General features: G+C 43.5%; 1 protein-coding gene across 2 annotated transcripts; it reads left to right on the forward strand.

Moving 5' to 3' along the window:
- Nucleotides 1-15,626: 15,626 nt before the first annotated feature.
- On the forward strand, nt 15,627-60,603 carry CHST15 (carbohydrate sulfotransferase 15). 2 transcript variants are annotated; one of them, XM_066190763.1, is made up of 8 exons: nt 15,627-15,682; nt 41,007-42,072; nt 42,803-43,142; nt 47,002-47,148; nt 51,522-51,678; nt 55,660-55,816; nt 58,651-58,798; nt 59,963-60,603. In XM_066190763.1, the coding sequence occupies exons 2-8, from the start codon at nt 41,530-41,532 to the stop codon at nt 60,151-60,153; spliced, it is 1,683 nt and encodes a 560-aa protein (XP_066046860.1). In that variant the 5' UTR covers nt 15,627-15,682; nt 41,007-41,529; the 3' UTR covers nt 60,154-60,603. The 2 variants fall into 2 exon arrangements, with proteins under 2 accessions (XP_066046860.1, XP_066046861.1); XM_066190764.1 differs by lacking the exon at nt 15,627-15,682 and adding an exon at nt 32,967-33,031.
- The last annotated feature ends 345 nt before the right edge of the window (nt 60,604-60,948 follow it).

Below are 60,948 nucleotides of genomic sequence, written 5' to 3' on the forward strand. Positions count from 1 at the left end.
GTTTGGCTTCAGGCTCATCCCTGTATATATGATAATGTAGATAAAAATTGATTGAATTTAGCTTCAACTTTAAAAGAATAAAAAAAGAAGGCAAAGTCAATATCTAAAATCTATGGACACATATGGACCTTGGTAAGGTCTGCTGATATTGAACACCCTGCTGGAGCTGCTCAATACACAGGAAATACACTCCGTGCACCAAAGAGCAGAAAAATAACAATGAACTACTAAGTTAAGTCCCCTGATTGCTCTAGAAATGAGCATAAGACATTACATAAGTTTCTGAAATGAATGATCCCATAGACCTTCCATACAAGAAATAAACTTGTACACCTGCATGGTTCATAATGGATGAAAATGGGACAGTGGCCTCGGTAGCTGATTAGAGCTATTTAGAAAACAGCAGTTTCATTTGGTAGGTGAATGCTGGAATTCTTTAATCACTCCTCATTCTAAACCGGAATAAAATGTCAACATTTGCTGGTGCGATAATCACTGAGTTAGCAGTATTGTGGTTTTAGAGTTGAAAAACCCCAAACAAACCAGAAGAAAAACTGAAGGTAACATCTTACTGAAATGAAACATTGATAGATTCGCAAGGAAACTAGAAAATGGAGTCCAAATTTATGTGTCACCTCAAACACTGCTGCTGTAAATCCAGCCTGGTCCGAGTGCTGCTCCATGTCTGTCCTAGACTGTTGGATACAGCCCCAGACGTTCTCTGTCTCTGCCCCAGCAGTACCCAGAGGGCGTGAGACACAGTGAGCTTCATCCTGATAACGTTTTGGAGTGAAAAAACCCAAATATACACAATGTCTGTCTTTCTACTCCCATCCTCACTCCCTCTCCGAAGTGCAGATTTGATCTCAGCACTTCAGTTCTACCTCAGCCCTGCGACGAAGCAGTGCTGGAAATGGTGGGAAACTTTATGACTGGCAGACACAAAGGGTGAAGTGAGTCCCAGAAAGTCCATTTTGCTCCAGAGCTCTTTAAAGTGAAAAGCCTCAAACATTTATTCTTGCTGACAGAGTTAGAAATGTATGAGGCTGTCAAAACCCAACTCAGATGCAGTGTTGTGTCTGTCACCGTGTTGGTGGAGTTTAGATAGGAATGAGAAAAAGGATTTGTTTCCTTGGTAGCAGAAAATTGCTTATTTTACAAGGTGCCACGGAGAGTGTTATCTACTTGGGATTTATGGGGTGGAGGCTTTAATAATGCATTTCAGCAGGAAAGGAGTATTTGTTTTATGACATCCTTCCCAGGGTGGTGCTTGGCTTTTCGATGCACTGTGGCTTGAAAATTACCAGCGCACCTATCAGGGTGCTGAGACACCGCTTAACCCCAGGGCAAGGCAGGATTTGCGGAGGGGTGGGAGCCCAGATTTTCCCCAAGACTTGGGGGCAGCTGGGCTGCAGAGGCACCCTGGTGGGGCAGTTTCAGGGACAGAGCACCGAGGCATTAAATGCAGCTCATTATTTTGGACAGCACCTCTTTGTGTGGAAGCACCATTAGCGACAGCAGTGGGGCTGGAGCCGTGAAGAGCCATTCCTGTAGGACAGCACCGGGATCCAGCCCTGTGAAACGCTGATATCTGATAAGGACAGCGAGATAGCACGAACCTTTTGAGACAAATAAGGATAAAAATGATGCTGTTGCTTCTTTATTGAAGCCAGAGGCTCAGCAAACTGTAACGTGCGTTCTTTAGGCCAGCAGCAGCTCTGTCAGCCGAGCGGAACGGGCCACAGCCGGCTGAGCAGGGGGGAAGCGCCGTGTGACAAACAGCCGACAGGAGGGCAATAGCAAGTAGGTGCAGAGAGTTATTTGTTGCTTAATGAAGAGCCTCTCGAGGCTGAAAATTTACAGCGCTTTCACGGTTCAATTTTGTTGGAGTAGGGGAATAAAAACAAGCCTTGAGTGGAGCGCGGCGACGCCGCGGTGCGCAGAGGAAGCGGCACAGGCCCCGCAGACCTGAGGCCCAAAATTATATTGACGAGGGAAGGCAGGCTGAGAACACGAGCCAGCAAAGGTCAGCCAGGGCGTAGTATGGGGGTGGTAATTAGGCCACTAATTAGATTCTCTAGGGCAGGCTGGGGAAGGAAGAATGCTTTACAGTAGGAAAAGGAAGAAGCGAATTCCCAGCACACCGTCAGATGTGTCCCCTCAGACCAATCTGCCTCATGACTGCCGTGGCCAGCCAAGTCCTGGTGGAAATGAGGAGCAGCCTGGGGGTGGGATACAAGGACCTCGTGACAGCAGTAAGGAGGTTTTCTTCACCGAAGAAACAGTGAAGTTCAGAGAAGGACCTGCTGTGAGCTCTCCACCATCCCCACAGGAAAGTCCTGGGTCAAACAAGCGGGATCATAGCTGGGTTTTGGTGAACGAAGGGGAGGAATGTAGGTGTTCAAGACAGGAATCCTCCCTTGTAAGCCAGAGTGCACTCACTGTCTCTCCATAATGTGTCGGTAATGGCAGTAAGGTGAATTAAAAGCTGAAAATATTCCCCGGAGAAAACTAGGTCCCTAGTGAGTACAAGAAACAGAATTTGTGTCATACAAGCACTGCAAGTTGATTTTCTGGTTTGGATTCTTTGCAGAATCACACTCCCAACTGACTCGTGCTTGGTTTCATCGTGATCCCCTCCTCCTGGTCAGATTTTAAAAAACCACATTTCATCTTATTTTTCATTTCTCGGGCTGTGAGATCAGTAGTCTAGTCACACATAAACATAATCCAAATCTTCTTTTTGTACTGTTTTTGTTGTTATCACAGAAAGGAGTTGCACTGAAAAGAACATTTTACGAAAGATTGTTGATTCTGCCAGGATGGATCAAAGTTGAGGGAAGAGAATTCAAAGTGAAAGGAAAAAGTGAAGGCATCTGGGACTTAAAATAAAAGCATCGCTTTTGCTATGATTTTTCACCTCTGTTTCATTTGTTCATAGGAAGAAATTCTTCTCTGTGAGGGTGGTGAGGCCGTGGCACAGGATGCTCAGAGAAGCTGTGGCTGCCCCTGGATCCCTGGAAGTGTCCAAGGCCAGGTTGGACACTGGCGCTTGGAGGAACCTGGGACAGTGGAAGGTGTCCCTGCCCATGGCTGGGGAGTTATAAATATGTGAAAATATCTCCAGTCCACCCACAAATAAAATCAGTGGACAGCGCTGGGCCAGCCAGACAGGAGGGAAACTGAACCTAATTAACATTATACTCTGCTCTAGTGGTGCTTTCTTTATCTTTGAACAACTTGAAAGTAAAGTTTGGAGTCCAGGTATAGATTGTACTGAACGCACAGCATGGAAAATCCTCCCCACAGTCAATTACCCCAAACATTCAAATTTGTGGGGGAACAACCTTTTTTTTGTGCATGGTCATTGGAATGAGCACAATGCCTTCATGTCTGCTGAAAAGAGTTCCCTATGGAAAAGTCGCACTCCATAAAAAAACCCCCAAACTTGGTGGTGGTACTTCTCTGGTTGTATCTTCCTGGAATTCAGATACTTTGGTCAGAATTGCATGCAATTCAATTAAGACCATATATGTCAGCATCCCTTGTCCTGTCACTTTTTTGGCCCAGCACTGGGATGAAAAGAGGGAGACTTTGGATCAGGAAGAGGACTTTTGGAGCAGTTAATAGGCAAGCTGTGGTCCTTGGCTACAGCACAGTGAATGGAAGAGGTTGTTGGCCCAGAAAGTTAATCAGAGGTCACCTTTTCAGCTCCCCAAAGCAGAAAGCACCAGCAGCCTTCGCTCAGCTGGTGACCAGTTGAAAAGGAAAAAAATAGATTTTCATTTTTTCAGCAGCAGCACTTGCCAGCCTCAGCTGCAGCCAGTGGAGACATGCCTTGTTGCCTGAGGAAGTGTCCAGCAGAGCTGCAGGGAACACAGAGTACGGAGGAAGGGCTGGCTCTCTGTGTTCCTGGGGTCTGGGAATGCTCTACCTTCATGGAGCTGCCAGCCCGGCAGCTGGGGTCAGCGGCGGAGCATAAATCCAACCACAATTTCTCCTGGCAGGAGAAGAGAAAAGGAGCAAGAATAAAACTTGATTGTGGAATTGGAACTAAAGGGATGTGGCAGGAGGGAGAGGAAGAGGAGTGCCCCATTTGGCCAGGGCAGAGGTCCAGGGGGTGAGTGGAAGTTGCAGTGGAGCACCCCGCTGCACCCCCTGGCAGGAAGCCCTTGCCAGGACAACAGGAAAGGCTCAGCAAACATGAAGCCTTGGAGACTAAAGCAAATATTTCAGCTTGGGATGGAAGCACTGATGCTTCAATCAGTGGGGCTACAACAACGATGGGTTGTTTTTATTTCCTTGGAGGAAGGGGGAAATGGACAGAAATGGGGAATTTTATCACCTCCCACCCTCGAGAGATGTGCAGGGAGTGCAGAGGGAGCTCACAACACCCTGGTGGCTGCTGAGTGCCTTCCCCAGTTCACCGGGCAATACTTTGTGTTATTTGCCGGCAGTTATTGACAGCAGCCGTTTAATTAAACAAAAACAGCAAGACAGTTTCTTGCTAAAAGGGCAGGCAACAATAATTTTCCAGAAATGGATCCTTCCAGCTTTCACTGAGGATAAACACTCAGAGCCCTTGCAAATTCTGATAAGTGACTTCGAGACTGCCTTGTTATCTTGCCTTTTTTTTTTTTTTTTTTTTTTAGTACTGTGAAGTTGTTGGGAGGAATAAAAAGAGCCAGAAATCTTTATTATTCTTCCTAAGGGATTCATTGCATTCTACTTTGCATTGCTTCATCTTATTACCAATTTTCACTGTACATGCTTTTAATAAATACTTATTGCTATAAAGATAATAACACTCTTATCACATTAATGGCTTTGCAGTGGTGTAAATGAAAATGAATATTAATAACGTTAACAGTAACCTTGATACAGTAGAACACAAGTAACTGGGAAATTTTGAGTGTTTTACAGTGCAGGAAACCTTTCTTTTCTGGTTTTTCTCTGCCAGCACTGGAAGGGAAAGTAGGAGCGACAGAAATTTAGATATTTGTGGAAAAGGCTCCGTGATTATTTCCCATTATAGATCACTGCAGTCTGGTTTATTAAAAATATCTTCTCATCCCCATTTCTTCCCTGAGGTATTTCTGCTGCCTACCAGCTCTGCAATGAATGAATGCAGACACCATATGGGCACTTGTCTTCCAGGCTGTGTGTGGGTCTTTTGGGGCTCTGCTCAGATTCCAGCAGATGGGTCAGACTGACATTTCTTTTCTGAACTAGAAGAGAGGAGAAGAAAAAAAAAAAAGGCAATGGGGCTACACTGCCATTCTAGGCAGTTCTGCATCTTCTCATCCAAAAAGCTGAATGAATCAACCACAGGGAACTTTGGTTTCTTCTAAGTTGCATCCCTTTGAATGAAAGAAAAAGTCACCTGTGAGTAAATCATCAAATATGGGGATTTTTCCATGCCTGTACATTTCCCAAACATTCTCCTTTGCTCATATGTCGGCTGAATTTGAGATTGGGAACACATGGAGCTGAGCACCAAAGCTTTCTTTCATGATTTTTTTTTTTCACCTGTGTTGTCCTAAAAACTCCAACAGGAGCCGCTGATGGCAGTGGCTGTATGTTCTGCAGCAGATTTAATAATCAATTCTGAGCAAAGAGCTCTGTGTTAGTACAACATGAGAGGAAATTCCAGTGTGCTGGGAGTGCAGTCCGAGGGAATCAGTATTGCAAGATTTCCAGTACTAAGCAGAGATTTTGAATGGTAAAACCAAGAGTTTACGTGCGGTTAAACCTTGGGATTTTCAAGTCTGAAATATCTGATCATGTCCAAGTTATTGTCTTTACTGGGCTGAGCCCTGTCACGCTGCTCATTCGCTTTCATAGTTCGGGGACATTTTTACATACTATGGCATAAATGGAACAGAATAAACAGCAATGTAAAAAACTACAGATGGTACCTGCAGAGCAGCCAAGCACTGGCTCCAACGGTGAATTTAACTTTAGGGTTCCCTGCTTTGGCAGATGGCAGATTTCAGGCCTGACTTTGCATTGATGTAACTTTCTTAAGTGGAATTTTTTGCTGGGGGGGTCAAATCCACAGAGATTTTGCTTTATCTGACGGAGCCATTGCCTCAGACACCAAATGCATGTGTGGGTATGTAAATCATCGCATCTCAGCTGATGCCTTGGGAAGGCTGACCTGGAATAGAGATTGAACAGAGCTAAGAGAATAAAGTAGGTATTTATTGAAAGGCCTTTAAAGGGTACACCTTGGGCAGGACAGGGCCTGACCAGGGATACACCCAGGGTGGACTCAAAATGGTCACAAAATGGGCAACTGGTCATGAGGTCTCACACTTTTATAAGTTTTGGTCCATTTGCGTATTGGGGTTTAATTGTCCAATTACAGCTCCAGGTTGTGAGGTCTCATCCTTCTTGTTTTCTCCCTTCAATCTACCCTTGTTTGTGCTTTTGGGCCTGTAAGTTGTCCTTGGTCTCCAGCAGGAAAAGGATTTGTTTTGTCTGCCTGCTCTGTGAAGAGAGCCTACTAGCACTTAATATGAGGCTCAGAATTACACCCTTAGGCAGCACAGAATCTGAAAAACATGAAAGCTCAAACTTAAGGCATCATTTCCCCCCTTTAGAGGCCTGACAAGGCATCACAGGTGTTTGGGTTTTCAGTATGGGAAAGGCAGCTGGATTTTACAACAGGATGGAGAATGTCAGCCAACACCTGGTGACAGAAGTTACAAGACATGAAATGAAGAATTCCTTTCATATGATCACGTAGGATAACGTATTGCTCTGCTTCTAACTGGAGATGGAAATAAGAAAATGTGGTTGTAGCACTGTAGGAACCTGCATTAACTCCATCAATTACTCCTGCAGAGCCTGAGGAACTGCACGAGAGCCTGACCTTGTTGTCAACACATCCTTCTTTTCCACAACATTATGACAGTGTTCGTATCACTGGCTATAAATGAAAAGTAGATGCATTTTACAGGAATATGTAGATCCCAGCAGGCACATTCACCTCTCTGCGTTGGCACCACTAATCTGTCTCTCTCCATCACTCTGATTTACAGCAGTCCTCAAAATGCAGACTAAGGCCTCTCAGTAGTGTTTATCTCACTGTCACTTTGTCACTTTGTCTTGCTCTTATGCCTCCAAGCAGGCAGAAACTGGCAGCCACTGTCTCCAGCATAAAAGTGGATTGAAGAGATTAAAAAGTGGCCAAAGGGTACTGTGGAAACCAGAGGTGTGAAGGAAGGTGGCCAGCTCTCCAAACAGAATGATTGAAGATGGCAATGCAGCCTTGGCGGGTTAATGCAGCATCCACTGCCCACAAATAACACCATAATTTCACCATCCAGAAATACTCCAGGGAAATAAACATTTCTCATCATTGCCAGGAAAGCCGAGTCATTAAGGAACAGAATGATGATGAAATGCAGAAAGTCTTGCTTCTTGAGCACAGCACATTAGTTTCTGGGACACGAGGCTCATTTGTAATAGGGATCTAATTCATATAATCAACACCAAGGCTAAACACTGAAGAGAATATTTTCTGAAATAAAGATTGATCTCTGTGCCAGTCTTTCCATGCTAAACACAGTCCCAAACTGCATTTCTGTGTCCAGGAGCATGTGTTTAGAAGCCTAAATATCCATTTGTGCATACCAATGGGCAGCTTGCCTGTGCAAGCCGAAGAAAAGTGAGAGAGGGATGGGTTTTCCAAATCTCAACTCCCTGGTGGTGCTTCTTGGCTCTGCCTGTGAGTAGAACTGGCTCAGTGTGTCTCTCTGTCCTCAGTATTCCTGGGCAGGATCCACAAGGCATTGAAGTGCTCCATGGCACCACTCCGAGCCCTTTGGATCGGGATTGAGGCTCTTGCTCCGTCTCATCTGCTGTTACAGCAGTGCTTGACATTAATATTTCCCTCTTCACCACAAGTTCTCAAAGCCCTTTTCAAGCCTTATTAAGGTTCACATCACACTCAGGGACGATGCAGAGGTCCTAATGACAAGGAAAAATGAGGACAAGAGAAGGGACTTGCTCAATGTCACATGATTGCAACCCAGAGACTACAACAGGAAGATTTAAATCTCAGTAGTTTGCTCTGAGCCCTAATGAATACTAATGACTGGCCATATTGATAATTCATAGTGCTTCCACTGGGTTTAACACACACAAAGTGCTGTTGAAATGCTCATTTTTTCACCCTCAGTGATCACTGGGGCTCTGCATGATGCTCATCCCAGAACCCATTCCACTTTGCAGATGTGGAAAACCACTGAGGCAATCAGACACTGCTCCACCAGAGGGAAGCTGAGCGTGGAAGTGGTGGCAGGATGAGGCATGAAAAAGGATGTTCACAGTGTCTGGCTCCTGGCATGTCACCCATTGCCTGATGGAGGGGTGCTGGAGCTGAGAACTTGGTCTCGCTGGCTGCCAGAAGAGGAGCAAGCTCCATTACAAACCCATTCAAAGCATCTGAATTAGAAGCTGTTTCTTTCTGCTGAGACTCTGGAGAGATGATCGTTAAAGGTCTCAAGCTAGACATGCGAATATTCTCCCTTAAGTGCTTATTATTATTCCCATTTTGCAGGTGGGTGAACTGGAAAGGACAGGACTGTGCTAAATTAAGCGAGCTGCCCGCGCTGGTTAGGCTCCCTCTCTGCTCCCCCATAAAACTCCTGGAAAAGTGTACGAGAGAAAAGAATGTAAAGCTGCATAAATCTCCAGGGGAATATGTTTGGGTTGTAAAAATACAGAGACAGCATGGAAATACCTCCAAGTGCTCTGGGAATATATGGTGAGTCATGAGCACCGTATATTAAATGGTCAACGCTTCTCCAACAGAAGCAATTCCTCATGCGAGACCACAGGAGTCACAGGAATTGGCTTTGCCCCAAACTGCCTGATTCAGCAAGATAGCAGCAGTCTGCAGAAACCCTGCTCTTATGTTTCAGCTTTTAGGCACTGGGAAAAAAAGGAGAAACGGAGAGATTTTTGATGGATTCAAGCGTGGCAGTGTTTTAACTGTGTGAGTAGGAACTTACCAGAAAAATAAAATGCAGTAAGAATTGATAATCACAGAACCACAGAATGTTTTGAGTTGGAAGAGACCTTAAAGTTCATCTCATCCAACCCCCAACACCTTCCACTAGAATAAATTGCTCAATATAATTGTTGTATGAAATTCAGCCCTCCCATGCTGTTTCTTCTGTCTCTCAGTTTTCTGCCATCTCTGGCATTGTTCCTAAAGCCAAAATTCGGTTTGCAGTCGTGGTAGTCATTAAAAATTATCATCTAAGAAAGTGTTTATCAGCTCTATCATTGCAGGTGCACTGGAAGAATGATTGCAAATTAAAATGGCTTTGTAACAAGGCCTGAGCTAGCAAAAAGAGGGGGAAAAAGGCAGAAAAAAAGGTATATTAATTTTTCTGAAATTAGAAGATAGAATAACACTCACAGGAAACATTTATCATTATGTCAGCAAGGAGGTTGGGTGATTGATCTTTTTAATAATGGTTTTCATAACTTTGAAAGTAAAGACAGTTGGTCTATCTTGGTATTTTTCATAGAACATCTAACAAGTTAAATTACTTTATTTGGCTATCTAAAATGAAGGCTAATATAGCAAAAGCAGGCTTGGAAATTAATCTTTTTGCATTTGTACAGGCGCAGGGCCCATCCTCTTCCCCTGAAGGAAAAAAATCAGGATGGCACAGGCCACGTCTATTCTAGTAGACCCCACAAACTCAGCATTAGCAAATCAGCCTTGCTACCTGAAATATTTATAAATTATGGCTAAAAGAAACATTTTTTTTTGTTTATTTTGTTTTGTTTTGTTTTGGTTTTTTTTTCCCAGCACTATGAGATGTTTGTTCAGAATGTAAATAAATTTTAAGGATTCATATGTGCATGCACACGACTTGTAAGTGTGCTTCATGCCACAAGCTGTTTTACTAATTCTTGAGCCACTGTTGAAGGCTGGGGTTTGCAAGGAACTTAATGAGTGAAGAGCAACAGATGGGAAAGAGGAAAGACTGGGGTATGTAGGGAAAAGAGCCTATAAAATGCAGTTAATCTGGTTTTTTGTTTTTTTTTCTGGAGGTAGACAAAAGGGTAGAAATCACTTAAGGAAACAAGGCCCACATATAATCCAAGCATTCATTAGAACACATCCCTGACCAAATTTTAAACGCTTCATTTTGAATTCAGGAGCTGGAGGAGGAGTAATAAATGACATGACAGTGAAAACTCAGGGTGTTGGAGTGTGCATGTAAAGGCCCGGTGACCTTCAATTCCCCCCCAGTGGCTCAGAGACCAAATGTGACAACACAGAACAGACCTGCAGAGCCACAGTTCGTGTGTGGAACAGAAAAAGAAAAAATGTTCTGTAAGAGGAACTAAACACCTCCAGGAGTAAAAGCCTTCCCTCCTTATCCACCAGAGCAATGTGAAACCACGAGGTTGTTCCGATGGGAAAAGAGGAACCAGGAGCAGAGATCCTCTTGACTTCAGTGAGTGCCTTGAATCAAAACCACATGTGGTGGGGGCAGAGAAGCCACCTGAACATTTTAGCAGATCTGAGAAGTCTTAGAGCATCTTTCATGATTTAATCTGCTGCTCAGCTATCTCAAGCTCTTCATTAATCAAAGCTCAAAAGAATTGGAGATTTCTAAAGACCTTTTTTTCTTTTTTTTTTTTTTTTATTTTTTATTAAAGCAAAGCATTTAAACAGAGCTTGAAGCAACCTAATGTCAAGCTCTTGGCTGCTGCCTCCTGCAGTTTTGCCACTGCTGTGATGAGCCCTTGGGTGCTGTCACCTCCCTGGGAGTTCCAGGGGGAGCAGAGTGGAGCCCTCAGGCCAGCAGCACACATGAGCTGTTCCTGCTGCCAATCTGAACCCATCTCCATCCGTCTTCTGGATCTTAACTCCTTCCTATCCCTTCAGAGACTCACAGAGCTGTACATGGAGTGGGTTTCAAAGCTTTGCCTGCCCTGGGAATCACAAGCACGTGCTTCCAGAAGCAGCAGGTATTCACAGGCTCCAAGGCTTCTCGTTGCACGCGGTGTCACAAAAGAATTATGGTAACTCTGAGCACTGAACCATTTAAATTCCATTTTAATTGATTCCCGGCTACCTCACAGCTCCAGAGTATTGTCGAGTCAGTGGTGGATGAAAGTAGCAGGAGGTAACATCTTCTGCATTGCTGCAGGGAGAGCGTCTCTAAAACAAGGCAGTAAATCCTGGGTGCCTCATTGCCAGAGAGATGCAGATAAATTGGAAGAAATTCATAAGAAGAGTAATAAAAATGATTAAAGGTCGGAAAAGACTGAGTTATGAGTGAAGATTAAAGGAACTTAATATGCATGGCTTGGCTAAATGATGACTAAGAGGGCAATGATACCCTTTAACAAGTACTTGGAGGGCATAAAGATCACCAGGAAAAGGGAACTCTTTAGGGTGCTGAAGGACACACAGTCCAGGATGAAAGGATGGCATCAGGCAAAAGGCGCTTGGCTTCCATCATTAAAATCTAACAGACCATTTGTAGGAAACCAGATTCTGCCACATTTACCTAATCAAGTTTCAGTTTTAATTTTTTGCCTTTTCCAGGGTCAAAGGCATTGTCTTCAATAAAAAGCTGAGCATGAACTCCCAGAGGCATTCCAAGGATATGCATGGCAAGAAGAACAATTCCCGACCCAAGTTGGGAAAACAGCAAAAAAGGCTTAAAAACCTATCTGAAGGCTGATATACCCTTTACTGAGAGCTGAAGGATGTACAAGATATGAAATTAGTGATGTGAATGTGCCTGTTGCCAGGATACCAGGGGCAAAATGAGAGTAATAATGCATTTCTTTAAAATATACACATTCCATTAATTCCGGTGAGAATTACGCCAATATTTTAATGGGAGAACAGACAACTAAGAATAGCAAGTCTTCCTGCGATTTTCTCAGAACACCAACTCACAGCCTTGGAGTTGGGAGAAGAGCTGAAATAATCTCTGGGGGTGCAGGAGGGTTGTGGCTGCACGTCCTAACTAAGCCCAGCCTGTGTGAGAGAGCAGCGGAGCATCCAGCGGGATGGGAAATCCGCCTGGAATTCGGCTGAGCTGCGGCTCTGCTCAGCGGAGCGGCTCAGCGCCGAGTCCTAAAGCTGCTAAATACAACATCCATATCACCTGCTGGTTTTCCGGGCTCACTGCACGGAAACTCCCGGCTGGATTTACAGGTCCCCACTCCAGGAAGTTGCTTCCAGCTCCACCACACCTTTGTTTTCCTTGAAAAAAAAAAATATAAAAAAAGGAGAAAAAGCGTCCGCTCAGGCAGCTCCCCGTGGGGAAGGTGGGAGGTCCCTTTGCTCCCGGCAGCTCGGGGCACAGAGGGGACTGAGTGGTTTTGGGGAAGTTTTGGTCTTTTCCTGTCACTGCCCACGTCCGTTTCTGGTGGAATTAGGATTTGTTGTAAGGATATAACTTTGTGCTGGCACCCTGCAGCAACATCCCTTGAGAAGGGCTTTGGGAAGCGCTGCCTGGGGATGGAGGTCATGGGAAAAGGGCTCCCCAAAAGCAGCCGGGGTGGGAAGCAAAATCCTCCTCGGTCCTTGCGGGCAATGAACTCCTTCCTCTGCTTTATGAGTTTGGGAGGGAGGAGGCACAAAGCAGAAACATCTGCATTTCTAAGCCCTCTCTGTGAGAATAACCTAGAGATGCTGCTGCTGGAATAGGCACGTGGAGGAAAAGCAGCCCGTTTCCCAGGATTAGCATCCCATTACAGCGGTGCTCTGAGGACACAATCTGATTTATTTATCCCAGAGTTAAATCTGGCTATAAATGCACAGCTCTGCTGCTGGCAAACACAGCCACTGGACCTGTCCACCGAATTTCTGCCCCAAACCACAGCCAGTAGCAAGGAGAAAGGACTCACATGGTTAAAAAAAAAAATCACCTTTTAAATTCACAAGTTTGCACCATTAATTGTGGGCCTGCTCTTCAACACTGCTAAAGGACTCTCCCATCTTTTTCACCACATAAGCCTGCTCAGAGCAAAGAAATATGTACAAACTTGTTTTAAAAGTGGGATGATTCTTCATATGTTGCAGAGTAAGCATGGCAACCAGCAGAAATCAGATTTACAGAGGTGGAGGTCAGGACCTTTCTTTTTATGGAAACCAATCTAGTCAGAGATAGCTCTACTATAATTTCTATATTGAAACTTCTTCATTTCCTTCCTCTTTGAACTCTGAATCATGAGAATTAAAGGTCAGTCTTACCTTTTAGATTTTTGGGCTGTTTATTGTGATTTTTCTTCCTCTGACAATCATTACGAGAGCATGTAGTGACAGGACAAGGGGTAATGGATTCAAACTGACAAAAGGCAGGGTTAGATGGGGTAGTAGAAAAAAATTCTTCTCTGTGGGGGTGGTGAGGCCCTGGCAGAGGGTGCCCAGAGAAGCTGTGGCTGTCTCATCCCTGGAAGTGTTTAAGGAAGGGTTGGACAGGGCTTGGAGGAACCTGGGATAGTGGAAGGTGTCCCTGCCCATGGCAGGGGCTGGGACTGGGTGGGCTTTAAAGTCCCTCCAACCCAAACCATTCTTTGATTCTGTGATTTTTCCTGGTAACACCGTTCCCGGAGAGGGATTCATTGTGCCATTAAAGTTCGTGTTTTCCTCCCCATCTCTCCAGGTAACACTGAGGACAGTCTGTAAATGTCTGTGACATGGGCAGACTCAACCTTCATGGAATGCCTGGAAGTTTGAGCTACCACGTGTGGAAAACACCACCAAGATTTCTACTCCAGCTGCTGCTTGGTGAGGAATAATATAAACAGAGACTTCCCCAGGGAATGAAGATCTTGTTTTCATGACAGCTTCTTTGATTTTTTGTTATTTAAAAATACAGAAAAAGGAAGAGAGTGTAATTACACAGAAATCTGGCTAAGGATAATTGCTATTCAGAGCATCCCACGAGGCCAAAAAAGGCCTTGGAGGGCAGCATATTTAACTCAGAACAGAAACACTGAATATGTGTGAGTATTTTATAAATCACAGGTTTCACCTCATCAGGGCCTTTATTCTGGGTGGTTTTTTTCCCCCTAAAAACCAGGTGAGATTCAGATGTGATCTGAACAGAGATACAAACGTGGTGCTGTAGGAAATGTGTGCATGTGTGGCTTTTAGAATCTTTTCAAAGTTTTTATAACAGGTGCACAATCACCTGCTTGAAATCTTTTCATTTGTTTGGCTCCCAATCAGAGCTGTGTAATTTGTAAACTTCTGCTTTGCATTTTACTATTAAGGTACATATGGTTTCACTGCAAAACAGATTCCCACTGAGCTGTGTGAGTTTTAGATGCTTCTGAAAGTTAAAACCAAAGATGGGCTTGATCACAAAAGGAAGTACTAAAATGGAGAATTCACTGTTCTTTCATGCTCAGCTCGTGCTTCAACACTTCAAGCACTCAGAAATAATATTGCTGAGTATTAAGCACATGGATTTAGGCTTAGCAGTGTGAGGAGGGAAATATGAAGAGTTTTCCTTTTGATAATATTGGCTTTGCAAGTGTTGCATTAAACCTTTGAGGGAAATGGCGTGTGCTGCATCTCAGAAGGGATGTGTGTGTATCACAGACTTAATAACCAGACTGTACATTTAACCGTGTATTTATCATCACAGAACCATAGAACAGTTTGGGGTGGGAGGGGCCTTTAAGACCATCTCGCTGCAACCCTCCTGCCATGGGCAGGGACTCCTTCCACTACCTCTGGGTGCTCCAAGCCAAACCTGGCCTTGGACACTCCCAGAGATCCAGGGGCAGCCACAACTTCTTTGTGTCAGGGCCTCCCCACCCTCACAGGGAAGAATTACTTTCTAAAATTTAATCTCAGCTTGCCCTCTGACAGTTTAACAGTTTTTATGTATATTCACTTTATATATATATTAAAAAATATATAATTCTATTCTATTCTATTCTATTCTATTCTATTCTATTCTATTCTATTCTATTCTATTCTATTCTATTCTATTTTATTGGTAGGATCTCTTGTTTGAGAACAAACTTTGCATTCAAGTGAGTAGAAGATTTTTGGCTTCTTAGCCACGTTTGTGCCGTTGCCATTCCAAGGCCTGAGCAGGGCAGTGGATGCTGCCTGCAGCCTGCCAGGTGTGCAGCAAAGAAGATCTGACTCGCTCCAGCCTCGGAGCCTCGGCAGCATCCGAGCCGTGAGTCTCCTCGGGCTGACCTTTGCCTGCGCACCCGGATTCGGGATGCCGGCTCCGCCGCTCGCTCGGGACAGCCCCAATTCCCGTCGGACGGCTCAGGAGGGGCCCATCTCCTTGTCGATTCTCTCGATCCATCCCCCGGCGGTTCTCGGGGCCCGGGATGCCGCGGGGGATGGCCGCGGGATGTCCCGCATCCCGCCCCGGGGGGTTCCGCGGCGCGTCCCCCGCTCTGCCCGCAGCCCATGCCCGCAGCCCCACGCCCGGGGGGACCCCCACGCCCCGGGGAGCCGCGGGGCAGAGCCGAGCGGCGGCACTCCGCCTCCCGGGCTGCGCAGCGCGGCCGGGGAGCGGCGGGGCTGCTCCCTCCCCCTTCCTCCTCCTCCTCTCCTCCTCCTCCTCCTCCTCGTCCTCCGCCCCCCTCCCCCAGGGCAGAGCCGGCGGAGGCGGCGGGCGCGGGGCAGAGCGGAGCCGAGGCGGCGGAGGTAGGAGCGCGGGGATGGGATTAGGATGGGATGGCAGAGGAGGGGATGGGATTGGGATGAGATGGGATGGGATGGGCGCTGCGGGAAGGCGGGGGGTGCCCAGGCCGCGGCTCCCCAAGTTTGGAGGCGGCGGGACTTTGCGGGAAGTTGGGCAGCGGCAGCCGCGGGGGCACCGCCGGGCACGGCTGGGCTCGGGGGACGCGCGGCTCCAGCCGGGGCACACAGGACTGTCCCCGCTCCCCGGCGGGCTGGAGCGCCCCGGGAGCTGCCAGGGCATCCCCCGGAGCCGCGGCAGGAGCGGGGCACGGCGGGGGGAAGGCGCCCGGAGCGGGTCCGTGCTCCGCGGGACCCCGCGGGGACAAAGGTGGCGCGGATGCTGTCACTGCCCGCGCTGGGCAGGTCCCCGCAGCCGCGGATGGCGCTGGGCTCGGGGGGTTTGGGGGCGAGCAGGCACTTGCAAAGGGGCTTTCCTAAAAGAGCCATTCAAATCCCGGCAGCGCATCCCACCTAGGATCGAGCCGGGCATGGATGTTGCCATTCGCTGTGAATATTTTTGGGTGAAGAGGGGTATTTCTTAAATGCAAGCAGTTGGCTGTTAAAAATAGCTTCATAGCTGCTGAGAATGCAGGCAAGGTTCAGTGACGGGTTATTATGGTCAGAGTCTGTTAAGCAACAATTCACCAGCTGAACTTTGGCGGTCTCGTATATGGGCTTCTCTTTTTCTTCTTCTTCGTCTTCTTCTTCTTTTTTTAAATTTTTTTTTCTTTTTTTATTTTCCTCTGCTGCTTCATTGTAATACTACAGCCGTACTCTGCAGTGATCTGACTGTCTTAGCACAGACAGATTTGTAGGTTAATAGGATATGTGAGAGTATTGCTTGGATGGTGCATCCAAACACCTACCAAGCTCTAAGATTTGGATTTTTTTTAAAAAAATTATTTTATTATATCATTCTCTGGCCTTAAGTCCCCTTCACACTGACTTCCTTGCATATGACATCAGAATGGTTTCACTTCTTGAATTGTTAGCCAGACCAAAAACCCATCATCATCATCATCATCTCCTGTAGAACAAACACGTTCTTTTGTGTTTTGAGACCTGAAAAAAAAAAAAAAAAGAAAAAAAGAGGAGAGTGGCCAGCTGGGCACATCACAGATTAAATCTCAAAGTTTGCTGGAACTGTTCATGAAAAGTAAATATTTTTAAGGTTGAACTGAAAATCGTATGTGCTCATTTGGATAAACAAACACCTGATTGAACAGCACTGCACTTGATACTAACTGGGGACTACTTGATCTTTGGCAGAGAGGGAAATTTCCACCAATAAAACATCCCCAAATGTACATGAACCATATATATATATACTTATATCTGTGCTATTTATAGACACAGATATGTTTTTTATATACAGTCACTCATAAACAATTAATCTCACTTAAAACCAGCAAGCATTAACAGAGTAGCTGCCTTGAAGCCTCTTTTTGTCAGTGATTAAAATGTTGTCACACGTCTCATGCCCTTAGAGCTTCTCTGCTGCTGCTGGTGCCATTTCACTCTTGGGCATTGAGTCAAAGGATTCATCTGGCTCCTCACATGCCAAAAGAAAGAAAATCAATTTGAATGCAGAAAGGAGGAAACTACTTGTATGAAGATTTAGTAGTGATTCTACCTTCTTTCTTTCCTTTTTTTTTAAAAGAGCACTTAGATCCTGTGTCTGTGAGTTGCAGCCACTGTGCAGTTCTGAAATCAATAGCAAAATAATTTTATGGCTCAGATTTTGTCATAGGAGGACTAATCTCAAATTCAGAGTGTTTTATTTGGTGGTTTGTAACAGGAACATGGTCAAACAGTGGAGATTTACATTGCAAAACACTTAATTCCACTGATGCAATGGAAGGCAGTAATGGATTTTTATCTTCATTGCTAAACTAAAAGTAGGTATCTGGAAATCATATAAATGAGAAGGGTGAAGCAGACTCTCATATTGGAATTATTTCTTGTGGTTGAAGGGGAAGGATGAAGGTGTGTAATCCACCAGCACCATTAACAAGGATAGGATTATGTAGGCATAATCACAGACATGCAAATTAAGTACTGCTCATGATGTATTTTAACACTATTTTAAGCAACCTGTGGCAGGAGCTCTGTGAGAATGGGGAGTTTCAGTGGTCAAAGCTGTTGTTGGCAGCCCAGGTGATTTCAGTGTTACTGAAGGTGTTTTTAAGGATGGGCTGTGGCCTGGTGCTGAAGCACCTCTCAAAGAATTGGTTTATATTGAAGATCAAATGGTTTGGGGGATGGCAGCAAACTCTGCCAAAGTTGATGAGTTATTGCTGGCCAACAAGGATTTCTTACGGAATTCCTCTGCTGACTAGGAAGGGAATCCTTCCTGTTATAAACTATTTTTCCTACACTGAGGTCTTCCCTAAATGTCCATGGAGGAAAATCTCACGGAGCTGTAACTCAGGGTTTTGTCACCATTGGGTGCTGATTGAATTTCTCCAGAGGTGAGCTGGCAGCAGAGGGCTGATCTCACCTAAATGACATGTGGATTTAGGAACCTGGAACACCCAACTGTGCTTCTCTTCCAGCACAGATGCATCACTTGGGTGAAGAAAAGCCATGACGCGAACAGATACTGATATCCTCCTCTCCCTCCTAATTGCTCCTACAGTTAATGTATATCCCACAGCCATAAATCCCAAGGAAATGTGCTCTCAGATCACTCAATGCTACTCTGGGTGCTCGCCTGATGTGGAACACAGCTTCAAACATCTCAGAGGGTTTGCAGAAGATGCACCCTGATTTGAACTGGGCTTGTAAATTGCTATTTTAGACTCCCATTTCCCCCTGCAACCCACCTGTTTTCCTGCATACCTCGCACAGGGAGAGGTAATTCTAAATTCCCACCATACTCTTTGGCTGGAGTTATGTTGCTCAGCTGGAAGAATCCAAAGTCCTGTGGAAAAACATGGTTGATTTCCAATAAGTGAGTATCTTTTTCACAGCTTTCCCCCACAAATTAGTATTCCTTATTTATTTATGTTTTTTTGTGAAGTGCCCTGTTTTTCTTGCTGACCAAGTGTGGTGTCAGATCTGGAGTCCAAATACAGCTATTCAGGGGAAGGGAGCTGTAACCTCCTCCAAGTTCTTATTTCGAAGCAGCCTGAACTGCACCCATCCCTCCACTTCCACTGCAATTTCACTGAAACAAACTAATGATCCTGAGCTTTGCTGTCCCGTTCTCTTAAAAATCTGTGCGGCTGCCCGTGTATCTGACAGGAAACGTGTTGTGTTTGTCCCCACGGCCTGTTGGGTTGCGTTTCCCAGGCTCGAAGGCATGACTACAATTCTGTCCTGGTGCCTGGGTTGGGTTTTTACAGGCGAGGGAGACAGGGAAGCTCCCGAGGAGGTGGAGAGCCTTGCAAGGGGAGCACTGTAATCCTTTGATTACACAGCTGTGCCTGACATGCCACTAAACAGCACTTTAGGGGCAAGCAGTTAATGTGGCTTTTCCATGGAATATTTATTAATTTATGTTACACCTGGTTTCCAGCAGCTGTTGAACGTGGCTTGTAATCTTTAGTTTTTAAGGAGTGCTCTCCGAGGGAAGATAAGCAGGTGATGTCTTGCGAGAGGAAACAGAAGGAGAAACGTTGTCCTGATGGGTACTGGGGGCTGATGGCAGTGACAAGGCAGCTGTGGTGAGGATGCGAGACCTGATGAGGTGGTGGATGTGAACAGGAGTGAGGGACTCTTGGCAGACTCTGTCCCATTGCCTCTGTCCCCTCTGGTGGCAGCACACCAGAGGTCACAAGAGAGAATCTCAGACTGGTTTGTGTGGGAAGGGAATTTGAAGCTCATCCAGCCCTGATACCTTCCGCTGTCCCAGGTTGCCCCAAACCCATCCAGCCTGGCCTTGGATGCCTCCAGGGATCCAGGGGAGCCACAGCTTCTCCGGGCACCCTGTGCCAGGGCCTCCCAACGCTCACAGGGAACAAATCCTTCCCAATATCCCATCTAACCCTGCCCTTTGTCAATTTGAAGCCATTCCTCTTGTCCTGTCCCTCCATCCCTTGTCCAAAGTCACTCTCCAGCTCTCCTGGAGCCCCTTCAGACCCTGAAAGGGGCTCTGAGGTTTCCCTGGAGCCTTCTCTTCCCCAGACTGAACACCCCCACTCTCAGCCTTTCCTCACAGGACTGATGCTCCAGCCCTCTGATCACTCTGGCCTGGAGCTCCTCTACTGCATCAACCCTCCAGCCCCAACTTACTGCCTCTTCTCTTTCCCGAATCCATCTACCTCCAACCCCCACAACAGCCTGAGCTGCCTGAAACACTTGTTTCCCGAACCTCAGCACCCGGCTGCTGATTTCCTTCTGACCTTACCAGAAATGAAGTGGTCCACCTCAACTCCAGACACATTTTTGGAGCTCCTGGTGGTGTGAACCTTCCCCTGTTGGTTTGCTGAAAGCAGCCACAGCCCCTGCGGTGTTGGGGATGGTGGGGGGCACGTGGCTGCCTCCTGTGCCATGGGTTCCTTTGGAAATGAACCCAATCCTGTGGAGAACTGGTGGGATGGAAGTGGCAAGGAAGCAACCCAGGCTTTTATTTGTTTATACACTGAGCAGCACCAAATACACACTTAATGTTCTAAAACTTACTATGCCATCATTTACTCACCAAAGAAGCACAACATTTTATAAATAAACGGAGTTTTAGGCCAAATCTGCATCTAAGGTGGGTTGTTCCTCACCCTAAAAGGTGCAGATCTGCACCTAAATAGCAAAATACTCAAAGTGACATTTTCCATTTGCTTCACGCCTTCCAGTAGGAAAAAATAAGTTTCACGAGGAGATATTTTTTTCCTGTAGAAAAACCTTGATTTTCAGTGTGGGTGAATGTACCCTGCTATCTAACCATAAAATTAGAAAAACTGATGAGAGTGAAAAAGGCTTTTGTATTATTATATTTCACTTTGGTTTTGCATTTATTGGTGTTCGGCTTAAATACGACAAGTTTAAGTTAGACTTGTAACTTCTCAGGGTTGCATGGAATAGAGGGAAGGTCATTTCTTTCAAATAAGTCATTGAGTTACAGGTGAGTTTGAGCTGGGTTTGAACTCTGAGGTCAGACAAGAGTGAAGATAAAATGTAACGTTCAAAGTCATACAGAGGAAACAAGATAAGACTGCTTTGAAAAATGAAAAACTCTGCAAGACACAAAGGCAAAAAAATATAAAGATTTATGTGCAGCATGGAAGAAGCCTCGTAGTGCTGAAAGAGTGCTTTGAGGGTGGGCAGCACATGGATGTGAGTTTGTAATATTGGATGGTCTGGGAACGGTGTGGAGAAAAAGCACTTAATTAAAGTGCTTTAGAACTGGCACCGAATGAGTAGTGAGGCACCAACAAATAGGAGAGACCTCAGGGGAAAAAAAAAAGTAGCAGAAATCAGGATTCTGGAAGGTTTTGCCCATAATTTGGAGGAAATGTAAGAGCCCAGTGTCAACCTTGTTGTACCTAAATTGGGATATAATGGTCTGAGTGCCAGAATTTATTAATCCAAAGAAAAAGGGCTCTTTGACTGGTGCAGCCAGGAGGTTTGTCTGTGTAAAGCTAGAAATAGGAAGGAATGGAGAAGGATGGTTTAATAGTTTATTAGGAGAATGTATCTCATAATGAGATGGGTTTGCCTGCAGGCCCAGCTCCTCACAGGGGAGCTTCATCTCCTGAAAATTCTTTAGCAGCTCTTAAAACCAACACTTCCTTGCCAGCCCGTCCAATACCTTATCTGATATTCCTTCCCAGCCTCTTTGATTTTGGCTACTCTTTAGTCGCAATTTATCTTTTTTGCTTAGCTCTGTAGATATTAGATAATGTTAAACAGATATTGGTAATGTTAAGTAAATTAAATGGATAATGAATCTCAAACTTTTAAGTTCATAATTTCCTGGATGTATTTCACTGTGCTAGTGACTGGGCTCCCGCTCTTGTCTTCCACCCCTTCCTAGTGCATTTTTAGGGCTGCTGCTGTACAGCTCATCCTTGGGATTGCTGAAGCCTGAGGACGTTTCCTGGGGCTGTGTCTGGGAAGGATTTTGTTGCAATGGAAGAGGAGCAGGTTTTGAATGAGTTCATCAGGCTTTGAGCCTGTGCCCAGGTGGTTCCAGGGAAGGAATACTGGTTCACACAGTCAGATTCACATCTTCAGGATCAGGGATTCTCTGCCTGCTTTGTGTCTCCCTGGAGCTCCGGGCTGGGATAATACCGAGACATCTGGGTTGTAACTGCATCTATTGCAAGTGATAAAAATTCAGATAAAAACCCTGCTGCGCATTAAAGACTGCCAATGGAAACTGCAGCACGAGATGTAGTGATGGGCTCTTAATTTAAGAAGACAAAAACATGTTCTTGAGCACTCCAGAATCGAGTACTACAGCTTTATGCCCTGAGCGACTCATCGGAGCCGTTCGTAGAGTAAATAATTTAGATGAAAAGTTTCATCAATTATGAAGCTCTGAAAACAGTTTCTCAGGTTGAGGATTAACTTGCCTGAGGATCAGATAAGGATAAATCAGAATGAAACCATGATTGCACTTGACATTCAATATTAGAATTACTTTGCAAAGCTATTTATACCATCTTTAAAACAAGAAACGAGATGTGAGAGGTGAGCAGAAGGGAAGAGTGGAATCTGAGCTGATCCTCTCTCTCGCTGAGGAAAAAGAAAATAAAAATTTGGCTGACATCAGGTGATTTTGTATAGGGAAGTTTTTAACCCTTCAGAGTAGATTTTTGAGCATTGCTGAGGAGATCAGCAAAATGAAAAATAAACAGCAGAGTAAATGCAATCTAGATTGGTATCCATGGAAATCCCACGTGGATTTATCTGGCATTAGGCTAGATGAGGAGTAATTCACCTTTTGGGTTTTCCTGGTGTGAGGGGGACCAGAATCTTGTGGGAGTGGGAGCAGTTTCCCAGTTGTTTTGGAGGAAATCAGAGCCCTCTGCTCACCAAGGAGTGTGGCAAGGCTGGAAAATCTGGGTAACCCTCCAGAGCTTTTAGTCAGGGAACAGCTTTTCCCTGGAGTCAATAACTCTCTCAGACGGGTTCCTCTCACCTGCTGCTCATTCCTGCTCGAGCTGTAAAAATTGAGCATTCTCCTGGTTTAGCATCAGAGTTAGAATGTTGCAATAACTCATTCTGGTGTAATACAGGGGAATGCATAAAAAGCCTCTGCTGAGTTTTGATGGTGTTTTCCTGTAATGATACCCATTAAGTGGGTGTAGTCATCTCTCCAGTTTTCCATTTTTTTTTTTTGTCTTGCTGTGCTGGTACATTGGATAATAAATGAAGAAAAAAAGAAAAAGAAAGCCCTAAAATGTGCCGTGAAAATGCTGATAAATACATAAATACCAACAGTATCTTTTTTGGACTGTTACAATTCCTACAATCTAAAGCTTTCCAAAACTGCAAAATGAGCAGGCACTTAATGACAATTAATATTTATGCATTAAAAACATGCCCGTTACTGAAACAAGAGTATCCCATCCATCATCACTAAACATTTTACAGTGCAGAACTTTAATACCCTCCTTTCTGTGTTCTCAAAGATAGCAAATAATTCCGAAATAGCAAATATCATTAAGTTGCATTTAACAAAAAACTTGGAAGGTTTCAAATGAGATAACATAAATGCTGTGTTCATTCCAAACAGCAATTCTCTGGATGAACCTCTGGCTTCATTAAAGTCACTGAAATGTCTTCCTGCTGACTTCAGCATGCCAGCATTTCAAAAAAAATAAATTGAAATGGGATCTTTAAAAGTTTTCTTCTTGATGAGTGGCTGGAGCTAAAGCCACTCAGCTGTGCTTTTCTGTGCATGTGTTATTTAGCTCAGCCAGGAGGTCTCGAGGTGAAGATAAAGTCTGGTGGGGATGAGGGAATGTGAGCAGGAAATAATATTTCTCTTTGAAATAATCCATCAGTAGCTGTGCTATCCCAGAGGCCCCTTTTTATGGAGATCCTGCAGATGTGGAGCCCCCTTTTCAGTGCTGAGGGAAGCCAACCGTGCAGGTGGACATTCCTCTTAAGGATATTCAGGCCTTAAAAGTGATGGAAAAGCCCCAGAGTCCAACTCTTTATTTATTGCACTGCTGCAGGGTGCAAGTGCAGTTTAGACATGGGTTTGGGGACATTTTTAGCTTTGTCCTTTTGGCATCAGGGGTTTCTATACAGCAATTGAATAGGAGGAAGGAATTAATTTGATTTAGCCATGTCAAGCTGAAAATGAAGTTCCTCCTCGCACATCCTTCGAGGAGCTCTCAGTGATCTGGATTTAGCTGCCATCCGCTCCATTTTAACTGGTATATTTTTGGACTTCCTCTGCTGATAAATATTTAGAGTCTGTTTATCTTTCATCTCGTTTCTGTTAAATAGTGCTTACATTTTTTTCCCCCCATAAATACTTATTACTGCAGAAACTGGTCTTGCAAGCCTTGATATTGCAGTGCCAGCAATTTTGTAATTTTAATTGAGGCTGGCTGACAGTACTTCTATTAATTATCCAGTAGAGGCTTATGGCTTTCTAAAAGAGAAGTGTATTTCTGGCTGGAGGAGTTCGAAGGGGAGTTGTAATTGCTTTATGTCTGGAGTGCAGGTTTAGGTGCAGGAGGCTTGGCTGGATTAGATGTGGCCATTGCTGAGGATCAATAAAGCATGAAAAGGGGAAAAGCTGTTTCAAATTTGTAAAAGTTGTAGCCACCAGGATGCTGCTAAACTCAGAACGAAAAATGCAGCTGTTTCTTTTGGGTGTAGTTAAATGAAATGAAAGACAATTCAGACAGACCTGAGTTGATATTAATTACATTGAGCATGTGAATAAGTGGAGCAGGTGAAGGATTCCCTTCACAAAATTCTGCAGAGCTGCTTCTTATAGCCTGGCTCTATGTGATTCTCACTGGTGCTGCCCAGCTAAATCTCAGTGCTCTTTTCCCGTGCCTTCCAAATTGCTTTGTGGAGTTGTGTTTTTTTCTGATGTGAATATGACAGTCCCACTTTAATTGGGTAACAGCAGTTGTCACCCTGCAAGAGGGACTGTGATGCCCAGGGTCCTCAGAAGTATCTGTGCGAAAATAAATAAATAAAACATCTAAAAAGCTTTGCTAAGAAGCAGTAAATTTAAAAATGGATTTGGTTAACAGCGTTGAAACGAGGTGCCTTATTCTATTACAGCATAAAGCCACCAGATGTCACTTATTTTGTGCACCACTGTTCTGGGGAGAAGCATGCCCTTGTCATGGAAAAGATTAAAAAAAAAAAAAAAAGGCAACTTACTCGAAGTGGCTTTGTTTCTGTTAGTGTTCCTAATTGGCAACTGCCTTCCTTGATAAATATTTTCATCTTAAGATAGATCATATAAACTCATTTCTCACAGATCAGACTGACTTCCATTTTTTATGAGCCTTAAATGTCAGCAGTGCCATTTTGAGATTCAGTCTTTAAGAAAATAATTAATAGGCTTACTCCATTTTCAGAAGTGGGAATGTACATTTTACGGATAGGAGAGTTTTATTTTTATGAACTGTTCTATCATTAAAGACACTTCAACCAATGGCTCACACTGATACTCATCAGCCAAGTTAAAAGCAGCGAGAGGAGTTTTAAAGTCACACAGAAGGTGGAAGTCCTTGTGGAGAGGGAAAGGAATACTTCTGAAATCAGAGACCAGCATCTGCTTCTGGAGTGGTGCGGTTCATCCTCAGGGTTTAAAGGCTTCAAGGAGAAGTGGAGCAAAGGGAGATGGGGATGTGTCTCTAAAGTGGAAAAACAACACTTGGTACCCAATGCAAAGCTGGATTTCCTGGCTTGGATGGGCATGGCCAGTGTCAGGGAGCTGGAGGAGGTGACAATTCCTCCCCAGTGACAGCCAGCAAAGGGCTCCTTGTCCTGGTTGTGTCCTATTCCACTGTGGGTTTTCCCTCCCATTGCCAGACATGCCAAATTGAGAGATGCAGGCCTTTTTTCTACTCTCTCCTAACATAACCCTCATGCCCTTTCACTTTTTGGCCAGTACTCAAAGGCAGCACCATTAAAAAGAGGAAATTTAATTTTCTGGACTTGAAGCAGAAAGGCTGAAAATTGAGTGCTTTCCTGAAGGGTAATGATCGGTGATTTCCCCCCCCCCCGTGGTAGTACTGTTTGTTTTTATATTTTAAATATGTCTTCTCCCTCGGATTTCAGCTTGGGATGGAGTCCTACTCACTCGGTGGATCTCATGCAGGTTGGAGGATGTAAATCCACAGCTCTGAGTGAATGATGGGAGAGTTGCTCTCCAAATAATTTTCCATTTCAGTCCTCAGGAGCAGCTGTGCTGAAAGGCTACCTGCCTTCATTTTTCATCTGTGGTGAAAAATGTACTCTAGCATGGCATTCTCTAGCTGGAGGCAGAGTACATGACACATTTTCCCCTCCCTTTTTCCTCGGTGCTTGAGCAAAAATAGAGGTGAGCAAAACGCTCCCTAACTAATAGAAACAGTGTAGCCTTCTAAATGCAGAAAATTAGTGTTTTAGCACCTCGTATGAAACCAATTATATTAATTAGGGCTCCAGTTCTTAACTGGGAGCTGTTTATGACAGGGAGGGTTTCGTTTCCTACTGCAGGTCTTGCACCGTTGCTCCTGAAAGTGCCATCTGCCAGCTTTGGCCCCAAAAAGTGCTGCCTGCCACTGTTGTGCAGGGAGATTCTGGCACAACTCTGGGATGGGGGGCATGATTACAGCTGGGGAAGCTGGGAAAATTCACTTTCTCTGTCTATTGAGCTTATGAAAGGCTGAAACTCGTTCTGTTCAATATGGTTACTGGGGGAAAGTCAGAGTCAGTGCTGTCCGCCTTAGATGGTTTATTCAGAAAGTGGATTGCTGGTGGCTTTCTAGCTTGTGTAACACATATCTGAATTTAGTTCAAAATCCCTCAATTCCCAGGTAATGGGATTCTGGATGGCGAGTTAGGAGATCTAAGTTTTTCTTGGACTTCTACCATTTTATTCCAAATGATATTACAGGTGACACATGTCAGAGCTCTGTCATTTTGTCACCCAGAGAGGGAGAGGCACCTTTGAAAAGCACTCTGAGATCTGATGTTGGGAGTTACACACCCTTTCTGGACCATAACCAAACCCCAAAATACATTTGGGTGCACTCTGGCCTGAGGCTCCTGTGTATGGCACGAATGGTTACAGCTGCATTTTCTCATTTAATTTGTTTTCACCTTGGGCAGAGGTGTCTCTGTAAAAACACTGATAAAATAATACACATTGTATTTAACGGTCCCTGTTCGGATAAAACATTTTGTCTTTTCCAGATCAGTTTTGTTGGCCCTGGATAAGTAACCTTAAGGAGGAATAGTAAGAACAACATCAAATGCAAGTTTTCATATGCAAAGAAAGAAACCCATATAATTGTTCGGTTTCATTCTGATTCGCTATTCTTCTCAAAGTGTAATTTAAACCACTGAGCCATGCAATAAAGAAACTGAGGTGTGTTATCAGCATATGATTTATTTTTTCACTTAATGAGAAGAACTGTGAATTTTTTGAGTTCATAGATTATTCTGAACTTCTGCAGTCGCTCACTTTGATTAGAAATGGTTTGGATGCTGAAGGCATTTTCCAGGATTTAAACATGCAGGAAAACTGCAAATTAAATCAAATGATCAGCGCTGAGACTTCTCTCCTGCACCTAGGATGGTGTTCTAGAATGCCTAATTTTCCACATACCGGTGAAGTAACTGCTATGAAAGGAGCAGGACTTGGTTATTCACATGGAAAAACTGTAGAGTCAGAGTGGTTTGCGTTGGAAGGGACTTTAAAGCTCCTCTCATTCCAGCCCTCCCACTACCCCAGGCTGTTCCAATCCTCGTCCAACCTTTCATTTTTGTCCAGGAGGGTCAGAGAACCGATCCCTGGGTGCTTCCCTTGTGGACTCTGTTTTGGAGCTTGGCAGAGCAGGAGCTGCTCTCCTGCAGCACGGAGGAGACGCACCAGGGGATCACCACAGTCAAATGCCACCTCTCCCTTGCCGGCAACGGCAGACAGAGGAGCTCTGGGAACAATTCTTTGGCCTGAGGGTGGAGCAGAGGGGCACCACAACAGTTCACGATGCAAAAACTCAACCCAAACAACCAGTTTGCCCTCAGACTCAGGAGGGCTCCTCTCCCAGATGGGTGACAGGGCTGGAGTGGCGATCACAGCCTAGTGGCGAGGGCGGCAGCTTGAGGTTGATGGTTGGACTCAGTGGTCTTAAGGGTCTTTTCCAACCCCGACAATTCTCTGATCAGGCTGCTGAATTCACTCTGGAGCCGTTGCTGTTGAAGCCAGGGAAAGCCAGAGCTGTGGGGTGTGGGCACCAGAGCTGTAGGGTGTGGGCAGAGTTGCTCTTTGGAACTCTCCTGTTGAGGACATAAAGCAGGGTGGAGGGGTTGCAGTGTCCAGAACTGCCCCAGCCAGGCTGCTGAGTCACATTCCCAAAGATTTGATGGAGTACGTGGCATTTCTTGGCATTTTGCTGCTGGCACGTTGCTGTCTTTAGCTGTGGGAGTCGAGTGATCTTTGCGGGAGACAATGATTGATACAGCTTGTGGTGGCACCTGCTGTGCTTTTTAAACACCGTTCTTGAGGGTGGAAAGTGTTAAGGAGGCTGAGCACAGGGCAGCTTCTACGACGCCTTATTCCCAAAACCACACAGCTCCTTTTGGTGCCCACTAAAAAGTAACTCAGTAGCATTAGTGATAGGACAGCTGAGGATAGAGCTGCTTTTCACATTTCTCTGGATCCGAGGCACCAACAGAAGTGTTTCCTCTTGCAGCTTCATGCATTGGTTGGGCTGAGCTTTTCTGCTGGCCAATACAGCCTTTTGCTCTACAGTTATCTGCATATAATATGCATATTTTATTTATCATTGTTTCATTGTGGCCAGGTGTCATTTTTGAGAAATGAACATTGTACTCCTCGATGTTTGAGTCGTCACTTAACTGATAAAGCTTTAGGGATTTTCCTTAGTGTTATTATTTGTGTTATATAGCAGTGCTTCAAAGGAATAAATGGGCTTGGAAGCCATCTCTTCCAGCCTAAGACAGCCCAGGAAGCTTTTATGTTAGTGTAGTCCTTGCTGCAGAAAGAGATTAGGGAATTTCTAATTTATTTCCCATTAAAAACATCCCCTCCAAATGTATCTGTATGCTCTTGATGCCATCTTAGTCTCCTGTGTGTTTGAGAGCTTTGAATGCATTAACAGCCTAAACCAAGTTGTTACATTAATCTCATGAAATCAAAGATTCATACCTTTGACTCAAGGTAAACACCATCAGCAACAGAGAAATTTAACAGATGGAAATGCGTTTCAAAACTTGGGAGGCATTTTTGCTGGAGATTTTTTTTTGTTAGCTGTGTTAATTCTGCTAAAGTTCCTGCAAAGTGTTCTGTGGGGTGTGTTCTGGAGATGCTTCTACTTTGTAGTTTTATAATGTTAACACAGTTTCAATCTTTCTGCATTAGAAACTGAGCTTTTTGGGTTATCATTAACAGTCATGCATCTGTTCTTGAAAATCTGGCTGCCAACTGCAGTTGATGGAATTTATGTCACTTCATTTTCCTTGTGTGCTTTGCCTCAGTAAAGGGTTTATTTCAAGCAGTGGAACCCGAGCTCAGAACTCGTGTTGGTGCCATTTCAGCTGCAATGTCCTGTAGCGACTCTGTGTCCTCCTCTATTTGTCTGGAACCAAATACATCAACAAGCCCTGCTGTTTAAAAATACAACCTCATTTTACCTCCCACTGCTCACTTTTTGTGCTCTGTTGCCTCCAGGGATGTGGAGATTTTTCATGGGAGCGAGAGCTTTCTGGCTGGAGCAGAGCATTTGGGAGCAGTTGTGCTCCCTTTCTCCTTAGAACTCTGGGCTGTCTCAGGAGATGCTCTGTCCCACAGATCAGATCTTGGAGCATCCTGGTCTCAGGCATCCCTGTGTAACTCCCAAAAGGTGTTCAGGTAGGGATCAGTAAGGATCTGAATAAGGCACTTGTGCTGTCTCAAAGCTCCATTAAGGGTGGGCTTTGTCTTCTCAATTTCTCACTTCAAAACCTTAAAAAGTGAATTTTGACCTCTCTGCAGCTGAAGCAGAGGGAGAGTGGAAGGTTAGTTTGGGACAGTTTCCCAATAACAGAAGTTAAGTAATTAACATATCCATTGGAAAAAAAAAAGTCTCTTGGAGCATTTGCCTAGGGTTTCCTCTGCCCACAAATAAAGACCATCTAGTTTGCTAAGCTAAATGTTGTCTTTATATTGCAGAAAATGTTGCAGAAGAGGCAGGGTGTTGAGGGAGTGCTTGCCAAATTTCTCTTGGTACATTCATCATTATGCAGAGTTGGGGTTTTGGTTTGCTTTTCTAATTTCTTTTACCCCTTTGGTTTCTTTTCATGGAGATTGAGTTAAGAACATTCTCAGATTTTTATCGTGTTTGTTTACAATCTGGAGGCCAGCTAAGTGCAGTGTAAGGCATGAAAAGGTATTTGTGGTTGTGTTCTTTCCGAGTGGAAAACAAGCACACTGAAGCCAAGCACGGGAGAAACCTGCAGGAATAGAGAGTCAAGTCAAGGGAGTCAATGGTTCAGTGGCTGAGGAATAGATTTTCTTATTATTGTGCTGGATATGACAATATTTACTCACTGAGTTCCATACGTAGCATGGAGTTTCTTTCCCTTCTGTTACGACTGTTATAAACTGAGGGCTTTGTGCAGTTGCAAGATTCCTGGGCTGCATTTTGCCCTGTTATGAGAACACCATCAAGAGCTTTGGTATTTTTGAGAGGTTGGTGACAGGGTGCAGCACATCCTCTCGTGGAAATCAGGAAGGTATTTGAATTCCTTTGAGCCTCATGATAGAAGTGTTGTTCTTTAAATGTGATGACATGAAGATAGGAGAGGACAATCATGAGAGTTTAATCCACTATCAAATGGCTTTAGGTTCCACATCAAGTGTGTGCTCTGCCAACAACGTACCCCTCAATAGGCCACAAAGCCTGGGGCATAGAGCTGCAGAAATGTCTTCAGAATGATGGGATCTTATAAACCGTTTAAATAAAAAATTATTGCACTTTTTGTGTAGTTAAAAAGCACAGACTACAGAGGAGTGAGTGATGGAGCCCAAGCCTTTGATGAAACACTTAGGAACAGTGGTAGGAGACCTTGGAAGTAAATATTGCTTGACTTCTGCAGAATAAACACTTTTCTAGGAAGCTGGAAGCAGTATAATGATATTATATCAAAAAGGTGTTGCTTAATTAGGCGTAGCCAGCAGTTACCTGCAAGAATTTTATCTGGTGATATTTTAGAGATAACTAATTAGAAATTTCTTGAGGATGCTTAGAGCTTTCTTGGGTTTTCCACTTTGGGCTCTGAGTCTGCTTCGCTTTGTAATAAACGAAGTGGTTTCTTGGTTAATGAGCTGAGGTTTATCTGATGTGTCATTGCTTAAAAAATTAAAGTTGTTGAACATTTAGAAAAGTTACTACTAAGCTTGGAACAGAGTTGGGTTTTTTAAAAGTGCTGAAACAAAGCCCCAGTTGTGATTTGGCATCAATGAATAGTTTGAGTTGAGTAATTTTTGTTTGAATTTACAAGAAACTTTAATGACAGACTCTAATGCTGAGTTTGTCTTTTCAGGATGCAGCTGTGTATGTTTCCTTTCACCCACTCAGCACTAGATGAAAGATGAAATGCCCTATTCATGAAAAAGCACTTACATGGTACTTATGTACAGATGAGATACGTTTTTCCATCCATTTCAATGCATGTCTCACAGAGAAGGTACCATATATGAGTCACAACAAAAAGAATTCAGATGACTCTGTTAAGATAGTAAAGTTTATGGAGAAAATTCAGCTTGGGGGTGGAGGAAAATCCCTTCCCAGCCACTAAAAATCAAATGAGCAGCTGGGAGCATTTACGTTGCTCTAGAATTGCCATAACTGTATTGTGTTTAAAGCAAAGGTAAGCATCACATAGAATGGATCCCCTTTCAGAAAAAACTGCTTATATATGAAGTGTGAAGGTGTATCAGATGAATTCTAGTAGATATCACTTGGTTGCATTATTGCATGCAAAACCATTTTACCACAGCATGAGATAAACAGGCACTGAAGGCATGACGTGATGCAAATGCTATTTATTCCATACAATGTTATTCATCCCTCAAAAGCAGCCTTAAATTAGCAGCTGATCTCTCACAACCCACAGGATCTAGCAATTTGTGCTGCATACCCCTTACAAAGTGGCAGAAAGTATTAGAGATCAGATGGTGGATGGAATATGTTCCTCACTTTAAATCAACCTGAGGCAGCAGCTGCTAAAATCCAGGAAAATTAAATGTGTAAAAGGAACAAGATGGTAATCAGAGAAACTCATAACTGTGAGTTATGCCCACTGTTTTGCAGCATGTCAAGGCTGAAAATGCTTGGCAGGACATTGGAAATACTCTCCGAACATTTTTTCCCCACGTGCTGGTTCTGGACCAATAATCAATGCAAGAGACAAAGAGCTGAGCTTAAAATAACCCTTCAGCACTGACAGATCCCTTCCTGCAAATCCAACTGTGCTGCACAGTTCTCCACCTCTCCCCTGGGTAACAGTCAGCTGGCACACCGACTGTGAACATTTATTTTCTTTTGCACAGTGAAGTGATTCCACTCTCCCAGGTTGCTCCAAAGCCCCTTCCAACCCGACCCCGAACACTTCCAGGGGTGGGGGAATCCACAACTTTCCTCGTGTTCAGGTAGAGGGGTGAAATCGTTGTGCCGCCCTCATCTAACTTAGCTCTGCATTGAGGGAAAACCTTGTATCTTTGTTGAGTAAGTTGCTCCAGAAGAGCTTTTTGAGTAAATTGCAGCAGTATCTTTCCAGAGAGTCGATAAAGCAGCTTTGGGAGCCTGAAATTAAACAGGATTCACGGTGGATAGGAAGAAACAGGTAACTACAAAACAGCTGGGTTTGAGACGTGAGCTCTGTCAATACCAGACCAATTCTTTGCCTTGGGCGTTTTCTGAAGATAAACACTCACTTATTTCTGATTACAGCCTGACTGCAGGGCTTATGAGAGCTGTATTTAGAGATGATATTTTTTTCCCTCTTGCCAACCCCCAAACCTCTTCAGTTTGTTCGATAAAAATAACTGCAGTGAAAGAGCTTCATAACAGATTCAGCCTTCGTGCTCTGTGGTTCCCTGTTGCACTCGCACGCAGAACGGGAATTTGGCTGATTTGTGGGATGAGAGTGGGATGTATTCCTTGAAAGAGCAGGCAGGTAAGAATTTCTATTATTGTAAATTATCGTGATGTCCTGTCTTGGAAATGAAACTTCAGCAGCTGTTTGGTCTTATTAAAAATGCAATACAGACATTTATGGCAAGACCAGCCTTATCAGATTGACTTTCTGCAGCTGAAGTTGTATTTCAGGTGATCCCTGTGCCTTCCCAGGGAGCTCTTTGCTTTTTTTTTGTTTTTTTCCCATATAACAAAAGAAAGTACATAGGGCAAATTTAGACTGAACAATTCTCACAGATATTAAATCATTGCAGGAATTGTTTAACCTTCTGCATCTGTCTTTATCTTATGTTGGCACTGGTGTTTCTCTGGACTTTAAAGTAGATGCACTTTTTCTTAGGAAGTGATAAAAATTAACTCCCCATGGCATCACTACTTTATTCTGGCTCTTGGTGAATCGATCATTTTAATGAGGGACGGCCCGGTTTTTGTTAAATAAATGCAATTTGTTGTTGTGTTCTGAATGTCAGAACTTTCTAATCTGGCTCCAGATTTTTGGGAAGGGAATCTGTGACCCCAGTGGGATGAGTGCATTGGTTTATCCTTGTTTCCATGGAAGGACCCCCAGGACCATGTGGGGTCTGTTGGGAGGTTGCTCGCAGTTACTGTGAGGATTGAAAATAAAGACACAAAACTTCCACCGTGCAGAACGATTTCTGAAAGTGGATTAAAGTGGCTTTTTGTGAGAAGAAATGCACTGGAGTAATTTATGTAAAGACCCAGTTTTTTTTCTACAGTGTGCAACTCTTTCATATTCAATATAAACCTGTCAGTGATTCTGTAGCAAGGCGCTATGTGAGATGAATAGGAACTAAGGGAAGGGAAAAGATGAATTGCTGGAGCTGTTGCACATCGTAGGCAGCAAGTTTTGATCAGGAGTTGAGAAGCCAGTGTGTACTGCAGGCAAAATTCTGCTCCAAACATCCTCAGAAATGTATGAGAACAGCACTCTGCTCCATGTTTGTACAAGAGGGAGGATTTAAACACGCTGATGGGGGCTCTGCCCTGACACAGGAGCTCCAGGCGTGTGCTGCCACAGGTTGGGTGGCCGCTGCTGGGGCTTTTTTTCTTCCAGAGTTTTTTTGGATCTGTATTTCTGGAGAAATTGCTGATTTTTAGTTCTATTTTATTTTCCTGCCTGCAATTTTTATTTTGCAGTAGCCCTAAAAGTAAGTGATGAATCTCATTTAGACTGATTGAAATCAGATAGAACAGAAAGAAGGAGCACTGAAGTCATTAAGTACAATTAGTGGGTTGTTTTTTTTTCCTGCTGAAAAATGCTTTAATTTAAAAACGGATAATACTGAGTTCTGTTATTTTCACATTCTCCAGGCAGACCAAACAGTAACACATTAGAACATGTGGCTGGGGCATGTTAGGAGTGCAAGGAACTGGAGCTTGGTAATTTCCAGGAACTTGCACAAGGCTTCAGGTGCAATAACATGTTTCTGGGGGAGAGCTGTCAGTGACTCTGCTGTCACTGATCGAGGTCGGGGAACTCCCCTTCCCAATCCCCACTCTTTCTTCCCTTCTTCCAAGAATCTGTTTATTCAGGCAGTGTTTATGCCCTAATTGAGTGGTGATTCAAGCTCAGGAACTATTTCCTGAGCATTGCAGCCCAAATAATAGGAGTCATCCTTATGTGATTGAAATGACGACTGTTACGCTGATTTTAGGGGACTTTGCTGATCTTTTTCTGCACGTGGAGCAGGGAAATTTTTCCATTCTCACATTTTATTTGGAAGTGTATGGATGAGGAAGGAGCAGATTGTGTTTGGATTAGATTCTGAGAAAGAAACCAGCTGGGTTATGGAAGAAGCCGCCGTTGTTTTTTAGGCGAGATTGCTGATTCAGTGGTGATACAGGAGGTTTTCTTTGGCTTTAAAAGGCCATGACATGGATACTTTAAAGAAAATTTTAGGCTTGAACGAATGTTCAGCAGTTGTTCAACAGGTTGAGTGTGTAACCGTGGGCTGTGGCCACCTATTCTTGCTTTTAGGATGTTCCTGTTTTCCAACTGATTGCCTTGAAAGTGGTTCCATGGGTTTATCCAGCATCTTGGGAGTTGCATTTATTGATGATTCTTTAAAAATTAGGGGGTTTAAGTAAATAAAGGAGCTTTACATAACTTCAGTCTGCAGGAGGTTGCTGAGCTTTGTAATGAGTCCTGTGGCTTTTCTAAATCACTGCAATTGCTTTTTGCTTGTTTTTATTGTTTTGGTTCGGGTTTTTTTCCCTTTTTTTTTTTTTTCCTGCCAGAAGTTTGCAGAGGTCAGTGATTCATGATCCTCTTTTTATTGACATATCATCTTTCTGGCATCTTCTGATTTCTCTGAGGTAAATAGATGTGAGTTCAGGCAAAGTTTATTTCCAAAAATGTTAACTTGAGGAGCCAAGTGCGTCCAGTAAGCAGGAGAGAGAAAGTCTATGATTAGTTCTCTCTTTGCCTTGCATAATCTTATTTCTTTTTAATTTAGTTTAAATTTTATTACTTCTACTGGGGTATTTTTTATTGAAATGGTACAACCTGCCCGCTCACAGGATGAACTTCCTCCTGCTGTACAAATACTTCACTACTCTTGTACAAATCCTTTAGGTTGTTTTGGTGCTGCCTGTAGTCTGCTTCAATTCCAACCATTTCCAGTGAGTTTGATAGCTAAAAAATATCTGTAATTGTAAGGTTTTGTAGTTTTTTTGTGTCCAGAGGTCATAAATTTATCCTGCATGGGCTGAGGAATTGCTGTTGTACATGGAGAGTGTTGCACTGGGTGACGGAGGAATGGAAAAGGAATTACATGGTTGTGCTGCATTGCTACTAAATATTGTTGGGCTTTTTCTTCCATATAAAAATGTTAGGAGGATTTCACTCCGCCAGCCTCACTTTGCCCTTTCATGTTTCCATTCCTCTTGATGTGAGTCATGGAAAGTTTATCATGGTAGGACTGTGGGCAGCCCTTCAGTTCCAGACCTACATCTCTCTGTGACTAATGACAGCCTTGTCTTCACAGGAGCTCTTCAGAGGGAAACATTTCCACAGGGAAGTTCATTTCTGGAGCGTTCGTGGAGGGCGTGGGTTCAGCTTTGCTCCGAGATTTCAAAAAACATCAGCAGAGCAAACTGAGAACTTGATTTAAACAAACCTCCCTGATTTGGGGGGGAAGGCACTTAGGCAGTAGGAATATTTATCCAGATTAGTGGAAACAATTAGGAGACTATGGATAAAATTTCCATTTTATGGATAAAATAACATAGCTGGTACTCTAAGAATGGCATTAGGTATATTAAATTAGGAGCAATGTAATGTTACTGGCCAGATGATTCAGCAGTATTACCTTACCTAATCTTTTGTTTGGGTTTTTTTTTGGATAGAAGTGTTTATCCTTAATTTTATAGCATCTGTAGCTTTTCGGTTAGGCTTCATCCCATCTAATCTGAGAGCTGGTGGATTATTTTCTCACTTGCCTGAGACATTTTAGGTTGTGACCTGTCCATCAGGACTGATTTACCTGAAATCTTCAATTATATTGTGTGAAGGGAGGAAACAAAGTGCTGTAGCTCCACTGACGTCAATTCAGGGGAACATTTATACCCTCGGATGAGAAATGTGCTCCTGGTGTACCTGAAATGTGTTTATAAGAGGTTAACAGCCACCTTTTCATGTGATGGGAGGAGAAGCTGACTGTGATTAGAAGTAACAAGGCTACTGCAAAATTTAGCCTGAAGAGCACCAGCAAAAGTTTGATTTATCTTTATTTTAAAGAGTTTTGAAAGAAAGGGAAGCATATTAAATATTAAGGAACTGATGACCTGGAAAACAGGTCATGCACATAGGTATATATGTGTAAAATCTGTTCAATCTGTTTCATCTTATTCACAGAGGAGGAGAATTTTAGCTCCATGACTGAGCAGATGAAAGTAATTGCATTTTATAGCCTGTTGGTCTCTTCTCCCAAGGGACAAGCATTAGGACAAGAGGAAATGGCCTCAAGTTGCATCAGTGGAGGTTTAGGTTGGATATTAGGGAAAATTTCTTCATCAGAAGTGTTGTTGAGCACTGGAACTGCCCAGGGCAGTGGTGAAGTCACTGTCACTGGAGGGATTTAAAAGCTCTGTAGTTGTGGCACTTGGGGACATGAGGCAGTGCTGGCCTTGGCAGTGCTCAGTTAATGCTTGGCCTTGATGATCTTGGAGAGTCTTTCCAATCTCAGTAATTTCATGATTTTGAGATTCTGTAGCCATTTTGGTTGCAATCTTCCCTTACAATCCTTAAAGAGGAAGGGGAGGAATTTTATTAAATGTTTATTTAATAGGAACAATACAGAATTTCAGATATTTTCTATTCAGTCAACAAAACCCGTGTGAATGATGAAAAATCTTGCATGTTATTTTTTGAGGGGAATGTCTCTTTTTGCCCTGTCTGTGAGATGAGCAGGGCCTGGTGGATGCTGTATTTTCAGTGCTTTGGTGTGAGGTTTGAGCAGGCAGCTCAGGCTTTTGCTGTTTGCTTTTGTGGTTCCTGCCAGTGTTACCTGCCAGCCTCCTCTCCTGCATCCTGAGCCCACAGCTCATTGGAGCTGGAATGCAGGAATTGCTCAGGCAAAGCGGCTTTAAAAGATCTCACCTGTTTGCTATTAAGTTCTCTGTTGCATATAAATACCTTTGTTAGCTTGAGCCTGCTTCAGTTTGGAGCAAAGTCCCCCTGGCTTCAGTGGGAATACATTGAAATCTAAGAGACCTTTTCCTTTTTTCCCCCCCCCCCATTCCACTGTGTGTCATCTTGCACATCCATATTTCCTCCTTAGGCTATTCCCAGAGATCCTTATTTTTATGAGGAGGGTTGCTTTTGGCCAAGGAGCTTGCAAAGGTTGCTGCTGATTTCTGCTCTGTGGTTAGGGCTGGCACGCGTTAATGTACAGCTGACAAATGCAGTATGGACGTGGTCATAAATAATTCACCCTTCCCTTCAACAAGGGGAAATTACATGCTACATTATTCAATATACAAAGACACTGCTTGTTGTGTAAAGAGAGTAATTTTCTGCCAGTGAACAGCCAGCAGCTTTGCAGCTAAAATATAAGGAGACACACATGGTTTATTACCAGCTCAAGCCTCATAACCTTCCCTCTGCCTGCAATCCACATCCTTCTGCTCTCAGGAGTGGAATACAAAGAGGTGACGTGTGCTGGTGGCTGTGGTTGTGGCTGCTGGGAATGTTGGATGGAAGGAACAAAAACAAGGCACTGTAGACGTCTTGATTTCATGGGGTGAATGAGGGAGTTGAGGGCTGGGGGAAGATCCTGCCCTTCTGGTGAGCATCCTTCGTGCCATGGTAAAATCTTAGGGAATGAGCTTCTATCAAAAGCTTCTTGGGAAAGAGAAGGGTGTGGCACTAGGGTGTTATATCCTTTTATGTGTTTATTACAATTCAATTCTTTTATTTCATGAACGTGACAGTGGAAAATCCTGTAAAATGGTGTGTTGGCAACTAGCAGTTATTAAAAAAAAATGAGATCAATGTCTCTGTTTTATTAGCTGAGTGATCTGTCATTGTCCTGTGATAGGTCATCAAACTGATCATCTAATTAAGCAGCCTGATGCAGTGCTTGTGCATGGGCTGGCAGAGTTATCGTTGCTGGTGGAACTTTAAATTTCTCCTCATGACTGGTGTGATTAATATCCCAGTTTTACTATAGCCTAAACATATTTCTGGTTTTTTCCCCCTTGTATCAGCTTCCTGATAAACCTGTTTCTTCACCTGTCAAAGATGTACTTAACATGGTTTTTCCTTGGCTTTGTAATATTTGTAGCAGATTTTTATGCGAAGTGTCTGCATCTGGGAAGGGTTCAATAAATTCCAGTCCATTTTTATTAACACACAAATGGACGTAGAATAGGACAGAGAAAGTTGTGTGGTTTTTCTAAGGTCCTGTGGTCTGCATTCATTCATGTATTTCTGATTGCTCATTTTAAAAAAATTAAGAATTGATGTCAAATACACAAACCTGGAATTGATCCCATGAGGCTATCTCAGATAAATCTGTTCAGTCAGTGTCACTGAGCAGGCTGCAGATCCCAATTAGAAGAGGAGTGGAGGATAAATTCGATTTTTTTTCTTTGTTTTTAAGTAGCCAGTGCATAGGAACTGGTCTATGAAAATAAACAGCAAAGAGAGCTGAGGAGAGCAGAGGTCTGGGAGGGTACTGAGGTGGATGTCAAAGAGGAGGAGTTCAGGGTAGAAGGATTGCATAGAAACAAATGTGTAGAGCATGATAAATATAATTGAAGAGATGCTGTAGGGTGAATTTTAGTTACCAGATCTTTTCTAGGTACTGCTTTAACCTGTATCCTCTTCGTGCTTCTTTTTTGAGAGGGGCTTTTTTTCACCTTCCCTTTCTAATTGTTTGTGATGATGATCCTCATCTCCCTCCTCTCTTTTTCTTACGGTATTTTATTTTTTTGAGTCATCTCTGTTTTCATTACTTCCTCTCTTAGATGTGGATGTTTGTTTCCTCTTTGAAAATGTTTGATCAGGGTCTTATTTCTGCCTGAAATATTTACTTGGGAAGTGAAAACTTCTCCCTTCTTGTCAGGACTTCCCTTTCTTGTCTTCCTCCTCGCCACCATTGGTGGTGTTTGGACAACCATCAAGGTCTTTCCAATCTTGGCTCCTTTCCACAGTTCCTCTTTTTCTTTTGGACAGTTACTGGGAGGATATTTTATGCATAAGGAAGCATAAACTTTCTAGGTTTAAAGTAACCCACATTAATCTGGTTTAATATCTCCAGTTGTTCAAACTTCTGTCAAAATCATCACAGCTTTGCTCCTTTGGAGAAGTTTTTAAGACTGGTCTCTCTGAGAAGTCTTGCACTGATTTCTCTCCCTTTGGTTTAAACATAGTAATGATTATGCTGTGATTTCTGTCTGCCTCATCTGGCTTAGAGAATAAACTCATTAAGGAAATGAACTTTTGTTTTGGGGGGGGGGGGAAGGAAAGTATTTTGCAAATACTTTTGTTCATTATTTATCCAATTATTCTTGAGTCCCTGAGACACAGCCTACTTGTTCTGATTGCAGAAATCCTCCAATATGTGACAGTGTTCAGTGGGAGAAACATCAGAATACAAATAATTTGTACTTTGTCTTGTACAAGAATGCAGCCAGAAGAAAGATGATAAATGTGGGATCTGAAGTTACTGCCCCATTTGATCAGGACACTTTTGTAGGAATGAACCAGGAGTTATTATCTAGAATTATAGCAGTGTTGCTTAAGCATTAAAAATAGGTGTTGATGGAGCTAAAGGCAAAATAGTCAAATTGTGGGACTCATAATAGTAATGATTATACTTCTCTGATTTGGTGAGTAATAAGAGGACCCATCATTTGGTGCAGAAACCTGAGATCCTGTCATTAGCCTTTTTCTTGTGTCTGTTTTTTAATCCCTTCACTTTGCTGAATGTTTTACTTGTGCCTTTTGATTTTTTTTTGTTTAGCTTTTTATCTCCCAATGTTTGAAAGAAGACTGTTACCTTATCCCTGCCTCAAACAGGGTCCTACCCCACTTCAGAACTGTTAATTTATAGTCCCCAGGAGCAGATAGAGTGTAATTATTTAAACCTGTGTCACTGGATACTGTCCAGAAATGCTCCCATATTTCAAGAGCAGATTAAGATCTGTTGGGTGAGTTAGTGAGTCGTGTAGTGTTACCTGTGGTAGCAACCAGTCATAGATGTGAGCAGATGGGTGATGGAAAATCAGGGGCAGCTCACTGTGAACCTGGAGCCAAATGTTTCCTGGGTTTAATGTCCTGAGTGCTGTAATTAACAGCCTTGGCAAACGGCAGGCGTGTTTCAAATAGAAATCTGAAATGACTCGTGCTGGGCTGCGCTTTGCTATGGCTGTGGATGATGTGGATGTGATGTCTGGGTGTATATAAATATCTGGGTTTGTTTCTCTAGGCTGGACAATGCATCTCTGTGGAACCACCTTGGGGAAGATGAAGCTTCCAGCAGCAGTGGTGCGGTTTGGAACCTGCTTGTTTTAAGGGAACCTGGAAATTTCTACCCATACCTGCCTATTCCAGCATAAAGCAGAGGACAATGACTTACTTTTATTTTTTGCATATTTTCACACTACGTAACAATTTTTCTTCCTTCTCATTTTGTTCAATGGGAAAAACTTGAGCCAGTTTTGTAGCTGATCCTTACTTCGCCACATTCCTCTTACTGAGCCAAATTCTTGGGAACCACATCCAGAGTACATCTATTTTTGTGTGTTGGTGGTGACTGGGGCTTCTTTTTCTTTCTGTGACACATGTCACTTTTTATTCTGTTTTGAATCTGTCCTTTTGCATTGCTGAGTAGTTGTAGAACCACTCCAGGAATGAAATAATTTCAGACTTGCAGAAGATGACTCACATGCTTCAGAAACATTTTTATGCCTGTGCTTGGCTCATTAATGTAGGAGTTTAACGGTAGTAATATGAGGTATTGCATTAATTGCTGCATACATTTATTACCAAATGACCTGCACAGACAGTGTTTCAGATGCCGTGGACCCGATCACAATAACCAGAAGTGTCCTGTGTGCAGAGGAGAAAACAAAATCCCTTTGTACACTGACAGGAAGCAGATGAAGTGGCTCGCGGTTCTGGAAGTGAGGACTGATCACTGTGAGAGCTGGAATGGGTTTTTCTGCCTGAGGAAGGGGAAGCTCTGCAGTTTGATGTTTGGGTTGATCATAATGACTCTGGTGATGGTATCCTACATACTGACTGGAGCCAAGCATGGCCTGTTGCTGATCCCATCTCCCTTCCATTACGGAGCTTTTGCTAGCAATCCCAGCCTAATGGACAATGAAAGCCTTAGTGACATGAAAGACTATTACCAGCCTTCAAAAATGAATATTTCATATGTAAAGGATTATCCAAGCATTAAATTAATTATTGACACCATTACTTCAAAGATAGAGTTTATAACGAGGCAGCGCCCTGATTTAGAAGAGCTGAGGAAGCAAGAGCCACATGTAAGTATGAATTGAGGCGTGTCTTGAACGGCTTTTTACGTCCTTATTTCAAGGCTTCTGGATCCATCTTTTGCCTAGGTATAAAAAAGTGCAACTGCTTGGATGTTCATACAGTGATTTACATCTAGAGTCTCCTGATTCACAGCAGCTGAGAAGCTGATATTGTAGGTCACACCCCTCTGAGTCACGGGCAGGATGGATGGGGTCTATAAATGGTCTTGACACCTGAAGCAAAAAATCAGCCAGTCTTCTGATAGCTGTACAACATCACTGAACTTTTACCTTCTCCCATGCAAAATCATTGTGACTTAGATTTACCTGTCACCTGAAATGATAAATAAGAAAAGAGCCTTTCTAATAACTGCTTGCCAGGGCGCCTTCCTGAAAATCATTGCAACCCTTGTATTTCAGAGTTAAAAACTGGGAGGTGATTTGATTTGAGTATTAGGTGTTTGACTTTAAAATTTCAGTTCCTGGGGCTGCAGAAGAGTTGAGGGGATTATTGAGGCCCTTTCTGGCCTTAAAATAAAAAGATTTCTAAATAGTTGTCTCCTAGTCCAGTGGGTTGCACAGGATTTCGTCCTGGTGCCATCAGAAGCAATAAATGGGGTTGACTTTGTAGGTAGAAAAACCCAGGTAGTGTTTCTGTTCTCTCACCGTGCTAAGTAAGAAAAGTGTAACTGTTAATTGCTTACTGCCTTGACTGAAATTGTTGTTCTTTATGTTGCAGATGTTTTCGGTAATTCCTGACAAATTCCTCCCAAACAGCAAGAACCCTTGTTGGTACGAAGAGTACCGAGGGAACACAACCACGGATCCCTACGCCACCAACTCCTACGCCCTGTACTCCAAGCGCTTTCGGATCATTTTCGATTACCTCAGGAAGGTGTTCTGGAACCACCTGTACCACTATAAGGACAAGCACTACCGCCTGCGCTGCCTCCCACACTTCTACATCATCGGGCAGCCCAAGTGTGGCACCACGGACCTGTACGACCGCCTCAGGCTGCACCCCGACGTCCGCTTCTCGGCCATCAAGGAGCCCCACTGGTGGACCAGGAAACGCTTTGGTGAGTGAAAAGCTCATTTTTGCTATCCAGGCAGGTCGTCTCAAAATTTTGTAAGTATTTGGGATGAAGTTTGTAGGTTTGCTCCATATTGGCTTGCTGAGAAATTGCTTCTCGGCCATCAAGGAGCCCCACTGGTGGACCAGGAAACGCTTTGGTGAGTCAAAATGTCCTTTGCTACCCAGGCAGGTTGTCTCTCAAAATTTCATAAGTATTTGGGATCAACTTTAGAGATCTGCTCTGTGTTGGCTTGTCGAGAAACCGCTGGAGATTGATGGTTTTGAGAGATCCGGGTGGTGGATGCTCAACCTACTTTTGTTCAGTGTTGTTTTGGGTTAAACCTCTTGAGGAAATGCACATTTCGTTTGGTTTGTTTGCCACGGTTTGGAAAATCTGAGGGAAAACAAAAACAGCGCGTAAAACCGACCTTAAAAATTTATAGAAGCAAGAAGAGAAACTGTTAGGTTGTCATGGGGGAGTTGAAGAGCAGCAGTGACAGTTTTGTATTGCTAAATTCTGTGAAGCCTTTTTTTACATCAATAAATGATGGGTCACTATTTAAAATTTCAGTCCTTATGGTTCAGTAAATACAGCTGTGGCAGGAGCTTCGTTAGTGGCACAGCTCTGGCCAACACTGAGCAGTGGAGATGCTCCACATGAGGAATCTCTCTCACACTCAGGGCCCTGCACATATTTTTGATACTTTTCCTGGATGATATCAGTATTTCCATCTCTGAAGGCAGACTTGAATAGCTGGGGTTGTGGCCAGCTAGAGCAAAAGGCATCCACCCCTCGTGACTGCACTTCCAAAGGGTGTCTTGGGGCCGTGGGGCTGAGCGCAGAATTTCATCCATCTGAAGTGTTTCTCTCCTTCTTATCTCTCTCTGGCTGCTGAGGAAGGTCAGTCTTGTGGTTAGACATTAGATGGGCTGCAGAAGACCCATTTTAATTTCCTAACTGCTCCCAACATCCAACATGTGGATGGATGTTGTGCCTTCTGTATTCCACCCAGGCACTGGATTTTTCTCTTCTTGGGTCTGGCTGTTAAATGCTGGCATGCCCTCACTTTGTATTACTTTGGTACCAAAGATCAAAGACTTTTCAGTGATTTTACCGTTTCCAAGAGGAAGATTCTCCTTATTTTAGTGACATCTTAATTTCTGTTTCTCATTAACTGTTGCTTTATGGCAGACACAGACTTTGGAACTGGAAAAATTGGCACTGGAGGGAGGAGTTTGATCACTACTTTCTTTTGGTGCTTTTCTAAGTTACTTTAGAATGGGAAAAATAATGAATTTCTGTGGCTAAAGGCAAGGAAGAACACTTTCTGAGGCATTGGGACACCAGCAGTTCTGCTTTTGTTCTTTATTTTGAAATCATACCTCAAATTCTTTATTTCTCCTACATGTGCTCTTGTAATTTCCATCTTGTTTCCCTGTGCCCTGGATCCCAGAAGAACCTCTGAGTTCCTGCAGACAGGGTTTTGTTCCTTGCTTCTTGGTGAGGAGCTCTCAGCCACAGAGATGGAATTTCATGATTTTGCTGTTAAATTTTCAATTTTCTTCCTTCGCAAAAGCCATAAGAAAGTTGCCAAAATAAATACTTTGGACATTTTCTAAATACTTTCTTGTAAACTAAGATGTAAACCAATGTGACAAAAATACAGCTTTGCTTTTGAGGTAATTTAGTCCTGTTTGAGAAACATGGGAGGCACCAGTGTGAATTGAGGAGTGAAACCAAGTCAGACAAAGAAAAGCATTTTGGTGCTCTTTGAAGACCCATGAGAAGGGACTTGTTCATCACGGTCAGCAGCTGACTGAAGACAAAACATGGGATTTATAAAATAGTTTGGGTTGGAAGGGACCTTAAAGCTCTTCCAGTGCCACCCCTGCCATGGAGCAGGGTAGCTCCCACTATCCCAGGGTGCTCCAAGCCTCAATATCTAACCTGGCTTTGGACGCTTCCAGGGATCCAGGGGTAGCCACAACTTTTTCTCATGTTCAGATAAAGTGTTGAAAACAAGGGACTGTCAGCAAAATCTGTGGAGGATTTTGTGTTCCATGGTAGTGCTGGCAGGGAAGGCTGAACCCAGCTGATACCTTAAACTAAAATGTTTTACACCAAATAGTTCCCTCCACTTACATTAACCTCAACATAAATATTTGGAATGAATTTTGGAGGAGGTAATGCACCCAACTTCAGCAAGACTGGGCTCACTAAAGCTCTGAACCTGACCTACCAAACAGGCAGAAGAATGTAAAAAATCAGGCTGGAGTGCATCTAACTTGAGAACAAGGGTGAATTCCTATCTCTGTGCTGGCATTCACAAACCCTACACTTGCAGAGTCTTGTGGTCAGCCACTGGGGACAAAGTGCTGATGCTTGAAGAGAACATTCTTTGAATAATTCAGGTTTTTTGAAGTCGTCTTGTAAAGCTGGAGAATGAGGAAACACTGCAGAGCTCATGGTCTCATGGGAGAGGGATCTGTAGGCATGACCTTCTGATCATCTCAGCCGTCTGCCACTGAGAATGGAAGATCAAGTTTATTCCTTGCTCAGTCCTTTAATTCTGCCTTAAAAGTACATTACCTAACGGTTACTATTTAAGAATTAAAAAAAGAAAAACAGAGAATGTGACAAATACACAAGAGAAATTGAGACAGCCAGCGAGTGGTTGTGACTCCCGTGCTCCTGGCTATTAACTTGGTTTGGTTTCTAGCACTTAAGTTGGACAAGAAAGTCTCCTTGTTCAATGGCATCCTCTGATTCAGTGGATTTTTATGAGACTGACTAATTTCAGCTGAAGTTGAACAGCCCTCTGGGGAGGCCCCATTTCACAAATCACTCCTTTCCCCTTCTGCTGGGATGGTGGATTCTCCACAGGACCTTGTCTCAGCTTGACTGTCTCTCTCTCCTTCCTGGCTCCTTGCCACTGTTTCTGTTCCCAGGAGTGGGGTGGCAACAAACCAAGGCTGTGTCTGTAGCACCATGCTTGCACATTTCCCCCTCCCTCAAAACAAGTCAAAATATGCTGTTGAACTTTCTTCTACCCTCATTAAATCCCACTTTCCTAAAGGGGAAAATCAGAGGCAATGGACAAAAGAACTCCCTTGCTGAGCTTTCCTCTCACATAATTGATAATTATTGGCCTTGTGGGAACAAGAAAGGGAGAGCTGAGAAGTCCTGTGTGGGGAGCATGTACAGCAAATGGAGAAGTGAGACTAGATTTGGAAACAGGGGTGGGAAAAGGAGTATAAAAATCACAGGATGCGGCGCAAGATGCTGAGAAATGCAGGGGGAAGGTGATACTGCACTCACCCTGGAGTGTAGGGAAGGAGAGGAGAAAAATGAGATACTACCGTGGAGCTTTATTTGCATACCTGTGAAAGGAAAAAAACCATGAATGATTTCCCAGTGTGTTTTGATTTGCATATTTGGCATCAGAGCCTCTGCTCAATCTCAAAACAGTAAATCTAGTGGGAGTCCAATATTACTGCAATTTACATGGGTGCAAATGGAAGTAGAATCTTCTCTTCTATATTCCTTGCAAAAGCTAAATTTAGAAGAAGATAAATCCAAGCTCATTCATGCAGGGACTACAAAACAGAGCACTTAAAATATTTCCTATCAGTGTGAATTTATGGTGTAATCATTCAGTATCTCAGATCTCAGCCACTCCATTATTGGCGCTTTTTTCTGAGGGTTGCACTTGGTCGGTCTGATCTCGTGCTGATGTTGGCTGGCTCGGGGCCAGCCACATCTGTGAAACCACCCTGGTTTGCACCAGTGGTTAGCCTTGCCCTGTTGTTGCTGTAATTGCTGATTTTAATTCTCTCTTTTTCTCTGTTTTTTTTTTTTTCAGGAATCATCCGGCTGAGGGATGGATTTCATGACCGATACCCGGTGGAGGATTACCTGGATCTGTTTGACTTGGCAGCACATCAGATCCAGAGTGTGCTGCAGAGTGATGCAGTGAAGGAGAGGGGCAAGAGGAACAACATCATCATTGGTAGGGCAAAAACAGCCCCAAAATTCTCTGTAGCTCCCCATGGGCAGCGCTCAGAGCTGAGGCACCAGAGGGAGATTTTGTGGCTGGTTCTCAGCACAGAGCCCCTGACATTGCTCTTCTCTGGAAGCTCTTGGCTTTCTTTTCCTGCAGCCTTTCTTTTCCTTCTTTCTTTGTTAAGAAGCTGTGATTATCTTTAGAAAATTCCTGAGCGAGTGCTGTGTATCTGATGAACATCAGCATTTAATTAATGTGGGTTTTTTGCTGGTTTTTTCCCAAGAATGAGAGTGACCTTGGTGACTCCTTCAAACACAAGTTTTCATTTTGGTTTTCATAGGATCATTTAGGTTGGAAAGGCCCTCTAAGATCATCACGTCCATCCATTCCCCCAGCTCATCCAAGGTCACCACTAACTCATGTCCCCGAGTGCCACATCCACTCTAAGCACAACTATGAGGGGATTGCCTGTAGTGCTGGGATTGTGGCTTCGGTTCCAAATGCTGGAGCAATGTCTGGGATAAATCAGTAGCTGTGGTGTTGTGACACACACTGGGTGCTGCAGAAATCCTGGAGCTGGTGGGAGATATGGTAGCAAAAGCCCCCAGTGGCTCTTCTCAAGCTCCAACAGAAGAAATTGATACAATTGATTGGTATTAAATTACCTAATTACCACTAAAAATGGCCTAGTGGTGCTGTCTTATTGTACTTTATGGAAGTCCATGGTGAGCACTGGGCTCTAGGGAAGGATCCTTGGACTACTTTCCATGACACACAGTGGTCAATCCACTGGGCTCATCCACTCTGGTCCATTGTCCATCAAAAACTTCTAAATTCTGCTTTTTCTGTCTGCTAAATCCAGAAAACTGAGGGGATGGGAATTTTACCAGTCTTATTTCACAGGGAAACCAGACACATTCCTTTCAAAAAGTAGTTGTGCAAGTGACAGTTCCCTGTCAAAAAGAGACTTTTCAAGTAGGTTTGAAGTCACAATTCTACAGAAAATAGAGACAAGAGATTTTTGCTGCCTGCTCTCAGAATTATTGAGGGTTTGGTGTCATCACAACCTAAAATTTTAACCTATTGCTGGCTGGATGAGATGGTGATGATGCCTTAGGTTGGTTAAACCAGAGCCTTTGTCTGAGTCACATTTGTTCAGTACTTCCCCAGCCTCCATTTAGGTCCATCATTCACTTTATTAAACATTTGCAACACGGAGCAACATTTGCAAGATGGGGTTCTTAAGAAATGCTGCCATCAAGGACATCTGCAGATTTTCCTGCTACTTATAATATCTCCTGTCCTTTCATGGGTGAAGTGCTTAGACTAATTAAATTCACTAATCTAATTGGCAACGTACATCTTTGATTACCCACCTCCTGTTGCAGCTTTTTGCAGAGTTCACTTTGTGTTTCTTTTTCCTGTGGTCTCATTTCTTGTTTCATTAAGGTTCTGCTGGGTTTTCTTATTAAGTTTACAGGAAAAGTCTTGAATGATTACACTCATTAAGGCAGTCTTTTATGACCTTGGTGAAAAACAAAACAAAGCCATCTAGCCCAAAATGAATTTGTATGAATATCAGGTTTGCTCATAATCTTCCTTTTCTTATTTCAGATGACTGCAAAGAAAAAAATCAAATTAAAACTGTAAATATTTCAGTAGTTCATCATGTTATATTGTTTTGAAAAGTTAGGCTTCTTTGGATATTAAACCTAGTGGGTAATAACTGCATTTTCAAAAAAAAACCCCCAACATCTGTTTAGAGATGAACCCAAGAGGACAGGGCTGATCCAGCCCGAGATGTTCTGAGCAGGACTTGTTTATATGGGACCATTAATAAGATAAATTCAGAGGAATGACTTGTGAAAACACAGTATGATGTTAATCCATTAATGACTGAATGCGGAGGTTATGCACCATTCTTTAGGCAATTTCATAATTCGTATCATCTTTAAGTCCATACAAAAAAAATAATTGAGTTGCACTGGCGTATTTAAACATAATTAATTGTTGGTGATTAATTCATCTCATGTTTAGCATGACTTGTTCTCTTTGCAGGTATTAAACCTGTATTATAAACCAAAACCAAACACTGTCAAATTGTCAGGAAAATTTTTGTTTGCCTGCTTCAGGAAATTAAGATGATAAAACTCAGCAGGGACCAGAATGATTATTATATTTTTTTAATATATATATATTTTCCCCCCTCATTAAAATCGTGACAGTCATCTTGTGGGAAGATTTACCCTCCTGACCCCAGGTTTTGCTGAGATGGAGCAGCACCTTGAGCCCTGTTAATGCTTTAGCATGATTTGGTTTTGTGCCTGTGGTCTTGGGTTGGACTTGATAATCTTGGAGGTCTTCTCCAACCTTTTTGATTATGGGATTTTCCCTGACTTGTGTCCTGCCTGCAGATTTTGGGTGCTGGAATTCACAGTTTCTGTGGAATGTGGGCTCTGATGTTGAGAGAATCTGCCCATTTATGTGTAAGTGCACTGGGTTGTGTTTTGGTTTTTTTTTTTTTTTTTGGTAGTGCAGAACTGTAGGGAAGTGTTTGCAGGTTTGGCCATGCTAATTGGGATCAATCCACCAGAACATCCGAGGTGATCAGGGAACAGAGCAGAGAACTGTGAAGGATGATCAGATCTACTCCAGAGAGGAATAGGTGGCTCGATGAGGTCATAGACCTTAATTACCTTGGCACGATTAAGGCAAACATTTTGGAGGGAGCTGTGCCAGGCGGGCTGTGCCTGTCAGGGAGGTGGAGGAAGGTCACTCCCATCCCTGGAATGCCCTTGCCAGCAAATCCCTGCCTGCAGGTGCTCGTCCCCTTGGCATTTCCCCACGTCCTGGTGGCTCAGGAGAGGTTTCTGTGGCAGGGCTGTCTCAGCTCCTGGCCTCTGTTTAATCCTTTGTGTTTCTGCCTCACCCAGCGTGGGAGCTGGGCTAATTGTGTTTTAATTGACAAGTTGAAACCCGCTGGTGATTAGGCAGTGCTTTGGCTAATTAATTTAGAATGGAAGAGCGGAGCTGTTGTGGACACCCAGCTATGGCCAATGGACCTGATCTCCTCCTCCTGAAAAGAGGCAAAATGAACGTGACAGAAGATTAATGTGTTTTCTAACAACTCCCAGACTTTATTAATGAATCACATTATGTTCAGCTGAAGTTTGGAGCCAGTACCTTTCTCATGTTGTGTTTTGTCCATCTTTTTAAATCTTTATTGGGCTTTCCCAGCAGAGGAAGGAAGAAAAAACAGGGAAATAATGTACAAGTCTATAAGCCTACAACATTATTATTTTTTTAATCTCCTTCCCTTTGATTTGAAAAACCTCATTAGCAAGAATTAGCTTTCATTAGACTGTCACAGAGTGTAGGTCCCCAAGAAGCTTCTGTACATGTTTTATTGAACAGTACTGTGCCACATAAATACCACGATAACTTAAAAAGACAGAGAAGGTTACAAAATTCCAAACAACACGCCAGATCATTTATTTAGCAGCTGAACCTCACTCCAGCAGAGTTTTTACTGATTATGTTTCTCCCAGTAGCCTTGCATTCTGAGTGAGCTTCTTCAGATGCTAAAGATACCAGAATCTGGTATTTTACCAAAATGTACTGGTTATTCTATAAACCCTTTCTCAGTTCGTAAATAGTTTACTTGTTGTACACGAATAGTTATATAAAAAATAATATTTCAAACCTCAGTGACACATCTCAGCTGCTTTTAAAATATTTCTTACATGCTCACTGATTCTCCTGATTGTCTTTTCCACACTGTTGATCACCGGGGATGGTGGTTTCCACATTTTTCTGTGGGAAATGTTACAATTTTTTAGCAAGCTACTGCCCAAAGGTTTGGGAGCATTAAGGACAACCCGTGGGTGCTACAAAGCGCATTGCAAGGCTTCAGCAGGGACAAACTCCTGCCTCCTCAAGGCCAGGTTGGATGGAGTTTGGAGCCACCTGGCCTAGTGGAAGGTGTCCCTGCCCATGGCAGGGATGGGAACAAGATGATCTTTATGGTCCCTTCCAGCCCAGATCATTGTGTGATTCCATGATTCCTCACTGGAAAATGTGCTAAAACCCTGAGCAGTCCATTCCGGCTCAAATTAAACCAACCTGCATGTGTTAGCCACCAGCAGGAAGCAGTGTGGTTATGGAGAGCAGTGAATAAAACCTGCCTTAACCATCCCTGCATTCCTGCAGTGGGACTGCTGCAGCTCTGGGAGCTTTAGCCAGAGCACTGCAAGAACTAAGGTGTGTTGAAATTCATGGAGTCAACCTTGATCTGCCTATAGCACTTAAAAGTTCAGCCAATTTCCACTCCAACGGGAAGAATGGAATGAGTTAGCAGCAGAGATGCTTTTCATTTCCAGGGGAGGCCAGTGCCTCGACAATGTGGGACAACAATGCTTGGATTTTCTTCTATGACAACAGTACTGAAGGAGAACCTCCCTTCCTAATCCAGGATTTTATCCATGCCTTCCAACCCAATGCCAAACTTATCATCATGCTGAGGGACCCTGTTGAAAGGTGAGCAAGAAAATTTTCTTGTTATGATAATATTTTTAGTTCTCACTCTGTCGGATTCAAGTAAACATTCACGTGGTGTTTGAGAGCTACTTGATTGTGATAAGAGGGGTTTTATTCTGTGTATTTTGGCACAGGTAAGAGTGATAATGTTTTAAAGAGAAACATGTGAGTGTGAATGCCATGAGTTCCATGCCCGGACTCCTGAGCTACTTTAAAAAAAAGAATTTATAGTTTTCCAGATGCAATCTAAAGCCATTACCTGAGCTGATATGCCCTGATTCTCAGCAAGGCTCTTAGACGAGGAGGGCACTGCATCTTCAGATCTCAGTAGAAGTGGTCCTGGGACATGTTTCATTTAAGTAGTAAAATCCATGTTTTCATGGGGTTTGCAGTTCAAACTGACTACATAATAATGATTAAGAATTATTAAATAGCTCTGGAGTCAGCAAATGATACAGTTTTTTAAAACTCTTTAAAGGGCTTGGTGAGACAGTCGTGTAAAGTTTCACTGGGCATTTGTAGCTTGCACAGCCAACAGCTACAGCAGTTCATCCTTGGTCTTTCCTGGCTTTGTTTGCAGGGAAAGGCCTTGGCTTTTGCCAAGGTATGGGCTGTTTTAAACGGCTGTGGAGAGTCAGGAATGTCCAGCTTTCCACTTGCATTTCACTTTTTCTCTCCAGTCTTCCTCCAGTTTTCTGGGACGTTCCTTCCCACTGTGTCCTCTGAAGCAGGATAATGATGATGAGGGCCATGGGGAGGGTGGAGGGGATGGAGGCAGACTCCACAAAGATCAGACTGAGGGGGTGTGAATTCCTTCTCACTGTGGCTCCGTAGGGATGTTCAGAATAATTGTGGCAGGGTCAGTGCTCAAGGGCAAAGCACCAGAAAAATTCGGGGAAGGAAGGGGATGCAGATGATGGTGAGGATGATGATGATGGTGGGGATGCAGGCAATGGTGGGGGATGCAGGTGATGGTGAGGATGATGATGATGGGGATGCAGATGATGGTGAGGACCAGTCTCTGGTGGCTCTGGGAGAAGAGCAGACCCGTGGTGCTTGTGCAGGCAGCCCATACCCATGGCCCAGCAGCTTCCAGGGCTGGGGTGGTGCTCCCCAAGGAGCTTCCCTGCTGGCAGGACACGGCTGTGGTGAGAGCAGGGCTGGGAGCTGTTTCCCAGCTCCGGTTTCAGGAAATGCAGCTCTCAGCTTCATTGATGTCTCCTGACCCCAGGAGTTAACAGATGGTAATTTTATGCGAGAGAGTGGCTGGAGTGGCTTCCTCATGTAAATTAGTGACAAACTCCCTGATTGCCTTAACCACCCTCTGTAATGTGGCTGTAGCTCTTTGCCAGCTTTAGCAGGGGTGACAGGGAAAGTCAGCTTCACCTCCTTGACTCTGTTTATGACAAATTGGTTCCTTTTTGTTTGCAATTCCCTGCGTTCCTGATGGCTCATCTGAGCTGCAGGAGCAAAAGCAGAAGGGACAGCCCAGGCACCCACTGGTGATGCCAGGCAGTGGGACAGGTTCCTTGGAGTGGGCAGGGAGCTGGCGTGGGCTCTGATCTAACCTGCACAAAGTCTGGGCTATCCCCAGCAGGGAATATTTGAATGACGTATTTTTTAGAGATGGTTGTTGTCTACTGATGTCATTATTTCATTGGAATGGACAGGGGTTGAAGGGAAGGACTTCAAGCAGCTAGAACAGCTGAAATCTTGATCAGCAAAGGCAGATGTCCCCAGAATTAAAAACAGATGGGAAAAAAAGAAAAATGGAAAGAAAATGTCAACTGCCCTGCAGAGGGAGAGCTTGTCTTCAAGAATGTAATTTTTTCATAAGATGCCAACAAGTTTGAAAAAATGATGCATAGCTTTTGATGGAAAGTTAAAAATACCAAATATTAAACCTTTTTAATGCCACTTCAGCCTGGCCCATGCTGTACCTGATGCCTGCTGGCTGATTTTTCCCAGGAAGAAGCCTTTCACCACTCAGTCCCACCATCCCTGGGACAAGCTGGGCCCTGATATCCACATTTCCTGCAAGCAGGAGATGCTGTTGTGTGTCTAATTTAGGTAAACTCAGCTGGCCTGGTCCTTCAGATTTTCCCTTTCTTCATTTTTTTTTTTTTTAATGAACAGAGAGTCTTCATTTGTTTCACATGGGAATTAAAATCCTGTTCTTGCAAAACACTGACATAAATAATGACTGCAGAGGGGTTATTCCTGTGCTTAAGTGCTTTGCTGGATTAAGGCCTAAACTTTCCAAATGAGGTGTTTTTTAAGTACCCAAGGAAATCTAGGGAAGTTGAAGGATAAATAAAGTAAGTGCAATACAAAAGGTTACTGCAGTAATCAGCGAGACTTAGATTGGTGGTTTTTATTCCTTAAACACCTGTGGTTTTTCGAAAGAGGCTGAAAAAGATGTAGGATTTCTGGAATTTTGTTGGGATGTGGGTACTATGGAGGCATCAAATCTGTGCTGCAAACACACTTGGGGAAGTGACTCCTCGAGGGACACAAAATTGTCTTCAACATCCTGTGGTATTGTGGTTCTGGTCATCCTAAGCCTAATTATGAATGGAAGTTCAATATCATGTTCAGCAGATCTAATACTTATGTCATGTCTGAGCGTTTCCTTTGTCACTTTAAAACACGTTTATCTTGCAAAAGCCTTATCAAGGTTTCAGGGGTTAATGCTGAAACTGATATTTTCCTCGCCTGTAAGTTTTGGATTGTTTCACCACATCACCCCCAAAGGAATTTGAATTTACGTTATCTTTTTAAAGTGATTTTAAGTAATTGTAAAGCTTGTGCTAAAAGTGTGCAATGAGGGGATAATGCTTTGTAACTTAGAGAAACTCCTGCTTCATGTTAAAAAAAAAAAAATAAAAAATCAACGGGTAGAATGTTGTAAATTGGAAGTTTTTGATGGAAAGTCAACATAAGATTGGAGGTGAAGCTTCCTGTAAAAGGAATGGGAAATCTGGACTCTTTCTTACTCGTGATGGTAGCCAGCTTGGGAATTATATAAGAATTACTCTTTCTAGCCCACCTAAAGTTAAAGTTTCTAAAATCAGCTCTAAGCTTTAGAGACAAGGACTGTTCCTGTCCATGGAACACCAGGTGCAGTGGGGCTGCAACATCAGCTGAGACCAGTTCTGTTCACAGAGAACGTGAATTTAAAGTCTAAAAATTTGCCTTCAGGTGAAAGCATTGGCTCACACGATTTCTATGGTCAGGTCTCCAGGGGTGAGGACCTTGAAAGTGGGGATGCTGTTCAAAATCCCCTGGAGAGGGTTTTGCTGTGAGTAAAACTCATAAAAACAAATGGAAAAAGCGTCACTGGGCGACAGGCTGCGGACGGGATGCTGTTACACACGCATCCCCTTCCCCTGGGTTCCTGCAACTCACTGGACTTGCCGAATTTGTGCTGTAAACAAACATTCCTCCATCCCCTCAGTGATACTGAATAACACATGGCCAGAGTGTAATAAGCCACGTGCTAATATATCTGTCTCTGAGGGACCAACCTTTTCAGAGCAGTGGCTATAATTAATTTGAGCGAGACTGCTCCTCCGAGGTGTTTTGTAAATCAGAAGGTTTAATAAGTAAAAATACCAAAATAACAAACGTTACAGAAAACAAATAATAAAGCCCCCCACAGGTGTCTGAGAAACCTCTAACACCTTGCTAAGGCATCCCAAAAAGCCTTTACTTCCTTTTGTGCTCTTTCTTAAACACTGAATGTTTTAGGGGGGATAATTTGGCTTGCAGCCAATAGAGAGATAAAGGGTGACAAGATCCAATAGATCCTTCTCTCTTGGCCCTGAGCCAATCCTTGTCAGGAGGGTATCGAAGTTTCTGGGTTCTTTACCTGAAGGGGCGAGTCTTAAAATTTGTCCTGTATGGAAAACACTTGCTGGATGTGAGAAACGCATCCCTACACCTCAGCCCCCTCGCTGCCACGTTTTTTCCCCCTCCCAGGTTGTACTCTGACTACCTGTACTTCGCCAGCGCCAACAAATCCGCAGAGGATTTCCACGAGAAGGTGGCGGAGTCTCTCCAGCTCTTTGAGGGCTGCGTGCTGGATTTCTCCCTGCGAGCCTGTGTCTACAACAACACCCTCAACAACGCCATGCCCGTACGTATTCCCAGCCACTGCTGCCTCCTTGCTGCTTTTAACCTGCTGGAAAGGTGCTTCAGGCGCCAAAATCCCCTTGGGGAAGCGGCGAGAAATCAAAACTTTCCCCTCTCTCTTTGTTTGTAGATGTAAATAAATGTATGGAGGATGTAAATATATATGTAAAAGATGGTGTGGGGGCTCAGCTGTCTCCTCAGCCTGTTCCCTGGTGAATGCCAACGGGGATAACACAGCCTTCCCATTGTGCAAGCGCATGGAGAGCACATTGAGTGAGGATTACAATTCAATGTGCAAGCTTTTTGCAGATGTCTCCAAAAAAGTAGCTCTGGCAAAGATCTCGGCAGCACCAAATTGCCTCAAAATCAGAATTAATTATGTGTTCTTTTGTAAGAAAAGGCTATCAATAACTCAATAACTAGATAAAATCTTTCTTTTTTTTTTTTTTTTTTTTGCAATTGTGCGTGCCAGAAAATTATACAAGAAAACACAGAAACTGCTGGCAGGGGAATGGATAAGTATTACAGGCTTAGGATTCCAAAATTCACAGTTTTAGCATAGAACTGACTTCAGATTTTGCTCGAGGGCAGAGAATAATATGGAAGTGATTGACTTGAAGTATCACATCTGGCCAGTTCGCCGTTCAATCCTCTTTTATTTGCTCAGGCTGTAAAGGATTCGGAGGGAATAGTTCCCTCCTTTGCCTCTGGGGTGAAGTTATTGCCTCTTCCGCTGGATAAAATAACAGCACAAGAGTGTCTTCCATGGGCTGGAGCCCTGCGGCAGCAGAGCCAACAGGACACTGCTCTCACCAGGGAGACTGGAGCTGCTCATCCCTGACTGCAGCCCCCAAGACTTGCTCACACACCAGTTGCTGCTGGGCAACATCACAGAATTTTCCAGCCATCTGCTTGCACAAATGTATTCCTTCCAGTGTGGCAGAGAAAGGCAGAGAGAGAACCAGAAGGAAAGATTTTCCTCTGATGTTCATCCTCAGGGTGCAGAGCCCATCTCCATTTGCTGTCTTCGGCAGCCCTCTTGAAGAAGATGCTTTTTGGAAACGAGCAGAGGAGGCCTCTTTCCTTCCACAGAGCCAAAAGCAGGTGTTTGTCATGAAACCCACATGCCAACTGTGCTCCTCAATGGCCTTTTTTAGCTTCTTCTTCAGCCAAGCTGCTAAATCTGTTGTGTTCGTGGTTTGCTGTGCATTGAAAAAGTGGGGATTGTCCCTGGCGAGCTCGTTAGGTTGCTAATTCTGTGACTGTGCCAGGAAAAAAAAAAAAAGGAGGGGGTTTGCTATTTGTTAATGTGTTTCTGAAACCAGAGGGGTGTCCCAGGCATCGTGGCTGCTGATGGATGCTAAGGGGGACGAAAGGAGTGTTTGGCACCTGGAATCAGTGGAAAGAGCATTACCCAGAGAAAGGCACAGCGACCAGGGTGATCCCAGTTGTGGCCTGCCAGCACCTGAAGGAGTGTACAAGGAAGGTGGAGGAACTATTTACAAGAGCCTGGAGTAAGAAAAGAACCATTAAAGCACAGGTTTGCCCCAGTGCTGAGTGCAATGAGGCACTGACTGAGGGCTGGGGTGCTGCCCTGCCAGAATTATCCCACCTTAGCCTGGTGTCTTAATCAAATAAGAGGTTCCAGATTCTGGTGTAGCACATCTATAAAGAAATCTGGTAAATATGGAGACTTATGTTACAAGCAGCCAAAGACACACATCAGAATGAGACAGGATAATAAAAATTCAGCAATAACTCAAAAGATGGGTTTTTTAGAGGAATTTAGGTATCAGTGTAGGTCATGGGGCAGTGTCAGATGTGAAAGGGGCTGTTGTCTGACTTTGTGGGCTCTGTGGTAATGCGAGCTGAAGATGTTAAGTCTCTTTTATGAAAGATGCTTAAGACTTGGGATTCATGTTCCTCTCCTCTGAGCCTGAAGGGATTTAGAAAAATATTTATAAGCACAGTCGGAGGCTGGACTTTTTAAGAACACCAGGGCTACTCCTTTTTATGTTTCAACTTGTTATGTAAAATTAAAGAGGGAAGAAAAACAGAGATAAGGGCAGGAGAGGCTGAAGAATCTGCCTTTCCCCCTCTCTGGTCTGACAGAGTCTGGCTCTCTGGGTACTCACACAAGGCACCATCAACGCTGCTGCAGCTGAGATCTCCACCTAATTATTGCAATCAAAGGCTGCAGCAAAATGCACCCAAATCTGACACCTGACAGAGAGGCAGAATATTTTTCCTGCTCATGGCAGCGTGACCTGATGCAGCTGAAAATCATGGAATCATTTAGGAGGGACAAGACTTTTAAGGCCGTTGAGTCCAAGTTTTAACACAGCACTGCCAAACCCACCCCTAAACTTTGATTTCCCCAAGGTGGAATCAAGCTGAAATAAGCAGCCTTAGGGTCTGGAGAAGGTAACAGGGCCGAGCATTTTCCCTTGAATCGCTCTTCATCCAGGGGCTGAGAGCCCTCAGTGTCCCCATGAAAGTTCCAAGCACGGAGCAGCTTGGATGTGAGGTGCCTGAGCATCTTTCTGCAGATAATTGTGTCTGTGCAACGCTTTTACACAGCCCTGTGGCTGCTGCAGCTTGGTAAAATGACATCTCTCACCAGCAGAAAAGCTGTTTGCAAAGATTCCTTCAAGCTGCTCAGAAAACAAGAGGTAGATTGAAAAATATTCACAAAACTTTCTTTCTGTCATTCCTTAAAAGCACATTTTAGGGATTTTTTTTTTTTTTTGCCCAGATGACAGAAATGAGTGTTGTTTGGGTTTTTTACAGCTAGAAGTGTTGTGAGGTGAACTAATTTGGTTTTTTTTGTACTTACAGGTACGGTTACAGGTAGGGCTCTATGTTGTGTATCTCCTGGACTGGCTGACAGTTTTTAACAAAGATCAGATCCTTGTTCTTCGCCTGGAGGACCATGCATCAAACATGAGGTACACCATGCACATGGTGTTCCAGTTCCTGGATCTGGGTAGGTGCTTGCTGGCTGGTTGAAGTATGCAAAATCATTATTATCCTCCTTCTTTCAGGTTGGTTTTGCTTTATTAAGAGACAAAAAGAGAAGCAAAGGAATCTGGCTTGAAGGATGCATTAAATCTTGTTGCCTGGAGTCAAGCAAAACTAAACTCACAAATGCCTGGTGTTAGAAGATCTTAGTATGAGTACATAAAGAAAAAAAAAATGCAGACCACTAAGAATGCAGGGATTTATCCTCCCATACAGAAGCCTGCCCTGCTTCTGAAGGCGCTCAGGGCTTGTTTGCCACGGGCTCACGGAGATGCAAACTTATCCCCCACAATTTTAACAAACTGAACTGCTACCAGCCCAGAACCTAAACCTGAGCGTGATGAAAGGTTGTGTTTGTAGCCCAGGAGAAGGGGGAAATTGTGTTTTTGCTATGTTGATTGAGACATCTGTTGCTAATCCTCGGAGAGACGCCGGCAGACAAAACGTTGCCCAATGTTGATTTGACAGTAGCAAGAGAATGAAAACGTGGCTGAAAAATCGTCTGTCTGGTCCAAAGACTGGTCTAGATGATGAGAAAGCCTGGATGTAACAAGCTGAACAGATGAAAAGCTTGGCATCTGCTTCCTGAATATGGTTTGTGCTAGAAAACTCCGCAGGTTTTTATCTTGCTGATGCACATTTATTCCCAAAGTGTGGGCATCCCTACACCTGTGTCCACTTTGATCCCACTGCCAGCCTCCAAAATAAACAAAACAAGTTTTTGTTTCTTGAGTGCTGAGTGAAGCTCATAGGGTTTCTGTTGGGGATTAGTCAACCCACACCACGAAATGAAATAACAGCTTAAAATACCTGCAGGTCCCCAGTGGATGAGAAGCTGTCTTCAATCATTGGGGTTTTTTTTTCTGAAAACAGGTATTTTCCTCTAGGAGTGATTTATGCTGCTTTTTAGAGAGATGATTAATTAATGGGAGAGGAACATGTATTATTTCCATATTTACCAGCAGTGATTTATTTCACTGTTCTATTCAATATTCTGAAACATTGTGGCTGCCAACAAAAATTACGTTTTTTCTCCCCATGGCAAACCTTCTGATTTAGCCGTTAGATTTCTTTAGGATGGGCATTTTTGGGGGGAAATATTTGAAGATAATGTTCTCTTTTTCCACAGGACCTCTGAGTGAGAAACAAGAAGCTCTGATTACCAAGAGTCCTGCGTCCAACACCCGAAGGCCTGAAGACAGAAGCCTGGGCCCCATGCTGCCAACCACCAAGGCAATTTTAAGAGATTTCTACAGGCCTTTTAATACAAAACTGGCACAAGTTCTTTTTGATGATGCTTTTTTATGGAAGAGGACATAACGTGTAAATTTCTTGCCGCGACTACAGTGCTCAAAGGAGTTTTTATTTTTTTAAATTCTATTTTTGTGCGTGGATATTTTACTTTTTTTTTTTTCCCCCATTCCAAAGAGCAGCCGATGGATGAGCTGAGAGTCTCACCTTCAGCCAGCACACGTCTCAACAGCTCTACCGCGTTTTCCTTGGGAGAATGGAAAGCATCTTGCATTAATTCAGATTATTGCAACTTCTTTCACCCCAGCAAAGGAGTGGACAAGCATTAGGACAATGATGTCTTACACTCTTTCATAGGGGTGTTGAAGTGCAACCTTCTCTGAGATGCTGCAACACAGATTTAGCATCAGTTTCCTACAATTACACTTATAATCTCTGATTTTCAATATATGTTATTCACTCATTTTTTTTTCAAGCAATCAATGTCATTTAGTCATTAAAATTTTTAATTGAATTCAACCTAAACTTCTGTTTCTTTTTGTCAGCCTGTTTACAAATGGTCTTCACTAACACTGAGTGTGTTTCCATAATTCTGAAAGAAAGATAAAGTGCATTCACATACATTTCCAAGTCTCATTTTATATCTTCAAGATAAATGGACTTGCCTAGCCACAGTTCTTGTCGAAGAAAATTTTATAATCCGGGTAAGATTGGATGGCTGAAACCTAAACAGGCCAATTTGGTGTTTAGCATAACAAATTCATTGCCTCCCATGTTTTGCTCATGTGAGTATGAATATGTATCATTTATTCATATCACTCACGCATTTTCCCAGAAAACCACTTTTATTAAAAGTCCATTCCT

This window comes from Chamaea fasciata, unplaced genomic scaffold (genome assembly GCF_029207755.1).
Source record: "Chamaea fasciata isolate MVZ Bird 193981 ecotype frontalis unplaced genomic scaffold, bChaFas1.0.hap1 SCAF_9, whole genome shotgun sequence".
NCBI lineage: Eukaryota > Metazoa > Chordata > Aves > Passeriformes > Sylviidae > Chamaea > Chamaea fasciata.

Bases quoted from the DNA above. Each gene is read 5' to 3' on its own strand.
- CHST15 (XM_066190763.1), top strand. From the start codon at position 41,530: ATGAGGTATTGCATTAATTGCTGCATACATTTATTACCAAATGACCTG. The intron at 43,143-47,001 runs GTGAGTGAAAAG...TTTTTTTTTCAG, and splicing joins GTGGACCAGGAAACGCTTTG to GAATCATCCGGCTGAGGGAT. The intron at 47,149-51,521 runs GTAGGGCAAAAA...TTTCATTTCCAG, and splicing joins GAGGAACAACATCATCATTG to GGGAGGCCAGTGCCTCGACA.